This window comes from Bemisia tabaci, chromosome 2 (assembly GCF_918797505.1).
Source record: "Bemisia tabaci chromosome 2, PGI_BMITA_v3".
In the NCBI taxonomy this organism is placed as follows: Eukaryota; Metazoa; Arthropoda; class Insecta; order Hemiptera; family Aleyrodidae; genus Bemisia; species Bemisia tabaci.
The window spans coordinates 46,640,489-46,712,577 of NC_092794.1; the positions used below are offsets into that span (position 1 = coordinate 46,640,489).

The 72,089-nt window shown below is 40.2% G+C and overlaps 3 protein-coding genes across 3 annotated transcripts in view; 2 read left to right on the forward strand and 1 right to left on the reverse strand.

Annotated features, from left to right (window-relative positions):
- LOC109029559 (uncharacterized) overlaps positions 1-168 on the forward strand; it is an 8,206-nt gene extending 8,038 nt beyond the window's left edge. The window contains exon 2 of the mRNA XM_019040057.2: positions 1-168. This exon is cut by the window's left edge and continues 521 nt beyond it. The gene's annotated coding sequence lies outside the window, so the exon portion shown is untranslated.
- A 27,555-nt stretch (positions 169-27,723) lies between these two features.
- LOC140224109 (uncharacterized) lies at positions 27,724-30,047 on the forward strand. The gene has a single exon (XM_072297407.1). The coding sequence runs from the start codon at positions 28,030-28,032 to the stop codon at positions 29,821-29,823; it is 1,794 nt and encodes a 597-aa protein (XP_072153508.1). The 5' UTR covers positions 27,724-28,029; the 3' UTR covers positions 29,824-30,047.
- Positions 30,048-36,508: 6,461 nt separating this feature from the next.
- Positions 36,509-47,299, reverse strand: LOC109029574 (glutamate receptor ionotropic, kainate 3). Its single transcript, XM_072297408.1, has 7 exons — positions 47,024-47,299; positions 45,470-45,555; positions 43,429-43,569; positions 42,413-42,553; positions 41,866-42,050; positions 41,052-41,269; positions 36,509-39,793 (listed from the first exon to the last, which is right to left on the reverse strand). The coding sequence occupies exons 1-7, from the start codon at positions 47,168-47,170 to the stop codon at positions 39,422-39,424; spliced, it is 1,290 nt and encodes a 429-aa protein (XP_072153509.1). The 5' UTR covers positions 47,171-47,299; the 3' UTR covers positions 36,509-39,421.
- Between the last annotated feature and the right edge of the window lie 24,790 nt (positions 47,300-72,089).

Below are 72,089 nucleotides of genomic sequence, written 5' to 3' on the forward strand. Positions count from 1 at the left end.
TTTTACTGGGTGCCTTTGTAATATGATAATTATTGCGGGCAATAATGTCTTTTTATTACACATAAAGAGTTATTTTTTTCTTTAAGTTTCATTGTTACAATATTGTAAATGCTCTGTGTATATATTTTCCAAATATAAAATTAAGCTCGAACCAATTGTATTACACTTGCAAGTCCATTTTACAGAAGTTACGATTTCATGGGGATATACTCTTAGTATTCCTGCGAATGCGAATTGACTAATTGGATTGCATTTTGCAAAAAGGAACCACTAGCATCGCAATGATGCTAAGATTGTGCAACTTCATCCTTTGCAATTAAATTGCGGAAATTGTAAAAAACTATGAAATTTAGATGATAATTTTTGTCTTAAATTTACAGTTTTTAGCAAGTAAAATAGAAACTATTAAGGGATACTCGGGGTTTTCCTCCAAGACAAAAAAAGTTGCACAATCTTAGCAACATTGCAATGCTAGTGGTTCCTTTTTGCAAAATGCAATTCAATTGGTGTAGGGGAATCTTTATTGTACTTTTTTCAGAGGACGAATTAAAACCTCGAGAGTTTTTATATTTTAATGAGAAGAACGGAGGGAGCGCTGAGAGATATGTTCGTACCGTCCAAGATTTTAGTAGACGAAAAAAAAAATAATTAAAGTCAAATATTTAAAGTACAGTATTAAATAAATGCGATTATATTGTTAAGCGCCTACACACTTCGATGAAAAAGTGGAGATAGCACTGGAAAAAAAGGATCGCTATCCCAAATCTACTCCTGGCTGATTTTTGCGCAGATACAAGAGTAGTTGCACTAGCCAGGTGTCTGGTTGATCCAACCACACTTTTGACAGACTCAATCGTACCTCTGACTGATGCAACTACTCTCATATCTGGCGCCAAAATCAGCCAAAAGTATAGCTGGGATTGTGATACTTTTTTCCGTGTATGTAAAACATAATGTTTAGTTCTCATTCCTTTAGTCCGAAAATGACATGAATTTAGTGACGTGAAGGACTGTTGCGCATGTCATTCAAAACAATGCAAGAAGAAATATTTTAAAAATTTTAGCTTTTAATTGGCACAATCATTTAAACCAAAACGAAAAAGTAATCCGTAGACCATTCTATCAATCTTTACTTTATAATGTGTGAACTTATGTTAACTATGAATACTGAATCGTTAAATTTGTGTTTCTTAAACATCATTTATTAAATTCATTTTTTCCTTTTCAAACGTGGACGAGAGAGGATACAAATTTAGAATCTCATTTTTAACTAGAAGTTTAAGAGCTACAAAATATCAAATTGCAGGATAGGATGTCAGCTTTGATTCCTATAGAATTATGTCAGAAGGAGGGCATGAAACCTGAAATAACGTTTAAGTAAATTCCGCTAAAATAGTTTTTAGACCATTGTTTATAACCGTGCGACCTCTTATCAATTGATACCCATTGGACAACCTTGTTAGTCACATGAGTAATTCATATGTATACATAGTTACATATACTTTTCCTAGAATTTCTCATCAATGGAACGTAGCATTCAAGTATTCAGCAACAGATAACAGGTACTTGCAATACTCACTTATTGCTCTCAAGTATGCTACCACGGTAACTTAAAATTTTTGGAGATTGACCAATTATAGATTTATTAATTTCAGGATGAATCTATCTAAATACATCGGTATGAACAAGAATGGATAGGGATAACTCGGAAAGATTTAGAATAAATAGAATAACTTGGAATACACAGGAATAAATGGGCATTGTTTCTCGAAAGGGAACTGAGTGACGTCAGCTATTGTTAACTATTATGGACTGTTTATTTCTGTCTAAAAAAGAAACATTGTACCAATTCGTTTGGGAATTTGGACTTTGTTTATGTCACAGGAAAAATACCTCGAGACTTCAAAAAAACCGGTGCAGCCGTCCTCTAATCAACATACAAACTGTCCAATGAAATCTGGAAACAGCTAATGTCACTGGCATGGTTTCTTTCGAAAAACACTATGCCCAAATCGGATCAATTGGGATGATTCCGACTAAAACAAATAAATCATTTTTAAAACTATAAAGAAACATGAAGCCCCTAAGTGGCCCTGCGATTGCCACCGTTCTTTTACAGTTGTGCGGTTGCAGTTTTGCAAAATTCTCGTAACAATTTAGTTTTCACAAAAGGAGGGTAATTTAAATGTGCTCTTTCCGATTTCGATAAGCATTTTTCCATTGACGGTCCCAGCGAATTGGCAACATTGTTCTTCTCCATTTAAACCTATGAAAATGTATCGATTCTAGGAGAGGCCAGGTGCTCCGACAATAATCGATTATTTAACATAGGTTTAAATGGAGGGAATCCGGTGTTGCCAAATTGCTGGATCCGCCTCTCATTTTTCCTGCAGCCGCTCTACGACAGCTTCTCGTCTGGATATTGTATACATGAAGTAAAAGATGAAGTGTGTGAGCAGGTAAGTGAACACTTTAAAATATCTAGGAGAATAGAAAGATAATTGAAATTTTAACATATAGATTCCTCGAACATGGTGTGGGCATTGATGGTGAGTTTTTCAAACGGACGGGGTAAAAGCCCAATACGTCCAATTTTAAAAGTCAAAAGTGATCTCGGGACTAGTTTTCAGGAGCAAGCAACTTCCCTCACTCCTAATTTGTTGTTTTTAGGACAAACTTCAAACATTTCAAATGAGAGAGTTTTCTTTTGGTGGTAAAACAAACGAGTTGACTTCGGATTTTCGGGGGAAAAATCTGGATTTAATGTCAATACATACCCCATTCCAATTTGGAATGTTTGACTCGTAATCTCGCGCGACCTCACTGGAAAAAAAAAAACACATTGGATCTAGAGTCCAGACTCTTGAAAACATTGACGAGAAAAAATCCTCTTGATTGAATCGGATTTTTGCTTGAATCAAAAGGAAATCCGCTTAAATTAAGAGGCTTGGTTCTTGATTTAAGCTAGATTCTGATCGAATCAAGAGTACTTTTTCTTGTCGATGTTTTTAAGAGTCTGTACTCTAGATCTAATGTATTTTTTTTTCCAGTACTCAAAATTTGGGTTGAAGAGCGTGGTTTCTTGCACCGAGTGTGGCAAATCCAAAGAAGGTTATTGAATTTTATTTTTTGAAGCGGACGAAGTGAGCATTCACACACTTTGCTTGAAAAATTCTCCAAAATTTTCACAATATTCCCTACACACCAAAAAACAGGCCTCAGGGAAAAATCGCCCGGCGTAAAATTATCTTAGATTTTGCCATTGAATCCAAATCCGCGAACTTAAAACATAGGTATGCTGGTGAAATAAAAATTCCTCAAACAGCATCGGAAATGCCCCCTCCCCCCTCCCAAAAAAACCTCCTAAAGGATTCTCTAAAGGGACTGTAATTCTTTTCTTTAAATTTCTCGTAGTCAAAATAGTTGACAAAAGTTTTGAGGCCAAATCGAACTTTAAGCCTTTTCCTGCTGAAGATAGCAGACGGGTGGTCTAAATCACCCTAGATATGACAGCAAAGTGATAAGAATAACTTTAAATATTGATTGAAAGATCAACTTAAGACAACACTCATTTTTCACAGCAGTAAATATTTAATTTTTTCAATAAATATTCCTTGGTAGGGTGAAATTCTAAAAGAGCTTCTATTGATTCGATACTGCCAATACTTAATATTTAATTAATAGCTTTTAAAATGCTTTCTCCAAATTTTTTTGTGTTACAAAATCGTAGATAAGGAGAACGTCTATCTTGACGTTTACACAAGATTTATACAATTTTTTTTTTTTTTTTTTTTTTTTTTTTTTTTTTTTTTTTTTTGTAATGTGTGTCGCACCAGGTGCTTTTAAAATCTCCAAGGAAGCATCTAGATCCATAGAAACATTTGCCTAACAGCAAACCTGCACAGGAAAAATGCAGGACAATGCGCCTTATAAATGTTCACCATTATTTTCTGATTTCCCCTTTTAACGGAGCATTTATATCATCCCTCATTGGTTGCTGTCGTGCGATTCGTTCGACTCAAGATTCGACACCTTTAGGGAGGAGATTCATCCGAGGAGTATCTTCCTCACCTGTTCTACCTGTCTCACCTGCTCACCTCTGTATTGAAGCTCCGCCTACTTTCGAAGGATCCTTTGAATGGAGCACCATTGGGCCATGCAGAAATGGTCGTTCCCAGTTCCTCTTCAAAGCCATTTATATATTTATTTTTCTCGGTATTTATCCGGTTTTTAAGGCAAAAATTTGTCCTTTAATTCATTCAATTGAGAGGTTCGGAGGACAAGGCGCAAACGTGCAATTGTTGAAAAAATTGAGGGATTAATTATTTCAAGTAAAACTAGTCTTACTGCATATTCTGTGGCCAAATTAGCTGCCAAATTAGCTCCCAAATTCCAGTTTTTAAGCATCAAAATGTCAGTTTAAACTTGCTCTCCGTCATAAGGATCCATGTTATTTCGAAACTCCAAACACATATTTCTCGAAATAGCAAAAACTACACTTACGTGCATTGTCCTCCAAGCACATCAATTCATCTTTTGCTTGTCCATGATATTATTACGAATTTCGAATTTATAAAAAAAATTAGAAGGCATGAATGTATTAAGTAGAATATGTTCATAGTTTTCGACCTGACTTTGAGTTGAAATTCTGTGAATTTTAAGCTGAAATTTTATATGTATGCCTATTGCGTTATAGACCGTGCTATTTACAGAAATACCGCTCCTGCCCTTCGGTAACGCGCTTCCATTGGCGGATCCAGCAAATTGGCAACGTTGCCTTTTCTCCATGTAAACCTATGGAAATGTATCGACTCTTCAATGGGCCAGGTGCTCCTACAAGAATCGATTATTTAATATAGGTTTAAATGGATGAAATCCAGTGTTGCCAGATGGCTGGATCCGTCTCTGTGCGCTTCTCCACTAGCTCTGTAGCCTTCACCAACTTGGTGAAAAAAAGAGAAATTCTTAGGTTTAAAAGATCGCCTCACGTGTTAAAGAGAGAGGATGAGATAATGAGAGTGGAAACATTAAGGATAGGATCGGGGGTAAGGACACACATCTTCACCGGTCAAACTGAATATTTCAAAAAAAAAAAGAGAAAAAAGAATAAAGGAATTGAGGGAGGAGAATAACGCCAGGAAGGAAATTTCCTCTTCACCCATTGATCCGCATTTTGTTTTTGAAGCTATTAAATATTCATTTACATTTTACGATACCGTCAGGGTCGACTTTGATTTGAAACAATAAGTGCTCCGTCTTTACGACTTACCGCGCTCCCAACAGTTTTTACTATCAAAGGCACCGGTGTTTGTATCAAACCTTACACCATTCCCGATTTTCTTAGCCTGGCTAAAAATGGGAGTCTTTGCTTTACAAGCGCCATTTTGTTCGAATTACTTGCCTACGGTGAATATGTGATAGTCAGTTTCTAAAATTTTGATTTCTCTTGCTAAATATCTTACTCTATAATGTTACATATAAGAGTAACGCGTAACGCATAGTGCCCGAGACGCACAGCGCATCCGAGGGTGGACTGTGAAGCGATCAGGGGGCGTAGCTCCCTAGTTGGACGTATTTTTACCAAACGGAAGTATGTGCATTAAGACATGAACCCTAAGACCCATAGGAATAAATGCATAGCAGGGCTCACGTCATAATACTCATGGTTCCCTTTGGAAGAAATACGTCCAGTTATATCATGAATTGACCGAGTTCAACAGATATGCACCAGGTTGCATTTTAAAACTCATTGAGTCAGGGGTAGTTTTGCATTCAACAAATCGTCAATTTTCTACCGTGGGAAATTCAAAGTCGACAGAATATATTTTGGACGGGAAAATAGTCGTTAGACTTGGTCCTCAAACTTGAGTAGGTGAAATCGTACCTTACCTCTCAGTTCAAACTAAATGCAACTTTGTGCGATCCTGTAAAATTCAGTCCAGTTAATCTTCAAACTCTCTGGGTACCGAAAAGATTCTAGCGGGGTTGGAGGAGGGGAAATTCTGGGACTCAAAGGTCCCCTACAAATAAGCCTTGTATATAATTTGGCTGTTTGGCCCCCGGAATTAATACTTTTTAAAGTGATATGAATAAATGAAAAATAGTTTTTCGTGATTTTAAGACAGGAAAATTCTGCAGGGGATCGGAGGAATAATTTTGAAACGAGCCATGTCCCCAGAAACTCTTATCTAGAGAAGGGAAGTCGCCTGAATGATTTTTACACTAAAGAATTTCGAGTCAGTGGGAATTTGAATATTTTCTTTTAACGTAAAGTCAAGGTAACCAGTCCACTCCTCGCAGATTCCTTGATTTGTGCTACGCTCTGTAACCCTCATGTAGGGTTTCGGTGAAAGTGTAATATCTATTTTCGCTATGCTTTCTTGATAGTGAAAGATGGTAAGAGTTGCAATTTATTTTTACTCGTTCCATCCTCATACTTTCGAACCAAGAGCTCTTTAAGAGGAGATCACAAGTCAACCTTTAATCCAGGTTTAATTTAAGTTTAATCACAAATGTTAAACATCAGAAAAAAATGAAAATTCCCAAAGAAATTCTCCTATGACTACTCATGTGCCGCTTTCGACAACAGGGTGGCTCTTGTTGCGGCCTGATTGTTTAAAATGTAAGCATTACAAGACACACTGAAAAAAAAAAAAAAAAAAAAAAAAAAAAAAAAAAAAAAAAAACTCGGTGCATTTACTAAGAAAAGGGTAAAATTACCAAAAATTCAGGGTTCTATTTGATCCCAGTTTTTTCTGGGTAAAATTACCATTTATGGAATTGGTAATTTTACCGAGAAATCTCGGTAAAATTATTGAACTTTCTCGGTAATTTTACTGGACCTTGGCAAAAACGCCAATATTTTTTATCGAATGTGGTAGAATTACCGAGATAAAATGGCAAAGTTACCGGGCATTGATTACCAATAAAAGTGGTATTATTACCTGAAAAAAAAACAGTAAAAATACCGGTTTTTAGGTAAGCTTACCAGTCTGTCTCGGTAAAATTACCAATAATTGGTAAAAAAAGTGAGATGATAAAGGTACCAACGGACCTTGGTAAAAACGCCGAGAATTTTTTTTCAGTGCATCAAAAATCAATGACACCGATAGAGCTAGTTTCTCTCTGCATAATGTGATCCATTTATTAATTAACATCCCTCTCTGTCGCATGACTGAATCGAGAGGGGACACAAAATTCCACGAAAACCGCTATTTACGATGTCCTCCGCCTTTCCTCACACGCGCATCTCCGATACCGCGCTGCGTGTGTCCACGCAAGTGAATCGCCTTGCAGCTGCAGCTGCACAGAGAAGAGGTGCAGCGAGGTGAAGCATCGCGATGGGTTGCAGGCGCAGGATGGAGGACGGACAGGAATCGGAAGGGCAAGAATAACAACGCTCTCGCCTCTTCGGGTGGTCCCTCCATTATACTCCCGATCTCAAAGAGAAGGAACCGAATAAATAACGAGAAATAAAGAGAAAGGCATCTCCTTGAGACAAAAAAGGGCAAGCGCAGAAGAGCGTGGGGGGGGGGGAGAGGGGCCTCGCTGCCACTGACAAGTGTCTCACTATGACGTCCGAGGGAAAAAAAATAGGGCCGCGGGGGAGGGGGAGGGGGAGGGAGCGGCGCGGGCGTCAAGACAGTGGCAACGGAACTAAATGAGAAGAAATGAAACAAAAACTATACGATGCCGCGGGAGGAAATGTGAATTATGTCTCGCTAATGGCTAATAAGGGATCGCAGCTGCTACAATGGTCGCGTAAGGAGCGATCCGGCGATGCTACTGCAAGTGTCTCCGGGCGTGAGAACTGTGAAATGCGGTCGAGTACGGCCCATGTCTTCTCCGCACTTGTCGTTTTTCTTTGACTCCTTTTGAAAAAAAGATAACAAGTTGGAGAAAAAAACACCCCGGATGAGACTAACATATTGACGTCTCCTCGCTCATGTCTCACCCCTCTCTCTCCTGGAGGTTCCCAGTGTAATTATTTGTGTGAATCAATCATAAAATGGATTGCCTAGGAAGGTACTAGATTGGGTTCCTCCTGGGAAAAGACGTAGGGGACGTTCAGCGAAATCGTGGATAGGTGGCATCTAAGACGAAATCACAAGATGCCGTTTACCAAATGACCCCTGTATCGATAAGCAAGGATGGCGATTAGGTGTCGCAGAGCGCCCGGGTGCGCAGTAAAGCGACTCGAATGTATGTATGTATCAATCATAAAATTCTACAATATTGAGTACATAGACGAGGGAAGATCACAGTTTACGCCACGGTACGTCGCTGGGTGCTCGTCGTTACATTTTGGAGCGATCCTGGCTACCTAATTTAAGCTTGGTTTGACCCCTCCCTTATTTTTTTACGCCACGGTACGTCGCTGGGTGCTCGTCGTTACATTTTGGAGCGATCCTGGCTACCTAATTTAAGCTTGGTTTGACCCCTCCCTTATTTTTTTACGCCACGGTACGTCGCTGGGTGCTCGTCGTTACATTTTGGAGCGATCCTGGCTACCTAATTTAAGCTTGGTTTGACCCCTCCCTTATTTTTTTTTGAAAAAGAATGAAAACGTAAAAAACCTGAAAAATTGCTGAAAGATTATATTTTTTGAAATATATCCTTTTTAATAATCGTTAGGCTTACGGAAGCTTAGGCCTAACGCTGTTATCACCTCTCTTGTGCGACCCCATAAGCAAGGCTCAGAACCCCGAGCTTACGCACATATTCCTTGAACGGCTCTTTGGGGCTTTATAAGAGGAGAGGCAAAGTTCGAAAGTTCAAAAAGCGTTTTTTGTGAGCATACTAGTCAGTGGCGAGGCGTGAATGATCGATTATCGAAATTTTCCTATCCGAAGCTACGGTAAAGAATCAATTATTAGGGTGTTCGTTAAGAACACCCATTTTATCGATTCTTTTCCATATGTGTAAATGACAGATAAATCGATGTATCGTAGAGCACGACACGCCACAGAAACCAGTATACTTCTTTCCCCCAATAACACAATGACACTTGAACGATGTTTTTCAAATATCTCTAAAAACAATAGACCGTATTCGATAACGGTTCGATGTATCGTTTGGTTCAAAACAATAGAGCATAACCTCAAACCAAACTCTAAGGATATTATTTGGAAAAGCTGAAAATGAGAAATTTCCTGACAATTTCACTTTGCATTGGCATTTGGTACTCAAAAGAATATAAAATCTGTTTCAAAAGATCCGTTCTCTCAGATTTCTGAATTTACTTTTGAGGCTATTTTTATGTTTTGAACCAATCGATATCGATACAATCTCACCCGTTTGATGTATCGAATACGATCTATATGATGTATTCCACAAATGTTTCTTCAAAATGGAGAAACTTAAAATATCTCAAAAACAACTTTGAGGCGCTGAAGGAAAAAAAGTCATGTCGACCAATTTTCGTTTTCAATATGTTTTAAAGTCCATTTTTAAGAAAAATTTCAAAATACATTTCGCACCGATTCAAAGTTAAAACGTGAAAAATCATGTTTTTTAAAATCTTGCCGGCATGTAATAGCCAGGGCCAGACTGGTGGAAAAATACCTGGATAGCGTGCCGGGGACGCCGGGGTATTAAACACCCCCAGGGGAATAAAGTCTGGGGCCTTCCTGACTACTTTTCACAAATCTTCAACTCTTAACGAATCTAAATTTTCCAAAAAATGAGACATGCAAGTGCGTCTAGAGTCTAATTCACGTAACAAGGAGAACCTCTTTGTCAGTTTGCCTTCAGTTTTCAGCGTAGGCAACCCGAGCTCCCTCGTGATCGAATAGTGGTATCATTCTCAGACGTTAGGATATAATTCACCCAGCGTTGTGTGCGAAGCAGTGCGTTCTCCTCACCGTCGGTTAGCCTTAAGTTTTTAAAGTAGGCAACCCCAGCTCCCATGTGGCCGAATAGTAGTATCACTCTCAGGTGCTACGATTGATCGACCAATGCAGCAGGAACCAATTACCAAACGTCCAACCAGGGCGATTGGCAAGGAGCGATGACTCCACCTCGTATTTCTTATTTTTTGGGAAATATTTTGCTGCTATTCACTTTCAAATCGCTCTATGAGAGATTATATATTCCTAAATTGCTGTATTAGTGTATACCAAGGTATCTGTATGATTGAGAAACAGTTAATACATAGATAAATAAATTCAGTTTATAATTAAAAACACTATAGTTTTTTTGTGCAAACAGAGCTGGGCCCCCAATTTCACCTCAGTTGGGATTGAGTCCTCCGTACAAGTAGTAATTTTTACTCATTGTGAGTTTCACAGAGATTGCAGTGTGTTTTTGCATGTCTTTCTATTCTCCCCTATCTTTTCACATCTCACATTTCCACCTTCAGTATCATCTGGCCGGGGTACCTATCAATACGATGCCCCACCCTGCTGGCCCGTCCGGCTCTGATAAAAGCTCACCAATGTAGGTGGCAAAAGAACATGCAGCTAACAGGATATAAGCCTTTACAACACCCTTCATACAGTGTAAGATTATAGAGCTTTAGCCGAAGCTAGTATGGACCTGGATCCGGTTAGCTGCATGCTCTTTTGCCACCTAGATTGGTGCTTTTATACGTGCTTTAGAGATTTCAAACAGCCGTGATTTTTCACGTTCAGATTTTCCAATGTGTAGAGGTAGTTATTTTTTAATAATTTCCGTGTAATCATTTCTAAAAAGTTTTATGAAAATATATTTGAAATGGACGTGGAGAAAATTATGAAATATGTCCTTTTACATTTTAAAAATGCTTTGAAAAATTAATCTCTTAAAAAGGAAAGAAATAAGTTTAAAACTATTCTTCTTTTGAAAATTGAACATTGAGACGCAAGGACGCCCGACTTGTTCTCTAAAATTGTTACTTAGCAATTGTTGACTCATCATTTCCTTCCTGGTGATTAAAATAAAAAGTTCCGAGAAACAGACTTGTTTCTCGGTGTGCTTTTAGGGTTATAATTCCTAGCAGTGGAGAGGAAGAGATAGAGGATTCAAAATGAGCCTCGAGTTTATTTCTCGCGGCCCAGATCGAGGGGAAACACGAAAGTGTGAACGGATTGACTACTCTTACTCCTTGTCTTGACTTCACGTGACAAGCCAGGCCTGTCGTCGGAGAAACTGGCGGATTTGGCTCGCGCCAGCAAATAGTTATACGCGGATGAGTGAAGTTGATGTCTATTACTTTTATCGTGATTTGTTTCGCTTCGCCATTTCTCCGCTCTGAAGCGCTGCTCCACGCCGTGCTTCATCTGGTGAGACGCGCTTTCAAAATAAACGTCCTCTCGTTGACTGAAATATATGACTCCCCAACTTCCGTCAAAATCCGACCGCAGCGCTCTGCGGTTGCGCCAACTTCGTCATGCTTCACTTTTCGTTTTCTATCCCTCAATACAGCCGTGCTAAAGAAGAACGCCCTACACTGAAAAAAAAATCTCGGTGAATTTACTAAGGAAAGGGTAAAATTACCAAGAATTCAGGGTTTTATTTGATCCCAGTTTTTTCTTGGTAAAATTACCATTTATGGGATCGGTAATTTTACCGAGAAATCTCGGTTAAGTTATTGAACTTTCTCGGCAATTTAACTGGACCTTGGTAAAAACGCCAATATTTTTTATCGACTGTGGTAGAATTACCGAGATAAAATTGCAAAGTTACCGGGAATGTATTACCAATGCCTATATCTATCTATACCAGCCTGGCGCCTGTCTCTCCTTTTCATCCTCTCAACCCCGCGCCAGGCACCTCCCTTGTCCGCGATTCCGCGACCTCGGAACTCCCGTTAGCCCGGTACCGCCTGGCACGGATGATTCCCTACCTGTTTCTTTCCCGGCTTTCCCTTCATGATGATCATCCCCTTGAACAGCAACCAGGAGACAGTAGACCCACACTCTGATTTTGGCATCGCTAGGGCCACCACGCCGCGCCGGGATCGCGACCTCCTGACATAGTCACATAGCAGTTAGATTTGTTGTCACCTCACTGTACGCCTATCGACTTATACATAGTTTGTACCCACGATACCTGTAGTTGTCTTTTCGTTCATTCATCATACCCATATTCGGTACCACCACGGTACACCTACGTACACTGGCCCAGCACCAGAACATTACAGTGGCGCAGTCGGTAAAAGAACTACTCCCTTGAAAAAGAACTCTCCCAACCATTCTGGCAGTCGTCTGGCAGTCGAAAAGAGGATGAGAAGACGGACATCCGAGCACTTCGCCTATTTTCTGGACATACTTCCATCAGGACTGCATCGTCGCGAAGTTTATCGAAACTAAACATTTTCTGGATACACTACGGCCAAGACCACACCGCCCAAAGTTCAACGTTTCAAAGCTCATCGAAATTTTGTGCAACATGTGTAATTTAGAAAACCCATCGCATTTTCTAAGTGTTATTCTTCCCTCGTTTTCCGGTGGTGACAGACACAATTATGGCGAATTCGTTGAATCATGTGAAACTATCATTTATTTTACCAAGCCTTTGCTTCGAGAGCAAGTAGTCTCTCAAATTTTAATTCCAAAATTAGCTTCAAATCTTAGCCATAAATTAAACGCAAATTCCATCAATTCTTGGGAAACTCTCAAGCATGCTTTAATTTACAACTTTCAGAGTGATTTAAAGTCTAAGTTACGGGAAAATTTTGGTAAGTACTGTCCGCAGTGTCAAACTACAGAACATAATCATTTAAATTGTAAAATTTGGGTAAGTCTGAATGTAGACACTATCTCTGATGCTAAACCTCCTTGTGCATTCTCCACGGATGAACCTCAATATTGTCGAAGATTAATAGAAATGGTTTCTCCCAGAATTTCAAAACTTACTGAAAACGAATATGATTTCTTAATTTGTGTATTTAATTTCGTCAAAAACGCCCTTTCCGAGCAAGCTGCAGTATGCTTCTTTCTAGTCATAAGTGAAAAGTTACCTCCAGTTATTAAAAATAAAATTCCAGAAGACTCATTTGAAAATTTAGAAACTTTTATGGAGACTCTGAACAAGCAGAAGCAAAAGAAAACATCTTCAATTTCTAACTCAAAATTCGCATATCCAAATAGGAATGTAGGATTTTTATCAAGCTACAAATATGATTCAAATCTCGATCAACTTTCAAATTCCATTTCCAACTGTACTTCTATTTTTGTTCCTGAATCAAATTTTACATCAAATCCTGATTCTTTTTCTTTCGAAACTCCAGATCATCGATTAAATCCTGATTCAAATTTTAAAACTACTTTTAAGTCGATCACTTCCTCAAATTCAAATTTTCATTCTAGTTTTAAGTCAAGTCGTTATTCAAACCCTGATTCAAATTCTCATACGAATTTTGATAGTATTAATTCAAATTCTCCTTCAAACTTTGGATCAAATTCTGATACAGATATTGAACCTAGTCTTAAGTCAAAAAAGATTTTAAATTCTAATAATTTGAGGTCTTTGAACTCGCACTCAAATTCTCAATCTAGTTTTAAGTCAAATTCGCCTTCAAATCCTCATGATCAGTCGCCGAACTCTGATTCACATTCAAATTCTAACTCTAGTTTTAAGTCAAAATCTGCTTCAAATCCTAATGATTTCAAGCCAAATGCTCATTCGCATTCATATTCTTACTCTAGTTTTAAGTCAACATCTCCTTCAAATCCTCATCATATCGAGCCGAATTCTGATTCGCTTCATTCAAATTCTTACTCTAGTTTTAAGTCCAAATCTCTCTCAAATCCTCATGATATTTCTTCGAATTCTGATTCGCTTCATTCAAATTCTTACTCTAGTTTTAAGTCCAAATCTCTCTCAAATCATCATGATACTTCTTCGAATTCATATTCAAATTCTCACTCTAGTTTTAAGTCAAAATCTGCTTCAAATTCTAACGATTTCAAGCCGAATCCTCATTCACAGTCAAATTTTAACTCTAGTTTTAAGTCAAACTCTCCTTCAAATCCTCATGATATTAGGCCGTACTCCGAATCGCATTCAAATTCTGACTGTAATGTTAAGTCTAGTTTTACTTCAGATCCTCCTGAATCGGATCTCACATCTAAAGAAGGTCAAAAACTCCCTTCTAATAATTTTAATGTTAATCTTAAGGAAAATCGAAATCAAAATAATTCTAATCAAATCAAAACTCTTAGTTTTAAGCAAACGTTGCATCAAACTTCATTGTCCGAAGATTCTCGCAAACGTACATTTAGTACTACTAGGCATAGCATAGATAATCATAGTATCGATAAGCATAGTATTGATAATCTTTCCAATACTCTGAACTTATCTGAAAATACTACTTCTTCGCCTGATCCTTCGATCGATTCAAGCACTACTTCCATGTGTCCCAACTTTAACCTTAGACCTACAGATTCTACCTTTGAACTCACCAAGCCATTGTTAAATCCTGATCTTAAATCTTCTATGAACAACTCAAGGTCATTACATTTAGATTCTAGCTCAAATTATGTTCATGAAAATCAAAATTTTCTCAAACCTGTGTACTCTGAAATTTCCTCTTCTGCTTCAAAATCTTCTATTAGCCATTCATCAAATAGTGACACTTTCAACTCTTCTAACGTTCATCCTGTTACTTCAGACTCTAAAACATACGTTCTTGACAATCGAAATTTATTAACTACATTTTTCCCAAATTTAAAGATAAAACATTCAAAAAGCAAAAATACTAACTCGCGTTCAAGTCGCATACATCATGATATTCAACAGCACCCAAGTTATCGTTCCCCTTCAAAATTCGGTAATCAGCAAAACTCAAGCTCGTTATATTTTTCTTATTGTAATTTTATCCCAAAATCTGATATCAACGTTCGATTTAATCACCATCCGAATAACCTTCAAAAATCTGAAAATCAACGCTTTAAAGATAAAAGTAACAAGAACTACAGTCCAAATTTGTATTTTCAACCATACAATTTAATCAAAAATTTTCAGAGCAATTCTGTCCCCAATCATCAATCCAAACAATTTCAAAACAAAATACAGTCTAACTCCAAAAATTATGTTAGTTCCGAGGCTAAAAATAATCGCTCTGAAAACCGAGGAAGGACTTCAAAAAATAAATCGCCTAATTCACATCCATCACAAAAATCGACAAAAAAGTCGCTCCCAAAACCGCAACACACTGGTAAAATTAAAGATGAAGTGTTAACTAAAACGCCCATAGTTTCCTCTCCTAACAATCTTAAATCCAATAAAACCACAAGCGAACATTCTCTCGATAAATCAAAGTGTAATTCATGTTCTAACATCAAAATTAAATTAGATCCAGCCATATTCATTTTCTCAGCTCTTTTTCTAAGCGAGTCCGTTTTCATCACCACACTACTGCACTTACTTCTGATCCTTCATTTTCTCCAAGATTCTGTTAAAATCTCTGACAACACTGTTTTTAAGAAACTTTTAAACATGCTCTCCAACCTACCCTTTAAACTGCTCACAAAATTGCACTCATTCCCTAAATTTCACTCGGCAAATTTCAACGTAAAAAATCATCACCCAGCTAAGAACGAACATAAAAATGAAAACCCCAATTACATTCGAAAAAGTAATCAGCGATCTTCAACCTGCGTTTCTCACTCACATTAATTCGTCTTCATTTCAATTCAACATACATTACATTTCTTCTGTTTTCTCCAAACTATCTCCTTACGTCTATATCTACATTCTACTTTCTTTAATATTCTCTAAATTACCTCCATCATTCATGTATTCTATACTACCTCTTCATTTTTCAATTATCCAATTTCCTTTAAAAAAAAAAAAAAAAAAAAAAAAAAAAATTTAAAATTTCTTCAAAATTTTAATTTTTTTTTTTTCTCACATGGAGGGAGGAGTGTTGTGTGCCCCAACATGCCTATATCTATCTATACCAGCCTGGCGCCTGTCTCTCCTTTTCATCCTCTCAACCCCGCGCCAGGCACCTCCCTTGTCCGCGATTCCGCGACCTCGGAACTCCCGTTAGCCCGGTACCGCCTGGCACGGATGATTCCCTACCTGTTTCTTTCCCGGCTTTCCCTTCATGATGATCATCCCCTTGAACAGCAACCAGGAGACAGTAGACCACACTCTGATTTTGGCATCGCTAGGGCCACCACGCCGCGCCGGGATCGCGACCTCCTGACATAGTCACATAGCAGTTAGATTTGTTGTCACCTCACTGTACGCCTATCGACTTATACATAGTTTGTACCCACGATACCTGTAGTTGTCTTTTCGTTCATTCATCATACCCATATTCGGTACCACCACGGTACACCTACGTACACTGGCCCAGCACCAGAACAAAAGTGGTATTCATACCTGAAAAAAACAGTAGAAATATCGGTTTTTAGGTAAGCTCACCGGTTTGTCTTGGTAAAATTACCAATAATTGGTAAAAAAAGTGAGATGGTAAAGGTACCTACGGACCTTGGTAAAAACGCCGAGAATTTTTTTTCAGTGTATGAACATCGAGGCGTTGCCGAATTTCTTTTTACAAAAAACCAATTCGTTGGTAAACTTATGGATATTTTGCTTCCAATTTGTAAGATGATTTTGTTCGCAATCTCACCTGAAGTTCCTGAAAATTTCGAGTAAAAATATTCATAATTTTCCTCAAAAATTAACATTTTTCGGAGGAAATTTGGCAACTCTCGAATGTACATACGGTGTTCTTCCAAAGCATGGCAGAATAGGGCTGTAGTAGGACTCAGGAATGAACCACAAGAATAAGAATTAGACGTCTAAAAAGACATTTGTCATTATCAAAATGTCAACTGTAATTTGTTGAACACATCGAAAACTTAAAAATCAAGTTTTTTAATCTAGAATTAATAAATGCTGGTTCCTCTTTGAAATTTTAGAAAATGAAACGGAATGAGTTTTATTTCTGCTCAACGCTACCGTCTGAGCACTTTTACGGTTGTCCTCTGTTTGCGGCAGGGATTAAGAACAAAATTGCCCCGCACCCAACCTTTGCATGATTAGACATTCATATTGATTTGCTAGATAGATATGATTTTTTTTTTAAAATTGATTCAATGTAGTTGTTACATCCCGTTGGCAAAACTACCCAGTCCGGAGACTGGGCAATTTTTTTGTCCCGTCCATGGATAGGTCACTTGGATCACAAGGGGGGACGCGGAGTCCCCCAAATCTGGCGCACTGATGAGAGGGTCTCCCTCTCCATCCCTACTCTTGGGAATCAGATACTAGGCCTTAGTATAGCCGTATTATGTTCGGAGGCAACACTCGCAACATGTTGTGAAAACAAGCAACAATCGCGTTTTGTTCGAAGTTGTTTCGTGTTGTGGGGGCGGGGCTTATTTTCGCGCGCAAAATTTGGGAGCCCCTACAGCAACATTGTTGTACAACTGCAACGTGCTCAAAGCAAGTCGTTTTTATGTTGTTCAAAAAAGCAACGCTGTTTTTCTTACCTAATATTGGAAGTTGCTCTCTCATTGGTTGCTCAGAATCGCGTGATAAAACAAGAAAAAACGGAAACATTTTGTTGTTTCGAACAAAGCACGACTTATGCCTGGAAAAAAAACTCAGCCGCCTGAGGTGAAGTTCGGTTCCTCCGTCCGAAAAATTCGGATACCTGTGCTTAAAAATTCAGTTCTGAATATGATACAGTGAAAGCTCGCTAAGTTGAATTGTGTAGGGACCGACGGTAAATTCGACTTAAGCGGCAATTCGTCTTAACCGATTTTCCCTTTAACTTATGGACATGTCTAGGCACCGGAAAAAAAGTCGACTTAATCGGAATTTCGTCTTAACCGTAGTTCGACTTAGCGAGCTTTTACTGTAATAAGTTTTTCCCCGTGCGGAACCAAAATAATGTAGTCCTCATCCCCTATGCATTGGGTCCTGTCAGGAAAAGCGCCGCAAAGGACGAGTGAGGGCGGTGGCGCACGACAGTAATGCCGGTTTTGCCTGGTTTATTGGAGACCTTGTGACCCCAGCCGTGGCGAGGGCATGACAAAGTGAACCGGAGGAGCAATTACACGTTTGGCAGTGATTTTACGACCGTCGTCGCCGCTGCGCCTATCCTCTTTCGTCTTTGACACTTACTACACCCTGGCCCGGCCCTGGGTGCCGTAACTCAGCCCCGTTTAACGAGTCCCGTTTCTCTCCTCCGCTCTGCCTCTTCGGATCCCTTTACCGGATGCACAAATGAATCCTATGTCTTCATTTTTGTCCACACTCCACTTCGGATAACTAAAAGTCTAGTTGAAATCAGGACCACCGCCTGTGGAGGATATCCTCTTCTCCTTCTTCTTCTTCTTTTTCTTCTTCTTCCACTTTATCCTCCTCTTTTTGCCCTCTTCCGTTTCTCCTTCTTCATCATCATTTCTTTCTCCTCCTCTTCCTCTTCTTCTTCTTATTCTTCTTCATCCTTTCTTTCCCATCTTCTTCGTCTTCCTCTTCTTCTTCTCCTTCTTCTTCTTCCTCCTCTTCTTTCTCTTCGTCTTCTTCTTCTCCTTCTTCCTCTTCCGCTTCTTCTTCTTCGTCTTCGTCTTCGTCTTCTTCTTCTTCTTCTTCTTCTTCCTCTTCGTCTTCATCTTCGTCGTTCTCTTCCTCTTCCTTTCTTCCTCTTCTTCTTTTTCCTCGTCTTCTTCCTTGACTCCTCTTCCTCCTTTCTCCTCTTCTTATTACTCTGCTCTATCTTCATCTACATCCTCTTCTGCTTCTAGTTACAAGGCGGAAGTCTGTTCGGACTGCGACCGAAACCGCACGCCGAGTGTGGCAGCGTTACATGTTATTTAATTTTTGAAAAACAAACAATAGCCTCAGTAATATGAAATAGGTTTAATTTTTGCCCAAACGCTGTGATGATCATATCGTTATTTTATTAAAATTCTTTACATATGTTTTTCCCACAGCTGATGCGTTTCGGGTTTCACCCATCTTCGAAGCTGTAATAGAAGTGATTCTGTATGTTTCAGTAAAACGTACCATAAGTCAGAAACTAAAGTTTTTCAGAACTGCTGAAAGATCGATTTGAGGTCGAAACGAAAAATGTTTTTCATGCCGAGCGTTTTTTGATACGACGCAGAACACTGAGTCAAAATTTCAAACCGTACTTTGCATTACGCGCGCTTCTAAAAACGTCTGATAGAATCAACTCTAAATTGGGGCTCTAAAACACCAGCACATAAAGACGACCTTTCTGTACCAAAACGGAACAACTGTCCGGGTAAACTTTATCTTAATTTATTTTAATTTCACGACACTATCAAACCGAGACACTTGCGTAAAAAATACCGTTGAGTCTTCAAAAATAAAGGGACGACAATCAATCAAGGCTCCTTAACTCACGCGGCTCTTTGATACCACTATTCGTGCTTTATGGATGTGCTTGAAGTATCATTAAAATTGAAGGCGAAACGAGAAATCCGGTTTTAACTTTGAATTTGTGCCGCGCTTAAGGACGTTCTTTTTCTATAAAGCGAAACAACTATCCCCGATATCCGAACATATCTGCCGCCAAACTACAAAACCACGCAACACACTTTGCGACGTTGCAGATTTCCTATCGTATTTTGATTACCCGAAAGATGAATAACCGTGACAGACACCGGGATGTATTTTTGGTATACGGAACTTAGCAGCATAGGGGAAAGAAGCGGGTCGGATTAGCGGGTGGACCTTGGCGACGAGCTCATTTCGTCCTGTGCTCACAATGTTTTTCCATGACACTTAGTCCCGGTTGATAAAGCGTGCTACCCGGGATTCTAAAATTCCCAAAAAGAATTCAAATTGGCGCTTAGTTCCTTTCAAAAATGCGTCCCTCTTAGTCATTTGGTAGGTATTTTCATGCAGTTTTAAAAGCGGAAATGTTTTCTCAACGGATTTTTCGCCAATTAGTTACAAAACCATTTAGACCGCGTTTGGCAGAAAGGAACCAAGGCACATTAGCTATTGCCAAATTTAACCGAGCAATTTAATTTTTTACAAGAGAACGTTTGTGGGGATTCCCACACAAGGGAAAAAATGTTAAGGAATTTGCTTCGTACTAGGCAGGATATTCACTGAAATTTGCACAGAAATCTGCGCAACCGTTTTCATTTAAAACATTAAATTCCCCAAAAAAATTTTTGCAGTAGCTGATGTGGCTTGGTTCCTTTGTTATTGACGCGGTCCATTTTTTCCTTCAAGAAACAGAAGAGAAATCTCAACCGGAGTAGCCCTTAATCAACTGCGTCAGAGTGAGCTTTCCTTTCTGAAATCAAGGAACATACCGTCCGTTCCGGGCTCAAAGGCCAAAAATTCCGGCTGCTGGTGTCGTAGCTCCAGCAGCCGGAATTTTCGGCCTTTGAGCCCGGAACGGACGGTATGTCTATATAGTCCGTAATTGCAGCTCCCACGGCCGGATTTTTTTTTTTCTGTGCGAAGTTAACAGTAAGATCCACTCCAGTGGCGAGGCTTGAATAATCGAGAATCGATATTTCCAATATTTTAAGCTGTGGTGAAGAATCGATTATGAAAGTATTCGTTGCGAACATCCTGGCTATCGATCCTGTTCTATAGGTTTAAACGGCAGATCAATCGATATATCGCATAGCACGCCACACTAGTACGGTGTACTTCTCTTGAGCTTCACGAGAGGACGGACGAGAGATGATTTATGAAACTCCGAACTAAGGAACTAATAATCGTCACAGCGAATCGTCGCCGCGCGCCGGCGGGGAGATGCACATTTGGTCTTAATTAGGAGTGAACCTGAGCGGTGCATCGCGTCTCGGCGCAAGGGCCCTACAATGAAATGTATTAATTAGCCGGCCCTCCAGGTTTGGGGCCACTTTCCTCGCCATCCATGACAGTCTTCCCGACGGTGGTGCCACAAGTTTTATCCTTGATCGCCAAGTAAATATATCTATTGCTCATTATTGAAACAGGATCAAAAGCTACTTGAAACCACGTTGAAAGGCCATGAAAAATCCAAAATTAGGCCGTATGAGCTTAAAAGTTTGCCTTGAATTTTTTTTGGAGGGGAAACTTGGGCCCGTTTTTCGTCCCATTTTCGGGAAAACACGACTCTCAAATTTTTAGGAGGACAGCAGGCTGATTATTGAAATTGGTAGACATAGCGATAGACAAAAAGAACGAAGAGAAAATGGAGCGATTCTATTGGTGAAAGCGGGTGGTGGCATTAGACAAAGGAAATTGGTGTTAGACGAACTAACGGCAACCTTTATACGAGAGCCTTACAGCTAGTCTTTCATTTCCCAAATTAGTTCATTACAGCCTCCTGTTTTAACCAATAGGATCGCTCCATTTCCTCTTTGTCTTCTTTGTCTATTGATTTGTCTATCAATTTTGATTATCAGCATGTTGAGGCCCCCCGATTCCCCATAGATATATGTTATATGCTGGAGTTGCATAATTAAGGAAAATGGAATGAATTTTTTTTCACGGAACATGGAAAACATATAAAATAATATGAGACTGTTTAAGTATTATCTCAGCCATATTCCCCGGGTTTTTAACCCCCTCCCCCTCGCGTAAGCCAATTCCTCAACCCTCTCCCTTTTGAATTGCGTGAGACTGCTCATCCCCAATTTTCCAGAAAATAATGGAGGAAACTTTAAAAAAATGATTAAAAAAATTATTTTTACCGACGAACAACGTGCGTTAAAAGTCAGCATAAAGCTTGACCCCCCCCCCCCCCCTGCGTGACCCGTGCATCTACCGCAATCAATTCGCGTCAAACTTCCTCCCTTGGAAACGAGAGTGAACTTCATACGTTTTCTAAACACACAATTTTCTCAGAGCGACTTGCAGATCAAAAGCTGCCATGAGATCGGAGATACTCAACTCTTCCCCAAATGTTGCAACAGCTCAGCACCCTCGGTTTAAGGCGCCTCCGGATGAAATGCAACTCACCGAATCTCCTCACTGAAACGACACCTACCGAGCTAATGAACAAGCCCCAACAACGATTAGCCGGAAACAGAATTCACCTCTAATTTCATTCCCTCATATCCCCCTGTCACTATTCAATTGCTCACTTGACTCCTCCGCTGGTCTACGTCATCGTTGCCCACCCCCCCCCCCCTCGCTCCTCATGTGAATTGTTCTTAATTCGAACGGACAAAAATTGCGGTATAATATTGAGGTCGCACTGAGATATATTTATTTAATACAGGGCGAGTAGGTTCCTCGCCTCGTGCCAAGCGGAAGACTCTAAGGGACCCGGCTCCGGGACCGGTGAGGGGGGGTTGGGGGGGGGGGGTTGATTGAATACCCCCAAGAAGACCGAGTTCGGGGGTCCACCTGTAACAACCTGAAAAATCGAGCATTATCAGGATATTTTTCTGGCGCCAGGGAAAACCTCGTAAAACATTGTACATCCAACTTTAAGTCAGTTTGCCTTCAATTTTAAGGGTAGGCAACACATGCGCCCACGTGGCCGAATAGTGGTATCGCTCTCAGATGTCACAATTCATTGCTCGGGGAAGAAATCAGGAATTATCAAACGTGGCGTGGAGGAGTGACTTAGTCTATTTTCCCCCTTTTTTTCTCTTTTTTCTGAGATAATTTGCTATTTATCACTTTAAAATCAATTTGTGGGAAACGTTATATTCCAAAATTGCTGTATTCGTGTATCGAGGTCTTAATGATAAACTAAGAGTTAATGCAAAAATAATAAATGAATATACGTGATGATTTTAAAAAAATAATGAAAATTGATTCACAAAAGTGTTGCTTTTCCGTGTCAACACGACAGGGCCGTATTAAGGGGGTGGCCACATGGGCCGCGGCCCATTGTGGCAAATCAAGGGGGCGGCAAATTTTGCACTTTTTTTTTAAAAAAAAATCGGATTTTGACAAAAAATTACAAACGAGAAAAGGCGACAAAATCTCTCATTTCCTGAGGGTATAGTAATTACTAATTTTGTCGTCTTTCAGTGATACAAGAGATAGCACCTTTAATTAGTCGAGTTAAGAGAGAAACCTAACACGCAATTTGGCCTGGAACGGCGCGACTTAGAGAGAAATGATGACGAGGACTTGAGATGAAAAGGAGAAGCCCTCTCGGCGCGTCGGTCGGCGTGTAATACATAGCGCCTACAAGACTGCACGAATACTTCACGCATTGCATCAAACACAGTGCGGTCACTGCGGTCAGCGTGAACGGATACGCCTACAAGAAGCATGAATACTTCAGCATTGCGCCAAAGACAGTGCGGTCAGCGTGAAACGCTTAGCGCCTTCGAAACTGCGTGAATACTTCACGCATTGCGCCAAACACAATGTAGTCTGCGCGGCTCGGCGGCGGAAGTTAAAATCATTAAACTACATTTATGTTTGTTTTTTTATAATTTGTTCGTTCATTTCATATGAGTGGAAGGCCTTGTCCACACAGAGATAGGTTTACGGAACTTAACTTTTGCGCAAAGTTCCGTGAACTTTTGCTAGTAGTGTTAGCAGGGCTTTCCCAAAAAATGTGTCCAACACGAGTAAACGCGTCTCATGCACATCTCCCCCGCTGGCACGTTCACTTGATGGTTTTTATTGATGTTTCAAAACGAATGAGAAGGGGGCGGCAAAATACAGGCGGCCCATGGGCGGCAAGTAGGTGAATCCGTTCCTGCAACACGACCGGGCTCCTAATTTTCTCTAGGTTTGGCTTTGGCCTTGCTGGGCCCTCGTTCGTGTGATAATTTTTACTGAGAATGAGTTCTACAGGAATTCCAGTGCTTTTGTTCGTCATTCTATTCTTTTTTCTCCCTCTTTATCATCATTATCATGCGGACTACGGGGACCGACAGGATATCTGTTTGGTCACCTTTTAAAAAATAAAATAAGAGCGGAGATTTTGAAACACCGCAACCGAGATGAAAATTCTTGTAATTTCACCGTGGATATGCCCATTTCTCTTACCTTACAATGGGCCTGTTGCAAACTTTTGCTAGAGCAAAAATAAGAGTTGTTTCTTAGAGATAATGCCTCAAAAATCACGATGAGCGCATCGGCAAAGTCTGAAATGCACTCATAACTTCACAATCTGCGTAAGAAAATAAAAAAAAATAGTTTTTTCATTTAAAAAATAAGTATGACAGGAAGTCTGCGACGTCGCAAACCGAGATACGTTGGGTTTGGTAGTTTCACCGTCGATATCTGTTTGGTCACTTTTAAAAATAGAAACATAAGTGGAGATTTGATACACCGCAACCGAGATGAAAATTCTGTGTTAATTTCACCGTGGATATGCCCATTTCTCTTACCTTACAATTCCTGTTTGCTTCGGCCATCATAAACGATTTGCAAGAGCGGTGCACCTCAGAAGGTTACAGGTGCAAATCTATCTGACACGAATCATGGTGATGACGAAATCCGCTACGGGGATAGAATCACGTCAGCTGTTTTGGCGGTGGATCCTATCAACTTCATACATTTTCCGACGTGCAGGCATAATTAATGATTCGACAGAGTATGTTTCGTGTGACACGATTGATAATGGCGCTTCTGAGTCGCCTGTACCCAGCTTGTCAAGTTGAGCCTTAAAATTTTAATTATTTTCCCTTAAATTCTAAAATTCTTGGGAAGGATTTGTATGACGGGCGAGAAAAAACGCTTTAAATGGTTAGTGTTCAAATCAAGTGGTTGGTCCATCTCGTTTAGTTGATGAAATGAGTCGACAGTCGAAACAAAATTATTTCAATTTAACAACATTTCAAAAGATAGCGACTCTTGCAAAATGCATTGAATTGCATCTTGTAAAACTCATTGGTTGGTGGCAAAAATATCGCAGTCATTTGTGCTCCTGTAATATCCTGTTAAGCTCATTACATTATGTTGCTATAAACGACTGAGTTAGTACGCATAAAATAGTAAACAAAATTGATTATGAAAAAGGGCGGATAAATTCCGGTGAAACGATCCGCATAAATGAATAAGTTTTAGAGCATTGTAAAGGAGCGTTTGTGTGAGTATACTCCTTTATCCGTATACCATACATCCTAAATAAGTCCACATCCCTGAAAGCTTACTGAAAAACAAGAGTCTTTTTAAAATGTCTTATTTTGATCTTTATACTTAATAAACTGAATATTGTCTTTGTAACAATTGTACCGCATTGTAAAATTCAAAAAACTTTCCTAATTTTTCGAACTATTATAATGAGTCATTGGAACGCAGTCAGAACGTTAGTAAGCTCACTAACTGGTTGCAGAAACGGATCGTTTCTGCACAATTCGTCAGCTATGGGAAATTCAACAGGAAAAATCAAATGCCAGACAACTCGCGATGAATTTTAATAAAAGTGCTACATGAGCGAACTTTTGCGCAGTGCACCCGTCCCCAACACCAGCAGTTCAGTACGCGGAATTGTCGAGTATTCGCACTCATGTGTTGAAGAATAATAGGATCATGCACTATCGATCCACCCTTCTGGGTATATTTTCAGTAGCCGTTTTCATTCAAAATGTCAACGCTGGACTCTGGGGTAGAAGTGCAGGTATGCAATCTTTGATTTTAAACTTCAGATCATAGGTACACGAATCCTCAGAGGATTGACTTTTTTGATTGAGGGTGAGAATGAAGGCTCATTCGATGTACAAACTATACTGGAAAAACAAGATACACAAAATAGGGATATAGTTCCGAGTTGGTCAGTTGCGCCAGCTACAGAAACGTGTCTTGATCATTTCAGTTTAAAGATCAGCAAAAAATAATGAGATCGGTCCAATCGCTAAGTTCCTACGTTCTCATTTGCGGAATCATCGCCCTTCAACGAAAGGGCGCATGATCTCATCCACTGCGATGGTGCATACCATGGTTCTTTCCATCTTGGTTTATCCGACTTTCAAGTCGAGCAACTGGTGCAAATGTGCATGTGTATCGTTAATCGATGAATCCAAGGTGGAAGAAACCGTGGCATGTGCTACCGTAGTAGATGACGTACGAGAAACATTGGCGGATCCAGCAAATCGGCAAAATTGTTTTTCTCCATTTAAACCGATGGAAATATATCGATTCCTGGAGGGGCCAAGTGCTCCGGCAAGAATCGATTAATTATCATAGGTTTAAATGGAGGGAATCCGGCGTTGCCAAATTGCTGGATCCGCCTCTGAGTACGTCTTATGCGGTGTTTCCCAAAGGGCGATATCGCCGTTTACATTGGACGTTGAAACTAGGTATTTGGGCACATCTATTTTTTTATTGCTTATCTATAAGCTAAAATAATCGAAACGCGATGCTGTGACCAACGCAACCGGCCGATTGTAATTTTCACAATTTTCAATTCTGTCGCAACGATGAATAAGTATGATGTAAAAGATTCCCAAGAGGGTTCTATCACTGACGTATTTTTAAGATGTAAACAGCAGCTCATGTAACACGCAGTTTTTAAATTTTAACTAATTCATCATATTCGGTCGATTTTAATAATCTATGTCATGAATTTTCATAAATATCTGAGGATTTTTTCCCCTCCTTTTTCACTCCCTGACACGTATGATCCGCAACAGCTCATCAAAAATTGAAAATTGAATAGATATTGTCCTTTGAAATTTGAAAAGCGTCCAAAAATTACGCCACAAACCCCGAGATGGCAGCCTAGAGAGGGGAGAAGAGGGTTTGACGCTTCATCTGACTCGCGTATGAAATCGGCAAAATTTACCGACTTTTAAAAATTATCTGAGCGATTTAGTGAAAATATATGACACAAAAATGCCGATTCCTCGCGTGAAATGGGGATATCTGAAAGAGCGTGATATGATTATTCGGAAGGTGGAGAGGACCTCCCGAGAGGTCCATGCTAGATGTATCATGGAAGGAGGGGGGGGGGATTTCGAAGGACCGAAGTTCTTGAAAATCAGGAATCAGGAATCATCTGAAACATTGAAGCTCAGACTGCGCTCAATTCGTTGTAGCAAGGGAGACTTTGGCTGACTTTTTATTGGTAATTTATGGGAAAGATAGCTATAAAGGTCGAGTCTTGCCGAATTTTCATTCAAATAATGTGATTAGAAACCAGTATCGAATATTCAACAATATTACTAGCAAACTACACCGAATTAAGTACTGCCCTGATATGTAGCGAATTACAGTAAAACGAAAGCCAACCTTCAGACTTACAAAAAGCAGCATTGGATACCGTTGACCGTTGGGAGACATAGGTGAGAATTTGCTAGATTTTTTAAAAGGATTCTCGAAATTTAGTGTCTTTGTGATTTAGAAACTTAGCTTCAAGTAGATTTCACCTTTTTGCTTAAATCATAGGCAATTTGCATGCTTGCAGTTGATAATCTACTATAGAGCAGTTGTCATCTCATTTTTCCCCAGAAATGATTTTTGAACTTCAAACTTTTGGTTAATTTTCAAAGATTAAATAAACATTAACGTTGAAGTTGCCAGTGGAATATGTACAAAAAAATTACTCACGAGCATTCTGGCCTTGGTTTTCCAAGTTTATTGCAGACGCTAGCTCGTTCTTGTAGATCCTGATCGTTAGATCTTTTAGTGTCTTAGTTTTAGTGTTAGTAGGTATAATGTGTCAGCAAAGAAGCCCCTCATAGGGAGCGAAACGCGTCTGCAATGAACTGGAGAAAAAAGGCCGGAATGCTCGCGAGTAATTTTTTGTTCTATTTTGCATAAACAGTCTTGGATTTTAAATGATTGATAATTGTATCATGATTAGGATAAAAGCGAAAAAAAAACCATTTGATTCTTTAATTAACCATTATTGTGTCCTCATTTTCTTTCAGCAACTGACCCGAGCCCGAGCCACCTCGGAGGCGTAAAAATTTAACTTGTGTCCTCTTTTTTGGCAATGGAGCGTGTGCTTTCAAATGCAGATTGTTTGGACAAGGTGCGGAGGGCTACTGTGATAACTTACTGTGCACTTGCAAGTACAATGATGTCATTTACGTTGAAGGAGATAACGGTTTCGAGCCTGTACCGAATTCGCTGGCTGGGAGGAATACTTTCATAGAGCCTGGAAGAGAAACTCCTGCGCCATATGAGGATGAAGATGCTGACGATTTGACACCAGAAGAAAATGAATTAAAAATAAAATTGATAACTATGATGACATTCTCACCAAAACATGGCTCAGAATTATGTCAGTTTTTAAGAGAGAACAATATAGACATTGATGACGTGAAAAAATTGAGCGAAAAGGAGCGGAAATTGAACGGAGGCATTTCGTATCAGCCTGTGACATCTCGAAGTCTTCAATCTGGGACTGACATTCTCACGCAAGGAAATAGTATAGCTACAAGAGTTCTTCAATCATTACCAGAAAGTTGTGAGCGACCTCTACGAGGCGGCCATTTTCCCGCGCCGAGGAAAAGCAATAGATCAAACGGTGGAACTCCTCCAAGGAAGAATTTGAAACATCATCCTAGGAGGCGCATAGAAGATGATGACGAAGACGATGATGACGCTGACGACCAACTTTCGTCGAATTTAAGGTCAAAGCATTTGCCAACCCATCATGACCCTCATGGAAACTCACATAGCCCAAACAGACGGCAATTTACCCTGAATGCGGATACCATGCGAACACCGTCATTAAGAGTAACGACTCCAAAACACAAAAACGTAAAAAATAAAAGTCCTCCCAAAATAAGAAAAGTTCCGGAAAGACCGGGGAGATTCTCGTTCACGCATCCTCTAAAACGGTCTAACGATCTTCAATTAAACCATGTAAACCCTCAAAAACCGGAATTAAAAGATTCTCCGATTACACCATTACCAAAATACACGGTTCAACCTGCTGTTGCTGAAATATTACCAGCGGCACCCTCAAAAGATCCTGTTGCTGGGAATCTAAAAACGGTTGCTCCGTCTGAATCAACCACTCCAAACCCTCAAGTGACATCAAGAGGAAAGGAAGAGGACGCTGCTCCTAAAATTGCTAAGCCAATGCCTATGAGACGCAGACGGAGGAAACGTCGAGTGACTCCATCCGTACCGACTCCATCAAAGTTGCCTCTGAAGGAACAGGATCCTGATAAAAAGTCCTCTGAAAAATCTAATGCTGAGGAAGTATTGAAGCCTCAACCGCAAGAGGAAGGTGCACCTCAGACGAGTCCAGAACAAAACTCCGACAAAAGTCCTGAAATTGTGAATCCCGAAGAGTTACCAACTTCAAAAATTGGAATTGAAAATCAGAGCGCAAGTGACAGCCCTGAAAAACCGGATGTAAAGACTAATGAGACGCAAGAGCGAACAGATGATAGACCGAACCAACTGTATGTTGACAACTCAAGCGCACCGGAGAATCCTGTGCCTAAACCCGAGGCGACAGAACCAGTCTTGAGATCTGTTACTCCGATACGAAATAGGTTAGAACAAAATCCTCAGAAACCCTTAACTGTACAGATGAAGCCTCCTTCTAATCATCAGACTATGGAATTGTTTGACGAAAATGACACTGCACCGAAACCCGAGGCGACAGAACCAGTCTTGAAATCTGTTACTCCGATGCGAAATAGGTTGGAACAAAATCCTCAGAAACCCTTAACTGTACAGATGAAGCCTCCTTCTAATCATCAGACGATTGAATTGTTTGATTCAAATAAACCTGAAGTTGACAGCGATCCTTCGAACGAAATGATGCCACAGGATGCAGCCAATAACCAGACAACTATGAATCCTCCGGATACCCAACCAGTTGTTCCATCTTCGTGGGCCTGGCCTTGGCCCTGGTTCAAGGAACCACCGGTGAAAACGTCTGAAGATTTGCTGAGACCTCACCGTCGTCAGATGCTGAACCTCAGTCTCAGGAGAAAATACCTGATCCTGTACCTGAGAAAGATTCGGAGAGATCAGACGAGAAAAAACCTAATCAGGAAGAAATTAGCCAAGCATTAATAGGCAGTCCAAATACTGAAGATAATCTAGGTGATCAAAAACAGCAGGAACCTCCGAAAAAAGAGGCGAACAATGAAAGACGTACCTGTGGAAGAAGAAACAGAGGGCAAACCGTTATCTCAACAGGAAGAGACTTATGCCACTCCTCGTGAGTCACCCTTGGTATCGGAGCATCAGCCTGAATCTAATCATGAAGTGGTTGACACACCAGCGGAGAAAAAAGCGAGTGACTCAGATTTTCAATCGGCAACCCCTGACGAGTCAAGTCTGGCTCATAATTCTCAGGAGCCAAGTTCATCAAGTTCAGAACCGAAAGAGCAAAATCCAGAGGAAGTCGGCGACGTTCCCAGTCACCCAAGAGAGAATTCCTTGAAATCCCCTGAGAACTTCAACATAGAAGACAGTCGTAACGATGGGAAACTGCCTTCAGAAAACGAGGATTCTACAAACCAGCAGCCGCCTGAAGATCTCGACACTAAAGACAGTCATATCAAGGAAAAACAGGGACAGTCCCCGGAGAAGGACCAAAATAACCCGGAGACACTTCCCGAAAAACTTGAGGAGGAGGCATCACCAAAACCAATCGCATCGTCTGAAACTCCATATGAGGCACCCTTGTCATCCGATAATCAGCCTCTATTTCATGAGAAAGACACTCCTTCTCTAAGAGAGGAGGATACAATTGCATCGAGAAATAAAACTTCAACTCCTAATGATTCTGATTTAGGCACTACAAATGAAAAACCGAGGCAAACAACTCCAGAGAGAATAAATGGGTCACCGATGGAAGCTCTCGACAAGCAAAGTGAAGATTTTGTCGACAGTCAGTCACCTAAAAATCCAGACGCTGAAGCCAGTCTGGTTGATGAGCAGAAAGAGCCCTCAAGAAAAGAGGTGGTGGATTTGGATCAAATGAAAGAAGCGACCGGATCAGATGACTCATCAGATTTGATTAATCCTGGACAGCCTCAGAAAAACTCTCAATCCAACGATGGATCGCCCTTAAAAGAGTCTAACGCCACTGATGAAAACAAGCAAGATTCTAAAAGTCCTCAGCCCCCTGAGAGCCCCAACACTGCGATCAGCTCTGATGAACCTATAAAGAAAGAGCTAGATAAGGAGGATGTAGCTCAAAATATAGAACCTGAGAGTCATTCATCTGGGCCTGATACACCTCTTGAGTCATCGTTATCACCTGGTATTCAAAATATACCGAAGGACAAGGACTCTCAGCCACGAAAGGAGCCAGTCAAATCGGATACGCTTTCTTCAACTCCTGACGAGCCAAAAGCAAGTAATGACCTCAAAGAATCTCTTCAACCAAGTACAGAGCCTAGTGTTGTACCACCCGCGAAAGATACTGATACCACTAAGGATAATCAAGACTCCATACTACCACAGTCTCCTACAAATGACGACACTGTCACCAACCCCAATGCCGAGGAAGGTCATGAAAATCCTTCAGGAGATATACCAGCCAATAAAGAAATACCATCGAAAAAAGAGCCTGAGGTTCAGTCATCGTCTGGCCTTCCACCAGTATCTGCATTGCCTATTGAGTCATCTTCGTCATCGCCAAATATCGTATCTCACCCTGAGGAGCAGACAAGTGAATCTCAGAAACCGGTGGAGGAATCGACGGACTCAATAAACCCAAAAGCAAATTCTGAGTCAAAGGGAGATACATCGGAGATTCCTGAGTCTCAACCCAAGATGAAATCCGAGGAAAACCCTAGAAAGGATTCAGAGGCAGCAACAAAGCCATCTGAAGCTCAAAAGGAGAAAGACACTGGAACTGAGAATAAATCACAACCTCCTCCCAGTGAGGATGGAGACATTGCAGAGCCCGAAGAGGAAAAAGTATTAGAAGAGTATGAAGACAACGACTCTGATAATCCAAAAACTCAGGAGTTGAGAGACACTGGAACGAATAAATTACAATCTCCTCCTAGTAAGGATGAGGGATCTAACATCACACAGCCTGACGAGGAAAAAGTATTAGAAGAGTTTGAGGATGACGACTCTGAACATCCAAACGATCCGGCACAGACTTCAAAGCAAGCGGCAAAACCAAACGCTGAAAAAATTGAAGACAGTATGAACAACCCTTTGAAGAAACCTATAACAAACGAGGATAATTCTGCAAATCATGATTCAAAGCCTACAGAAACACCAAAGACGCCAACGCAAGAGAAGAAGAAGAAAGAAATTCAAATCCAAATGACGCAGAGATCAAGCGCGAAATGAAATCTGAGGCAAGTGATGAATCGTCTAGACCTGTGGAATTGCCTGCCTCTTCTGATGAACCATTGTCATCGTTGAATATGCCGCCCCAGCCCGAGGAGGAGAAAATCGATACCGAGCCAAAGGGGGATTTGAACTCGGATACAAGATCTGGGTCCGAACAGGATGGATCAGAAACGCCAGAGCCCCAACGCAGAGTGGATTCTGACGAAGGTGCTGAAAAGGATTCAGACGCAATACCAGAGCCACCTGTGACTCGAGAAGTTGAGGGTACTGGAACTGAGAATGAATCACAACCCGCACCCAGTGAGGATGGAGGACCTAACATCTCAGAACCTGAAGAGGAACATATTGAAGAGGAACAGGTACTAGAGCAATTTGAGGATAGTGACCCTGAAAATCCAGATGCTCCGGCACAGCCTCTGAAAGAAGAGGAAACACCAATCACCGAAAATGACAGCAGTATCGGGGAATCCTCAAGACAATCTGCACCTAATGGAGAAAGTACTGCAGATCAAGATTCAAGTCCAAAGGAAGCTCCAAAGACTCAAGTGCAAGATGAAGCAAGCAGCACAAATCCTACTGATGCCAAAATCGACGAGGAACCCAAAGTCCATGAACCTGTTTTGAGTGAAAAAAAAGCTGAGGCAGTACATAATGAAGAGGATGCGGTAGATCCGGAGCATCCTCAAATTGAGCAAGAACAAGAGGTACTAGAGTACGAAGACGACAGCGAGAGTGATGCCAACGCTCATCCTCTTACCGCAACAAAATCTTTGGGTCCCTTAAATGAAGAAATTATCCAACCTAAAGAAGTAGAAAATCAGCAGAAACCTGATGCGGAAGAGCAGCCTGAAGAAATTGAACACGAGGAGGTAATAGAGGACTTTGTCGAAGATGGAAGCGATCATCCATCTCCTGCGGACGTGGGAAGCAACGCTGGCGAGTCTGATGACAAAATTAAGGATCAAGGTATTCCAAAGGAGGCCGATGAAGAAAATAAAGTAGGGGAACCAATTGAATCAGTGAACAAACCCGAAGAAAGTGCATTTAATAACCCACAAGAATCCTCAATTCCTGAAACAGCTGAAGAGGACCCAAAGGAAGAGGCTTCCATTCCTAAACAAGAATCCCCTACCGTGGAAAACGCATCTCCTGCTTCGAATAATTCTATGGAGATTTTAGATGAATTCGTACATGAAACCTTCATTGATGACGAAAATGAGGATCTTGAGCAGGATAAGGATGGTAAGTTGAATGAACTTTCGGACGAAAGTTTACCTCAGAATAATGCTGTGACGCCGGAAAATCAACCCGAGGAAACTAAGATGTTAAATGCACCAAACAGAGAAGACGATGAAAATAAAATGGAAGGGCCTTCGATGAATAATGATAAAGAAGTTCCCGATGACAATGAAAAAGAGGAGATTCTACACGAGTTTGACGATGAAGAAGAAGTTGATGATGCCGAACCCCATGAAGAAAAAGGATCGTCATCCCCTGAATTAACTCCTGAAGCACCAAGAAATTCTTCAAAAAAAGAAAATACACCTCAGTCCCAAGAAACAAGTGATGCTTCACATAGTCCGGCGCCAACAAAATCTGATCCCATGGGTGATACCGCTCAACCAGAAAACCCTGCAAAAGAGGTAGATAATAAGAGTGCTTCCAATTCTGACGAAGAGACGGTACTAGACGAATACACCGAGCAAGATCAAGAAGTACCCACCGAGGACTCGGAAGATGTTTTTTCAGGGCTTACAGGTCTTGCAGTTTTGAGAGAATACGTACTGAAATCATTGAACAAGTGAGATGCAACGAAGACATCTATAGCGATCGGCAACGAAGACATCTTATTAGACGATTGTTGTACCCAAATAATCATTGAATGATACATGTATTTTTTATTTCTTGCGATGTATTATGTATTCATATATTTTTATGAATAAAATAAAAAAGCACATATCAACCCCTTTAGTTTTCATTTACAGAGATTTCAAAAAAGGCAAGCAGCACAACAGGAGAATTCACGATCCAACACTGCAAGGTCAACGACGCACCTTGACGAGACCGTGTATTGTGAATCTAGAAAGCTATTCGAACAAATTTAAGTTTTTTGATCCGCCTCAAGCAAAATCTTATCAGATTCTTGAGGAAAAGTGCTACGGAAAAATTTAAGCGAAGAAAGGAAAAATTCTGTCGAATTCCTAGAAGATAAAGTCGATTTAAAGGTATTTTGGGGTTAAAATACCCAAATCACCGGTATTATAAATCCCGTTATATTATTGAAAAGAAATTGACTCGATATAAATGCAATTGTATTAAATATGTCTTGATTTTGTTATTTTAAACATCTTTTCATGCAAAGAAGCTCAACCATGTCCATGCTTTATTCATTCATGAATTGAAAGTAAGCAATCCACATCCCGAAAATCTACCGATTTGCCGTAAAAAATCGCAGAAACTTGATATACCAGGTCGATGTACCCACTCTTTGAATTTACCAATCAATTTAGTGAGTGCACGTAGGTATGTGAAAGTCAAAATGCTATAGTCATTTTGGGTGCATTCATTTTTCATGAAACAATTGTAAGTAATTTCAATCCCGAAAAACCATAAATTTTCCGTATAAAATCGAAAAAAATCAAAATATGTCGACTCCCTGACGTGAAAATTGAATTCTACGTGTGAAAATACTTATGTATCGATATGCTGAACAGAATGCCCGCCTCTCCTCGTAATGTACAAACCGTTCCTATACTCATCTTAAAATTGTTCTCAGAGCTTTGTGTTATTATCAGCTTCCATTTAAACCCCGGTTTGATGGCCGAATCGGCTGCCCAAAAAGCAAGCCATTTTTGAAGGGCTCTATGAGAAATTCGTGATATTATCAGCTCTCAGGAAATCACCTCATGGGTAAAATTGCTGATATAAATCGAGTGCTTAAAATAATCGTATTCAAGAAACTAAGGCATTAAACTATGGAGTCAATTTCGTTTTAATAATATAACGGGATTTACTTGTCTTCAGGTCAAAACTCATACAAGGAAGCCCCTTGCAAGAGGCTAATTTTTTGTAATTTCACTCAATTTTTTCTCCTTTTTATAATTGAATTGCTTGTCACATTCTGAGGTCAATCATATTAAATTGTAATTTATACATTTCTTTTTTTCCCCCTTCATTTTATTTTTTGTTTGGAGAAGTTTTGTTGATTTCTTCGGATTTCGAATACTGTAACTTCTCTTCTATTTGGCCGATTTTTATGAATGAGACCTCTTTTAATTCGTGTTTTAACGGAAAGTAAGGAAAAAATTGCTAAAAACTCGCGAAACAATTTTTTTTGAAAATTGGACGAATCCTAGCGTGACGGTGAAATGGTTAATGAAGCGTAAGTAATTTTGCGAGGGGCTGAGGATCCCGGCATCGCTTGGCAACCGTCATTAGCTATTGTTCGTCGAGACGCCGACGACGCAGTGAGCAGGAGCGTGGGAAAGAGAGGGGTAAGTGGATTCCTGTATGAGCCACGTTTAGCTAATGGTCTATTGAGTCTCGAGGCTCATCACAGATTGCACTTACACAGATTGCACTATCAGAGCACGAAAAAATAACAAAAATGCCAAGGGTCCAAAAATAAATCCCGAAAGAGGGATCCTAAAGAGGGAGTTACACTGGCTAACTGTAACTGTCCCAGCATACAAACTTCCATTTATTCTAACAGGATGGCAGATTCTGATTTAAAAATTGTTTATTTAATTGATAATTTGCGCAAGTCCATAGTATTATGTGTAGAATTCGGACCGTGAACTGCATGACACTCGTTGCGTTTGTTCCCGTATTAATACTTTCAAAGAATGAAATACTCTTGCAGTCCATTTTTTTCAATCTCCTTGTATGCCCTGAACTTCGAGATTAGGTTAAACCTGGTACATTTCACAATCAGTTTGTTGCGCCGTTCAAAGATGTATGCGATTATCAAGTTTAATTAATTCGGAGGTGAGATCTGGGGACTTTTCTCTGGACATGTTCAAAAAGTAGTTAAATTTTTCCGATCCATAATTACTTGTCAAACAAAATTTTGGATGGAGCGCGAATGGCATATTGTTTAAAACTGTAGCATTTTACCGCTTGTACATTACAGCATGTGTCCATCGACGAGCTCATTAGACAACCGATGCTCTCCAGAATTTTTCGTTATGTACCCATGCAACCATAAACCTACATTCACTCCCTTCTCCGATTTCCTGTCGTTATTATCTCAATTTGTCCTTTTTTTCAATTAAATCGGTTCCTGGTAGATTGGTGTTAGTCCTTAAAACTAACTTTCACCGGGAGACAAAATAAAGCTTTCCTCAACAAGCAGGGTTACTAACAATTTTTTTCAGTAGGTATTCAAAGGATGGGTCTCAATCTGCTTGAAATCTCTAATTCTGTATTTTTTCCATTCTTTATTTTTTAATTTTTTTTTTGGTGGAAATATGTTCTGTACTATTGTATGCTAATTTGACTTTTACATCATCGCCCTTTTCCGAGAGAATTAAGAAACGCTGAAACATTTTTCAGTAAAATGTGATTACTGAACGTGAGTTTCGGAAAGTTTCGGCGTTTCAAAAAGGCATACAATTTAAATAAAGACAAAAGGTTAGAGGCATAGCTCTTTTTTCACAAATAAATTATCACAGAAAAAAAGGAATTGAAATTTTGGACTCACGCCCAACTATCACAAGTCGATCCATCTCTATTGAAGGGGGATTTTGCATAATGTGTGTACTCTTTGACGTGCCCTTCAGCAAGTAGATTGCAGATTGTGCAACGAATTTCGAAGGTAGTTTTGTCAGAAAATACAGGAATTTAACATATGATTAGAATTATCTTTATTTATATTTTACATTAGATGAGTTCAAATACTGCAGCATCTCATGTTTTTTCTGATCCTTGCGACGTTCATCTTGTTTGTAAACAAGAATCTCAGTGAGCAGAATAGTAATTGAAACTGTGACTGCGATTAAATAAAATATGACGATTCCTGCTATATGGTTCCAGCAGGCAACACCTGAGAACCTGGGTGCTGTCGTATGAGGAATTCGCCGAGATAAGTACTTCCGATGTAAGTAGTCCATGATACCAGATCCATACAAATTGAATAATCTGAAATCAGCGCACAACATGAGAAAAAACAAATGTCTGCACGGATATTTTTCTTTGAAGCATGATTTGATATCTGGGTTCAGGAGACAGTTTTTTTAAAATATTTTTTGGTTATTTAGGTTCTTTCAAACTCAAGTTATAGCGGATTTTTTATTTCACTCTCTTTCTGAACTTTACGTCATACCAATAGGGTAAAACAGTTAATTATTTCGAGTAAAATGTTGAAATAAGCGCTGCAAAAATGAAATGGCATTTTTTTAATCACCCTCTGGTTCCTTACAATCTGAAATAAAAAAAAAATTAAAATGTGCATGAGACTTCTTATTTTTTCCACATTACCTATAGTGAACGATAGTTTCCTCACCATATTAAATTTTAAGAAATCATTTGTTCTTTTTGACACAAATGAGCGTTAAATTCTAACTGTGAGCCAAAAAAATTCCAACTCTTTAATTTTTAAAAACTTATTTTTTGAGACGCACATAAAGTTGATATGATTCATAGGTAACTCGATTTTTACAAACTTTTACTCAACTGTCCACGATACCCTTGAATAATCTCCCATGACACCATCAACGAAACTGTTTTTGTTGGCAGTCACGTAGGTGACGCCAATCATTAAAATCAATGACGTCAACTAACGCTGTACACTGAGTCATCAACTTGTAATATAAGCCGAGGCACAAAGGAAGATTTTTTCGATCGATTAGAGACCAGAATTTCTACAAAAAAGCCCAGTATATCCTCATGGAATATTGTTGAGAATCGTTGTAAAAACCGCACCGCTCATCGAGTGTATTGTAAGAGATACATACTAGATACATTAAGAAATACTTATTGTCAAGTATCCTGAAAAACACAGTCAGCCTCGAAACGTCGAAAATCGTTACAGAAATCATCGAAGATAATTATCATTTGTTTGGTGTAGTGCCTTGGTCAAGCACGGAGATAGGAGGTCTGAACAGAACCATAAGAACGTCCTTAACTAGATGGAGCAACCATCATCCTAAGGCTGCGCGATAGAGTTGGTCAACCTTCATTTACGACTTCTACGAGAGGCATGCCATAGTCAGATCAGTATGCTTCGGAATAACTTCTAGATTAAGGCGAATAGTCATGTGCATGTTGCAGCTTGCATGCGGCATTGATGAGTCATGTGCGTCCATTCGAATTGCCAGGAAGATCTGCCGTTTGACATCCTACCCAAAAAAGGTGGAGTCCTGGACAACCAAACCTTCGCATACTCGTCACGTCAACTTATCGAAGCAAGAATTTCACTGAGGATAATTCATATCAATGGATCACAAAGAGAAAGCTTCATCCTTAGAGAGAAGAGATTGCCATTTCCACGGAGGGCCAGGTAATTGGTGTGTGGAATCATGGAGAATATATCATGGACGAGAAACACAGGAGTGATGATTGCAGACGATGTATTAAGGCCTCTAAGGCAATAAACCTTCTCCGCCAGTGAACCTCATCAAATATTTAGAAGAGTCCCAAACTTTCAAATCATCTCCTTCATACTATACAGAAGTCCGTGATTTTTAACAAGCGTAGTACCTATAGTTAAAGGTTCGACCCATTTTGGGTTCTTAATACCGAAAGAAATTCCGCGAAAAAATAAATAAATAAGTAAATAAAAACTAGCTGAGTTGAGCTATGAAGTGTTTGACAGAAGAATTAAGTCAGTGCGGAGGGAAAAACCTCGTGCATGAAACCCAAAGTTTAGATCTTATAGATCTCTAAAGTTTCCGGATCGTGCATCTGAAATCACCCTCATATGGCCTGAATTTTGGGTCCCCTGCACTGGATTTTTTTTCTCCGTAAGTAACCTTGTTGTCAACTTGAATCTAGATATCCCTATCGGCTTACAGAAAATCAAGAAGAACTATCAGAACGAAATCCGGCATCACAGACCCAAAATACAAAAACGAGAGTAATACACGGAGAAAGAAACTTCGTGCGTGGGACCCGAAGTTGAGATCACGGATCTCTGAAGTTCTCGGATCGCTCGTCCAAGAACTTGAGATTCAGCTGCTGAAGTTCCGGTTGGTAGTATGAAGCACTCTGGAACATAGCGAAGGGTTTGGGTCTCACATCGAATGTACTTCGGTATTCTGAAGGACATCAGATGTTTGACGCAAAATTTTGCAGCTGGACCTCAATTTGTCGGATGTGCGATACGAAATGTTCGGAGATCCATGTGATCTCAACTTCGGGTCCCGCGCTCGAAGTTTTTTCCTCCGTGTAGCATGGCATTGATCATCATGCTAAAAAATGAAAAAAAATAAAAAAAGAAATAGTACATTTTATTGAAGTGGTGCCTGTATCGGAAATGTTTCTTCATCAGAACAGTCGCAGTTGCTCTGGCATAGTGTCCGTACAGGCGAGTTATGTCGCAGCCGTTCGATCGATTGTAATCTTCAATGATTTTTGCAACGATATTCGGTGTCTCGAGGATGAGAGTGTTGTCATAGCATAAAGCTGCGGCGACATCTCTAACAGATGTTGTGTTCAGACATGGAGGCTCGTTCACCAAACCTTGCCACTTTTCCAGTAGTTCCTTGTCTTCTTCTCGTTGCTGAAAACAAAATGACATATATTTTTGAATTTAGATATATTGGCCTCTACTGAGAGCGTCACGTCATATCGACGGTGAAACCACCAGACCATGTATCTATTGTTTTCGGTGTTTAAAAATCTCTGCTTCCATTTTATTTTTTTTAAAGGAGAGCCAATCAACATTATTTATTGAAATTTTCTCAGAGTTTCCTTCGGATTGAGAGAAAAAAATCCGCAAGTTTTCAAGAATTACGGTTGAATAATTTTCTAATTAAAGATTAAAGTATGACAAGAAGTCTACAACGTCGCAAACCGAGATTCATGGTCTATTAGTTTTACCATTATAATGGTGAATCATCAGCGGCTCGTAGCAAGACACTTTTCCTCGCAAGAGATGCCACTACTGTGTTTTGATTTTTATGATCAAGTTGATGGAGTTTGTAAAGCTTACAAAAAGATTCCTTGATTTAGCGCGGAAATTATAGAGAGCTCTGTCAAAATTGAGGGGTCATGATAGTTCGATAAGTCACTGGATTTTGGATTTCTAGTTCAACATCAACAAATCATTGAAAATCAACAAAGCTGGTCTCGTTGACCCCAAAGCCTGCTTTTGGTCTGATCGGAGCCGAAGCGATCTAACGCAGTAGGGCTACAAAGGTGGAGAAAATTTCGAAAAAATATGTTCGCTGAAAATGAGTCTTCTCCCAATGTAACTCTACTTTCTCGACTCAAAACCTGTTGTCTGCCCAACCAGAGTCAGGCGTTCTACCACAGTGAGGGTGTAAAGGTGGCGAAAATTCCGACTTTTTTGCAACAAAGTAAAACGGTAGGTACGTAGTAATACGGATTTCAAAAAACGCCATCTTAAAAGAGTACCGTCAAAGGAATATCCACCAGAAATACTCAAGCTGTCCGGTTACTTCAGCTGATCGCCAGAAACAGCCTCTAAATACGCCCAAAAAGTACAGCGTCGAGTAAATATCTACCGGAACCGGAAGTATTCAGCAGCTTCGGTTACATCAGCTTAGTGCCGGAAACACTCTCCGATTCCGCGCGAAAAATGGCGTTAAGTGAATATTTATCGGAAATACTGCTTATTTTCGGTGCATGTTCACTTGACGTTGTATACCACTGGGATAGTAGGTAAACCGACTCCTAGAAATTATCAAACAATCTCTTTTCCTGGGTATTGATAGAATATATGACCGTTTGCGCTTGCAAACGAGGAAATGTCTATTATTGATGTCCTTAATTTTCTGGTGTTGAATTACGAGTACCTTAAACTGTACGTAAGCGAAGCTATATCTGCGGACGCATATGATGTGTGTCTTGGCCTCGGCAACTGATTCCAGTGAGGGGAACGGTAAAGTGGTTCGACCCACCGCGAGTCTTGAAATCAGGACCGATGAGTAGGCGTTGTACATGAGAAGCCCAAAAAAAAGCGTTACCAAAGTTGCAGTTCGAATCGATGGTGAGTTGAGCTTCAAACAATTACCTGATGATTTTGTTGCAGAGAGAGGATTATTTGAAAACAACATACATATTTCAGTGCATGCAATGCGTAACTTTTGAATAAATATAACTTATTTTTAAGTGATGGGATTGCAGCAATGTGGAGACAAGCCGCGGCAAAGAAGTAGCCGTGTAAGTTTGGCGAAGTTGAGTGAGACCATAAGCCGCCTGGAATTTTACCATCGAAAGCATGCGTAGAATGCTGCAGCCGGTGAAAAATTGGGAGAGGAAAAAGAAATTATTGGGTGTGGAATTCCAGTGTTTTTTTTATTTGTTTGAAAAGTACCAGCTTTGAAAAATAAAATTTTAATTACATAGGAGGTGGGAAACGATTTTTTTTCGCTAAAAACTCAATTTCGAAAAAAAATCCGACTTGACACCTTTTCGAGATTAGCACTTCAATTAAATTTACGGATTTTTGCTTATAATTCAATTTATTCTACTGTGATTTCCAATTTTCTTTTAAATATGATTACTAGCTTTATTTCAACGGAGAAAGCTCGAGTCTCAAAAATCACATTCTTTGTATGATGCTTTTAGCCTACTAGCGCTACTGATGAGGAACATGATTAGACATACCTTGATTAGTTAAAGCTCCTAAAACGAACAAGAAACTAGAGCCAACAGAAGATACGGAAACCAGTTCGTTTTTTAGGGTATTTTCGGGTTCCGGTCCTTTTGCCCATCTCCTGTAACCGCGCCAAAAATCCAATCTGGTTTGCCAAGCTGGAGGTGTTTTTCCGCGATTTCTCTCAAGGCGTAGCCTGTAACCCGTCATCGTTCAAATTAAAAAGACGATTAAGCTTTCAGACATATTATTTTTAAATTTAACAAAAGTTTCTGTACAATCATTAGTAACTTTGGTTCTCAATTGATACATTTGCAAATATGTATTTTTATAATTTCCTGAAAATAGTTTTAACATGGGGTATTATGTTTTATGAGAATTCATAAATGTACTTGTGTAGTTTTGAAATGAAATGCAGTCTCTGGTTCGCTTCTTTGATTCAAAAGTTAAAACTTTTAATAAATTTGACATTGACATTATTCTATTTTCAGAGAGGTTGAAATGCTATTGTTTACGTCTCAAAAATATGGTGCCTTATGGTTGACACAAACTACTGACCTTATATTTACAATAATCCAGAGCGTTGCAGTTAGAATGCAGATCGTCAGTAAGAAAGCGAACCATAAATTTCTACTCCACGTGACTATATAAGACATCGATGTTGCTCCATCATCACTTGACTTCATAAAGAGTTCATACCTGTAAGCACAATGGAGATGGTAAGCGAAACAATTCATCTATGAAACGCACATGTTTAAAATTATACTAGACCTTATTGGACTAGAAACCATGATTGCAATCGGGCCTGTCAAAGGGGAGAGGGAGGTCAGTACAATTGCATAAATAGAAAATAAACGAACTAGTTGTTTAGAACGAGACGCTACCTTAGGCGCTAATTACTGAACATTCCAGGGAGATAATTCTTATAATTTCTTGGAAAAAAATTACTTCCAACTAGTAATAATGAGTAAATGAATAAACAAAGGGACGCAGCAAGGCAAGGAACATACATTGAACACTTGTTTCACTGCGTGTCTCTCATTCTATCAAGTTCGCCTTCAAGATCTTTGATGGCAATTTTAGTGATTTAAAAACACGAATAGTTGCTAGCAGTCGCTTCGTCACCTTTGCTTCGTCTCAAAATGGATCGAGTCAATAGGAGGTGTCGGACAAAATGGAATTTGAGGCTTTAAAAGTGGTTTCATTGGTTTCCTTGTAAAACTTTCTTTCAGAACCACCCAATAAAATTTAAAATATGACGAATTAAACATCAAAATTTGCAGTTTTAGTTACAAATTTCATGCCCGAACTCTCTGATTGACTCGATCGACTGTGCGTCGTGGCAAGGAGGACACTAAAAGTATTCTACCATCTTGAGAATGTTGCTGAAAATAGCCACGACTATCCAAAAAAGATTATGGCAAATTAACGGTTCCATCATCCAATGACTGCATTCTTTAAATTAATATAATCCTCAGCTCCTAGTTTGACTAAGTGAAGAGAATCGTAACGTAAAAGAAGGAAGACAACGATAAACAGAAAATTAGGAGAAAGAAAATCAATGGTATACTTACCATATTTTCACGATAGGAATGGAAAAATCTATCTCATCAATGTCGGTGGTAGTTATTATGACAGGTGTTATGAGGAGGTCAACGGAACCATTTTTAATCAACTCCTTGCCGGCATCAAAACTATGCTTTTGAAACTCAGCTCTGAGAAATAAATAAGACTTATATTAACTCTAATGTGTGAGTGGAGAAACATGGAATTCACAAGTTTGTTTATGAAAAAAGGTTTTGGATAGAGGAGTGGACCTCAGATTAAGCATTCCAGTTAATTTTTAGCACTAAGGCCGAAGGATATACTTTTTCAAAAAGTAGAGGAACAAGTAAGAAAAAGGGTGACAAAAGAGGGAAAAAGTATTCAAATTACATGGTGAAAATATCGAATATTAATATGAAAAATTAAGCTCATTTGATTTACGGTCATTAATCTTAATTATTAGTGATTATTCCTTTGAAAAGCAATGTCTTTCTCTAAACAGCATCATGGCCCTGGTTCGAACGAGGACGTAATTGTGAAGTTTTACAATGCTGTACCAGAGACCGTGTGCGTGTTGAGTATCAAGGAGCAATGTATTTGTATATTTTTGAATCGCTATTTAGCTGCCCCATGAGCAATGTAAAATTTTAGGGTTGTGTCCCTCAATTCTTAGGATGAGATCGATCCAGAAAAAGCGCGGATGTTTCTCATCCGCCGCCTCTAATTTTACATGCTCGTGGTGGGATCTGAAGTTCACAGCGCTCTCTGGCGGAGCTGTTACAAATCTACGGCTCTTCAGTCGTCCGGTAGATGGTGACTGAAGTCTCACGACAAACTTCAGAAGGGACATAACAATTAAGGGGAATTAATGAGCTATATGGTCTGGATTTGGACTTCATCGCAGATAAAGGGGTCCGATACGGACTGGATCCTTTTTTCTTGAAATAACTTAAAGTAGCAGAAAAAATTTGATGCTAAACTCGCTATGATTCATCCGCAGTGTTAAACATCTCATTTAGTTCTTAATTCATTACAGGGTCGCTGCAATTGCAATGATTTGCAGAATCACGATACAGAATGTATATAGAGCTTTTTCTCGGATTTTTGTAGGTTTCAGAATTCCAAAATTAGAACCTCGCAACAAGGACCACTTTTTGATGAATGCCCACTTCACACGCTGAAAATTGGAGCTGAAAATGGAGCTCACCGATGCATCGTTGAGTGGTGCCCTGAAAAATGGGCCACAACATGCAATTTTCAGGGATTGACGAGATTGGGACTTAGCAGCCATCATTTCACTTCTTTTCATCGAATGGCGGCCTGAGTTTTGAAGTAACTCGTAATATTGTAAAAATGTGTACAAATTCGTAATATTCATTATATGAAGCGAACAATAGCTGAAATTGGGTTTCGAGGATCAACATCCAACAGCGACACCGATGAATCATTTTCAGGACTCCATTTTTAGCGTGTGAACTTGGCTGAACGGAAAAAAAAATCGACTGATTTTGAGAATCGATTGAACTTTCAATTTTGAATTGGAATATTCACAGACATTTCTGAATTCCTCGATTATTTTCAAGTATTGGATTGAAAATGTAACGAAGAATGATAATATTCTGTCGTGATTGATTCCTCAATCACCAAGCAGTTATTTATAGTTGAAACGCTGACGAGAATTTCGAATTCTTTCATGAAATATAAAATCACTGGATTCCATTCAACGCTCTAAAATCTTAAAAATGAAAAACAAATCCTATGATACTGATGACAGTTTTAAATTTTCACCACATGACGCTTTTAAACCCTTTTAACATAATACAAAACGTATCTTCGTTCTATGTACCTGCGTACTCCTCTTATTTCGAGTAAATGACCAATGATGCACTCACAAAAAAAAGCTCGGTCTCATGAACCGAAAGTACGGTGTTCAGTATCGGCCGTATAGTGTTCGGTTCATGATTTTGAAAACCGTACATTCGGTTCAAATGACCGAACTTTTTTTCAGCGTGGTAGACAATGAATCCATACTTAACAACCATTTTTACTTGTATTGGAATATGCACTTACGATACATTAAGCTCTGAGCTGATTATTTGCCATATGTCGGCAATATATCCCGTAAACCCATTCCTTAAAGAAATGTATGGTGGCATCTGAAGAAATACAGAAATGAAAGTGAGTTATGAAAAAAGAATAAAATGTTTTCCTCGGCACGCTGGAATAATTCTCCGGCTAATGGACATTCAATTATGAGGAGAGTTACCTCGCCAAAAGCATGTTCCTTCATCAAAATATCAAGATTTTAGTAACACGTTCAAGTAAACACATTTAAGAATTATTAAACATTATCTCTCTCACGGAAAGTTAGCAATTTATCAGATTCATAATTAACGTCATATTGAGTCGACCCTCCTCAATAACCTGTCCAGATAATGCCAGTATAAAAAGTAAGGCAATTCTGAAGCGATATCAGGTGCGTTGAGCGTAAGGATATTTGATGCGCCTTCATCAGTTTGGATATGCTACACAGACTACATGGCGTATGAATAGTTGCTCTTAGGCGTTCGGTATCAACAAAAGCGCTTCGAACTTTTTTTACAGGCACCGTAGGGCGTAGATACATCGAACGATGCCGACTTTATGCACCTTAGAGTGCCAAAAGCACAATTTATTTTTTCCTGATCTCTCATAATTTTATAAATTTGGTCACAAAGCAGTAGGCACAGAAAAACGATATTCATGAGCGTTAATAATGTGTTGTTCGAAATTAATAACGACAAAATGCATGTTTCCTAACTCGAACTGACAATCGCTCAGTATTCTGGCACATGACCGAAGCACAATCACACAAGGTATTTTCATTGTTTTCTACCTTTCCATTGCGGACCATTCAAAAATTACTTCATTATCTGGGGGGGGGGGGGGGGTCTTAGCAGGGCCGGATTAGCGCTCAGGGGCCCGAGATGCAGACGGGCACAAGGGGCCCGCACATTTGCGAATTGCATATTCTCTACGTTGTAGGCATTACACGGCTGCAACGACTTGCTGACCTACATACATTTTTTACAATTATGGATCAGAAAGACATTGACCCTTGAGTACGAAGGTATTGTCTTGGTGCGAAGACAAACTGAGCGATTTACCTCGCATGTCAAAAGAGGCCATTTAACCATAACTTATCTCTGTTTATGACTTGCCGATGGAAATGCAGCGTCAAAAATCAGGACACGACACGAGGGTTTTTACGATTGAACACCGACATCTCATGACCCACTGACCAGATGCGGATTTTTGTAGGGGGGTGTAAACCTGTGTCACGAGTGTGTTGCAAAGGAGAGAAACGGGATTAAGAAAAAAAAATCAGATTTTCAGCAATACGTATTTTATGAACGGCCGCTCAGAATGCTCAATATCAATGTCATCATCAAAGATGGCAACGGAATAAAAAAGGCGGGAGCATGACAAAGGTCAGAAAAACATAGTGAAAAGGGAGATCCTCAGCTTATGTTAAGATAGGATTTTTCATTTCATCCATTAGCTATAAAATTCGAATAGACGGAAAAACTTAAAAAAGCTAAGATAACCAGTGATGGATTCTTGGACAGCACGGGTTGTACTTACCTCGTCGACGATGACTGAAAATTTGCGCCCGAAAACTTCATCTATCGGCGCCAGCACGTCTTTCCCCGATGATCCACGTTGCAAAATGATTTTCTTCATCTCCTCCCAAGAGCGCAACTTTCGTGATTCTCTCATGATTCTGTTCATCTTCTGTTTGCCAATGCTTCACTTAAGCTTTACTTCCTCCTCTTCTTATTATTATAATTCTCCTTACTGGTTAACTCTCGTGTCAAGAATCACCGCAAGTTTTAGCATTCCTGGTTGAGAAAAGGGGGAAGAGTGGTGATATGAGTGGTGCTTCTTTTTACTTTGCACTAGAATCAAGTATAGAAAACAGTTTTCTTTAGCAGTAAAATATAATTGAGGAGTAAACATTTTCAAACCGGAAAATATATCGTATTAGAGATCCGTGATTTGATATTTTCACCACCGTCCTTCATGCACGCTGGGCGTGTCGAATTCCTTTGACATTTTTGCAGTGGTGAATGCATAGCTGAAGTGCGCTCCAGCTAGAATTGTATTTAGCAAATGGGTGGTTTTTTTACGAGGATTAAAAATAAACGAGTGGTACGGAATATAACAAAAGAATATGAACTATGCAAAACGATAATCCGGGTATCGGAACTTAGCTGTTTTGAAAACGCCTTCAAATGCGGCGTGATACCTCACGCATTCAAGGAGAGTTCAAATGGAGTTCAAGGAGAGTTCAAATAGTTGCATCATTGCGCCTTAGAAATGCGACGGAAGATTACAATTGAAATAGCCTTCCTGCACGCTGGCCTTTTCGATTTCCGTTAACATTTTTGCAGTCATGAATGCGGTTAAGTGCGCTTCAGCTAGAATTGTATTTAGCAAATGGGCGGTTTTTATAGGAGGATTATAATTAAACAAGTGGTTAGAAATGGAAACAAAATAATATGAACTATGCAAAACGATAATTCGGGTATCGGAACTTGGCTGTTTTGAAAACGCCTTCAAATGCGGCGTGATACCTCACGCATTCTGGAGAGTTCAAATAGTTGCATCATTGCGCCTTAGAAATGCGACGGAAGATTACAATTGAAATAGCCTTCATGCACGCTGGCCGTTTCGATTTCCGTTAACATTTTTGCAGTCATGAATGCGGTTAAGTGCGCTTCAGCTAGAATTGTATTTAGCAAATGGGTGGTCTTTATAGGAGGATTATAATTAAACAAGTGGTTAGAAATGGAAACAAAATAATATGAACTATGCAAAACGACTATTCCGATAACAGAACTTGGCCGTTTTGAAAACGCCTTCAAATGCGGAGTGATACCTCACGCATTCCGGAGAGTTCTAATAGTTGTATCATTGCGCCGGAACAGTATGAACTTTAGTCCACTCGATGTACTTACGAAGCTGCCTTGCTAAGGAAGAACGCCTTATGAACCATCAGAAGGTGTCAAATTCCCTATGTTAAGAAACACATTTTCAGGGAATATTTTTCCTCCAATTTTTCTGCGAATTTTATTCGCATTTAAATCTGATTTATTTGAACATTTCAAGAGAAAATATCCAAACCTCTCCTTAAAATTTAACATTTTATCGAGGAAAATTCGGCAACTCTCGAACGTTCATACGGCGCTCCTCCTTACTGTGGCAGAACGGGTATAATTATTGCGGTTAGCACTCAATCTACGGAGTAGTATCCGTAGATGAAAGGTAAAGCTTAATTCCTAGCAGTGAAATCTCACAGACTTTGGAGGCCGCGTCGCCCGGTATATTGGGGGAAGGAAATTAGCGCGGGCTAGAAAATTAGCTCGAGTCGTTACGCGTTTTGTATCCTTTGCGAGTTCATTGGCGCCTCAAAGGCAAAGGCAAAGGCTCAAACAAAACAAAAGACCAAGCAAGCGGCCGACGTTAGACTTGGAATTGACGCTCAACCGAAATGTTAAAATTCAATTAATCATTCGACTGCAGACTAAGGAGCGAGGCAGCAGCGTCTGAATTCATCGCCCGTTTGAAAAAAGGGCGTATCTCGAACCCCACATGGACTCTGGAAAGCATGGATTTATATCTAAAACAGGGCTCACGTGGAAACGAGATACGCCTTTACGTCGAAAGGACGACGAATTTCTGGGGTCGTCATCGAACGACCTTAGTCGACTTATAACCGTGCTAGGATAGGGATTTATCGATCAATGTCTATCGATTACGATTCCGGAATCGAGAATCGACCTGCGGTAGGAACGGAGGCGCGACTCGCCGCGTGAACACCGAACGCAAGATCAAATGATAGCGGAATCGCGGCAACTACCTCTTGCCAAAAAGTGAACACCACGTATGTCTGCGTTGCCTAGCAGGGAGAAAACAAACGGATAAATACCGTAGGAGCATTGACTGTTGAATTAGTACTTTTGACGAACGTAGAAAAGTGTTTGAATTGACGGATTAGGAAACACTTTTGGTTCCCTTAAAGTTAAGTAATGTTAAATTTACTTCAAAAAAATGTATGAAAAAATTGGCATTAAAATTTTTTCACATGTTAAAAATACTCATTTTGGAGCTAGACATAAAATAAACTAAAAAATGCAAAATAAAAACAGAAATTTCATACGATTCCTTTTTTTTAAAACTTTACTAAAACACAAACGTAAGAGCCACTTTCACTGCGCTCTCTGGCGCTCTGCGACACCAAACCGCCCTAGAGACGTGTCCCTTCATATCTTCTCAGGGAGCTGGCACTCCTTCATTTTATTTAAAACCTCCCATTACCATCCTTTCACTGGGTTTTATATTTACTAAAATAAAGTAAAAAATTTGTGAAAGCGCAAGGTGACCTTTTTACGTGAAAAAGAACGACAGAAGTTTCCTAAAGCAAACGTGTTATCAGATTTTTTAAAAATTTTCTCTTTGAGATTTACGACCTCTTTTTTTATACTTGTTTTATTCCTCGACAGCTAATGCCACTAAGAAGAGGTGAAATAAAAGAAGAAGAAGAAGTATCAGAGCTCAGAAGTTACATATCTTATCAATTTCGGTATCAGTAGGAGGAAGAATATTTTACCTACAACTTTTATGGCTCTTTACCAGTCTACGAGTAACTAGACTAGTCATAGTATGATAAATTGTCATGGAACTAACAATAAGGATAGAAAGCTTAATAGAAGTGTAGATTTTGGTCTGTGCTACCTTCAATATCAAGGTATTAGAACGGTTTTTAAATTACTCACATTGTCATTCTCGCCTAGAAATGAAGCGATGTTTGTTCGCAGGGTGATTTTCTGAAGGATTTGGCATCAACGCCCTCTAGTTTCTCAAAACTTACATATCATTTATATATATGTATCTGCCTTGAACATGTCTCAATGTTTAACATGTGAAAGTGATAAAGTATGATTTCACCACATCGTGGGCGTTTTATTTGTACATCAAAAGTAAACTGTCCTTGTGCATTTGTCCCTGCGAGTTTTCTGCCAACAATATTTGCCTCTCATTTTTACATCCAATTAGGATTTTCTTCGTCAGATTATAGCATGAAATTATGAACTTGAGACCTACATAAATGCTTTGATTATCAATCTTTTATTATTTTTCATACATGAAGCACTTTGTGCACGGGATCCGTTGAGTCTGATAACGAGGGATTTCCTGTCAAATGACATAATAATCCGCTACTTAGTATACCTTCATATAAAACTGATCCGTTCGTTTAGCATTTGAAAAAGGCTAGAAAAACTGTTTTACCCAGGTGACTTATGGAGTTACTTCCACTGAATTTTTGTCGCTGAATAACAGCAGTTTTTTTCTATCGCCCACCAACGTTTCGGGAAATCGAAGTGGTGATATCCATCGAAAGAGACCAACTTTTGGAAACTTTCAGTGTCTAACGAAAGCCCAACGGGAGGTTGATAAACTTTTGAAATTTTGATTTGGACTTGGTTGTACACTGAGTATGTCAAATTCCATCTGATTCTGAAGGGGTCTCTTTGTCAAAGTGGCACCAGTCGGCATGAGATGACGCGAGTATGACGTACTTGGATATACACCTTTGCAAAGGATTAAAATGATTTAGCACTAATAAAATTAAAAAAGTAGAAGGTAAAATTCCACGATTTTTTTTTTTCAAATTTTAAGGCAAATAAGGACCTGTCTTAATATTTACAACAACTCGGATATTTTTTTTTCTTAATTTCGTCTTTTTTGCGGGGGCAAATTATTTCAATCCTCCAATAGGATCCATTTCTAAAGTTAAAATTTTGAATTTCAATCAATTCTCGGTAAAATTGTTCTCCCAATGAAGCTATGTTGAAGGCCTCCTTAAAACGTCCTTTATTCCCAAAATAGATCATAATATACTGCCGTGCTAGGGAAAAACGCCGTATGAACATTCAAGAGTTGCCAAATTTCCCTTGATAAAACATAAGTTTTTGAAGGCATCCATGCATATTTTTCCTTGAAATTTTCAGATATTTTAGATTAAATTGCGTGCAAAGTTCACCGGAGAAAAAAAAAACACATTGGATCTAAAAATACTCTTGATTCAATCGGATTTTTGCTTAAATCAAGAGCCAAGCCTCTTAATTTGAGCGGATTTCCTTTTGATTTAAGCAAAAATCTGATTGAATCAAGAGTATTTTTTCTTGTCAATGTTTTCATGAGTCTGGACTCTATATCCAATGTGTTTTTTTTCCCAGTGTTGTCTGAAAATTTTGGAAATAATTATTCAAAATTTTCCTAATAAATTCGGTTTTTATCAAAGGAAACTTGGCAACAACTGAAGGCTCATAGGGCGTTCTTTCTTAGCACGGTAAGATAGGGGTGTGCGAGGAACGACCATGAATAGAACCTTAAGAAACCGAGCAGTGGTCTAGTCTGCTCAACGGAGTGAAAAAAACGCTTGTAAAATCGTTTATGGTGGCGGAGTTTTCCGGGAGAGACTTTTTCCAGAGCCGTATTCGATCCTTGCCTCCGCCTCCGCGCCCCTACGAGCTCACCCCAACCGAGATGGGGAGGGGGAGGGGGAGGTGGGGCGGAGACGACGATCGAGTGTCAGCAATTAATCAATCTCCTCTGTCACTGCCAGGAATCCAACTTAAGACTCCGGGGCCAAGAGCTGCCGCTGCCCCCCGATCCCGGTCCATGTCTTTTTGCGTACCCCCTCAGCATCCACCCCCTTAGCATCCACCCCCTCCCACCTAACCTCATCCCGCTCCTCGGCTCCTCATTTGCGCTTGCCTCCTGCCATTCACTCTGACCTTAATGACCCTTCATATGCCCCTTCTCGCAAGACGCCTACCTTACAGCCGCTCTCGTCAAATCGTGCGCCAAATACTCATTCTACCGGTAAAACAGTCAGGGCCGGATTAAGGGGGTGGCCACATGGGCCGCGGCCCATGGCGGCAAATTTAGGGGACGGCAAATTTTGCGAATTTTTTAAATGTAGCCATGAAGAAAAATCGGATTCAGAGAAACAATTACAAACGAGAAAAAGTGACAAAATCTCTCATTTTCCGAGAGTATATCTCTAATTTTATCGTCTTCCTGTGATACAATAGACAGCACCTTTTATAAGTTGAGTTAAGACTAAGAGGGAATCCGAACACGGAATTTGGCCTGGAACGGCGCGGCGCAGAGAGCAATGATGACGAGAACTTGAGATGAACAGGAGAAACCCTCGGCGTGGCGCGGCGCGGTCGGCATGTGACACATATTAGCGCCTACAAGACTGCATGAATACTTCAAGCATTGCGTCAAAGACAGTACGGTCGCTGCGGTCAGCAGCGGGCGGCGTGGAACGCATAGCGCCTACAAGGCTGCATGAATACTTCATGCATTACGTCTAACTTGATGCGTGCAGCAGCGGTCGGCGGGAAACGCACAGCGCATACAAGACTGCAGGAATAATTCACGCATTGCGCCAAACACATTGCGGTCAGCGCGGCGCGGCGGCGGAAGTTATAATTATTAAAGCACATTTATGTTTGTTTTTTCATAATATTTTTGTTCATTGCATGTACATGGAAGGTCTTGTCCACACAGAGATAGGTTTACGGAACTTAACTTTCGCGCCAAGTTACGTGAATTTTTGCTAGTTGTGTTGACAGGGCTTTCGCAAAAAAATGTGTCCAACACGAGTAAACGCGTCTTATGCACCCCTCCCCTCCGGCACGTTCACTCGATGGTTTTTCTTGATGTTTCAAAACGATTGAGAAGAGGGCGGCAAAATACAGGCGGCCCATGGGCGGCAAGCAAGTAAATCCGGCCCTGAAAACAGCGTAACTAAGTTCTTACGGACATCCTTAAAAATCTCTCATTTAACAAAGTTATTAGAGATTGGAGAACCAGGGGGCACGCCCCCTGGCCGCTACGCAGCCCTACATCCAGAGGGCGATTAGCGTCCCTAAAGACCCGCTTTGCAGGCCCCTACGAGTCACTCTAAATAGAACAGGTTGTTCCAAAGACTCTGTCCTACTGATCACTGTAAAAACCATAAAAGTAGGTCTGATAGATCTCTAGAACAAATTTTGACAGAAAACCAGAATTTTCATCATTTAAATGGGAGAATTTACAACTTTATCACGTTAATGTACAAAAGCATGCGTTTTACTCGTATTTCCAAAACCTGCATAGAGCGAGCTCATCTAAACACTATCACCTGTTGATAACCGCAAAAGTCACAGAAGCTACCTTGTAGAATGACAGAACAAACTGTGGCAAAAATTCATTATTGTAGAGCGCTGGAGAGCTTGCAGTAATGACATAAGCATTGATAGCTTAATACTCACTCACAGCTTACATTACCCAAGAGCCTTTGCAGCCTTCTGGAGCTTAGTTTCACATAGCAATCAATATTGATCACTATAAGTTAATTAGTTAGCCGTTAAGGTTTGTAACAACTTGTAACTGATGAAGTCCTATGCTAACTTGCAATATCCAACAGTCTTTTTACAAAAAAATATTCCATTTCGAGAGAGTATTCCCAGATACAATAATCCTGTAATCTGCAAAAATTTGGCATACTGCCATAAAGTGGAAGACATCTTCCTCACATTTAAAATCGGAGATTCTAATGCAACAGGGCTCATCTTCAAACGCCTTGAAATCAGAGCGCACGTTCGCCGGCAATGTTGTAATTGTGATCAGAGTGATATTTGCACTTTACTTGCGAGTTTGACAACTGTGCTTTTACTTTCAGAGGCACGCTTAAGTATTTCACGGCGCAAAGCAAGAAATGAGATCGTTTCTTATGTTGATCTGGCAAGAACCTTCTTTGCTTGAAGGATACTTAACCGCGGCAGGAGGGAGCCTTATATTCCTACTTATAAAAACCAGAGACAAACGCAGGGGATGTCAGGTACCTCCCAAGCGATAACCATAAGCATATCTGTGATGACGTCTTCACTTGATCGATCTTGATCGATGAATCGATTTTCGAAACGCCAAAAAACCAATGGACGAAGCTATAGAGATTTCTCACCTGTCCACGTATATCGACGGCGTAAGTCCGCAATCACATATCTCGTTTGCAGTGTCTGAAAATCTCCGCCTCTATATAATGTTATTTTTTAAAGGAGAACAAATTGACATCATTCCTTGAAGTTTTTGCAGAATTTTCTTCGCACAGAAAAGAAAAATCACGGCAGTTTTAAAGAATTACCGTTGGGTAGTTTTCCGTTTAATAAATAAGGTATGACAGGAAGTCTGCGACGTCGCAAATCCAGATATGTGATTGCCGACTTACACCGTAGACATGTAATTGGATGCTAAGACTTGTGCCATGAGGTGTTGGGGAAGAATTTCTCTCATGAAGGTAAGCCGGATTAAGGGTGGCGCATTAAAAGCAATTGTACGAGGCACTATCATTAGCAGGGTGCTAAAATGAGAGGACTGGGAAAAGAAAGAAACAATGAAGGGAAAATTGAAGAGAATTGACTATATACACTGGAGAGCAAGAACAGCAAGCTATTAGAAAACATAGTTATACCGCTGTATGTTAAAAATAAACCAATCAAAAGTGTGTGATTCTGTTCGTAGACATCGTTTACTTGAATATCGCCTCAAACTTCAGCGCACAGGCAACATATCTTTCCATGAACTTTCCTAGGTCCAACAGACCATGCTTAATCCTATTAGCAGATATCATCCACTTGAGAATACCATATATTTTGCCGCATAAGCAAGAAAGGTGAATAGTTACCTATTTGAAAAAAACACACTAATTTCGCCCTATAAACTTTGGACGGTTCATTCGATTCCCGTGTCTCTCGCACACAGTCCTCCACGTTCGGACTGATTCGCCTTCAAAACTTGATCAGGCAATTTGAGCGGCCTAGGAGCAGTAATAGTTGCTCGTTGTAGTTTGAACACGTTCGCGCAGATGTTTTGGAATATAACTGCAGTTGTAAAAGTTATGAGAATATTATTTCTTTCTATCGCTGTGAAATAGAGAACAAAAGCATTATTGATGGGTATAAGAGATCAAAAAAATAAACTAGATAAAAATATTTCGGATTTTAAGAGGAGTTCAAAACTAGCTCACCAACGAGGAATTTGTCTACGTTAATGTGCACAGATGTACTTACTGCTTGACTGAGGAGAATAAAATGAGGACGAGGAACAAGTTAACGAACAGACCTTTTGCGGAAGTAAATTATCTGATCAGATGTCAATATCGGAGTCCAATTATGAGTTATCGGTATCATCTGGGCTGCAGGTTTTCCACGCCTATTCACAGCTTCGTTACTTCCATCAAAATGATGATTTCACAATGAGGTTTGACCCAACCAGCTAACTTTACGTGACAAGACTCCACCCTCATATATGAAAAAACTTTTCATTCAAAGCCATATACGGATATCAACTTCAGACCCACTCCTCTACCCCCTGCGTGGCAACCCAAGGTTCTTCTCTTATTTCAAGATAAATAATTGGAAAATATTGTTTCATTTCTAAGATCTTGGGACACTTGATGAATGATGATTTTAACCAAAAGGTTTGAGAATGGTTTTGTTTTGTGCCCATCAATTAAGTCAGAGCAAGGTACGAATTTTGCGATTGTAATGACATATTCCCTGATAGCATTGACTTCTGGAGGATTTTTAAAAAAAAAACGTTAAACAATTGTTTTGTTCTTTTTTAAAGTAAAAACCCCCTTCTCTTTGAGCGCTACATAATTTTCACCCCATCGCGCTCATTTTCGCCCAAGAAATCATGTCATGCCAAAACCTACAAACTCCACAAAGAAGAAAAAAAAAAAAAAAAACGGAAAAAAATTGCCGGAAAGCTGTTCCAGTTGCATTGACGACACACCGCACAGTGGATCGAGTCAATAGGAGAAGTCGGACAAAATTTGGAAACTTTGAAAGCTTATAACTCCGTTTATGTAAAACTTTGAGATTTTAAAGTAGTTTCGTTGGTTTCCTCGTAAATTTTTCAACTAGAAGCACCCCTTTAAGTTTAAATTTTGACGAATCAAATATCAAAATTTACAGTTTTAGTCAAAAATTTCCTTCCCCACCTCTCAAATTGACTCGATCCACAGTGCGCCGCCATCAAGAAGCGCGTGTTCGCGCGATATTCGCTCGAATTCCAAAATTTCACTGTCGTCAGTTTATCACGGCGCAGTTGCCAAGTATCCGACGGATTTTGGGGGTAAATTTGACAAATCCTGGGAGTTCCCCCGGAACGGCGCGGCGTCGAGTTCACCTCCCCGGGAACCGCGTGCGTCGTAGCCCCCCCCCCTCCGCACCCCCCCTCGTCCCCCCGCCGTGCGATCATTCGCCGGCTCACTCGCAACGTCCCCCCGTGAACCCCACCTGCCCTGCCGAAGCTTTCCCGTCGCTGAAAAAGCGTCTCGCAGACGCGTTCCAAGCCTCGCGTTCGGAACTTGGACCACCTCGCACTCGCACCGAACACGCGTCTCTCGCAGTCCACCTTGAATCCATCCCTCACGCCACGCGCCGGCTACCTGTGATCTATCGCGAACGTGACGTCATGTCCTCCGACACGTGCCACTTCATCCCTGTCGTGTGCGCAACAATGGGCCCCCCCGCGCAGCATTCCTCTCTCCGACCCCTCGCATAGTGTTTCCGGTCCATTGGAAACTCCTTAGCTGTGATCAATAGTGCCGAAATCCCTCGTATTTAGCTCAATTCCGAGATCAAGCTTGGAGTTTTGAGGCTGCCAAAGCTTGTTATTGTGATTAGTTCGTACGCAAGTTTTGTGTTCCAGGACACGACTTTTCATCTCCGGTTCTTATGCATATCGCTCGACGGTGTTTTCCTCGCGCTACTGCCATCGTGACTTCGGTAGCTGGGCCCAATTATTAGCATATCGTGTATCGTAATACTTTTACTACTCCAAGTTCTTCCATAAGTTGTATCAACGAATAAAATCTCAACAAAGAAACACATCAGGTGTGTCGAATCATCTGGCTATCTAAAAGTGTGCTATTGTTTACCATACATCAGTCAAGGTACAATAGGTATTTGTTGCTCGGAAACGATGTTATGTGCGTGAAATTTTTGAAGGGATCACGCCAGGGATGACCCGGAATATTGGATCCGACCGTTGAAATTTTGCTGATTTTTCAAGAATAGTAAGGTGAGTCACAAATATTTTAATGTCAATATTTATGAGCTACCCAAAGAAATAGTTTAACCGTTTCTCACACATAACCGACGTATCTATCTGAAATTATTCATGATTTTTACTTCCATTGATGGCGACAAAATCAAAATTAACCTTCGGAGAAAAGAATTCGTTCCTTTTTTTGATTGATCAAGGAAATTTCTCAGGGTTCACGCCTTTATGTTTTAAGTCTGCTAAATTCTTGCGTTTTGGAATACTGCCAGAGTTATTGGGGAAAAAATGAGGATGAGATCTTTCCGAAACCATATACTCTCTCAGCGAATATTGTGCATGAAAACTCTCCTAATTTGCAAATATCATGCTAAAAATGTTGTCAGCGTATTTTAAAAAAGATAACTCAATCACGAGCTTTTAAGGAGCTATGTTGAGTTTCTGCAAAGATTATTCGCACACCACACCGAAAAATGCTAATCCAATATATTATTGCGAGTAAACCAACATATGTAGGGTATCATACGATAAATATAGTTGTCGTACCACTATTGTTCTTTTGGTTAATCTAATAATTCTGTGCTTTAATGAGACCAGTACAGCTTTATTCGCTGTCTGTTCAGCCTACCCTAGGTCAGGCACATCTGTTGCTTCTACCTGTAGTGAAGGCTGCGCATTGGGCATTGACACACGTTATTAAGCTTTTCGTATTTAAATGTATGTCTCTGGATCTTTCATTCATGATCTCATGTTACGTATATCAGTGGCATTGCGTGCTTTGCGATATATTGAGTGGTCTGCCATTTTAACCCATGAAAAATGATCGATACACAGGGTGTTCGCAACGAACACCTTGATGATCGATTCTTTACCATAGGTTCAAATAGGGATGTATCGATTGTCGATCATTCACGCCTCGCCACGGTTACGTATGATTTAATGAGATACTCATTTCTGCCCGGATGAAACGGATTTCCAGAAAGGTAAAGCTGCATTACATCAATTTATTAATTTTAGGATTACGGCCTAGGGCCGGTTTCCACGAAGTGCTTTTGATCGCCAAATTCCAAAAACGAGGCGGTAGATTTCACCAGTTCTTGCTTCGTTTTAATTTTCTCTTCAATCGATTTCGTTATTTTGATCAAAAAATTGAAGAGAAACAGAAAAAAATCACGAATTTTTAAATCTAGGGGTGGCATATTCTACCAAGCTAAGGAAACGCCGTATAAACATTCTAGAGTTGCAAAATAACCTCCGGCAAAATGTTTATTGGGGAAGGAAGCTATGCATATTCTCCCTTGAAATTTTCAGATATTTTAAATTAAAGTGCGAACAACGTTGTTTGCAAAATTGAAGGCAGAATATTCACAACTTTCAACAGTAAATTTGTAATTAATCAAAGAAAATTTGGCCTGAAGGCTGATACTGCGCTTTTCCTCAGCAAGGCAAAATTTTTGTCAGTCACGAGTGAAGAAATCGTAAATTCACTCTGGTGCTACTCCAATGAGATTCTTTGAGCACAAACACTTGTTTTGTATTGATTAAATCATTACCTACATCAAGTATGACGCCCATAGCCATCGAGCATCTATCATTGAGAAGATTTTTCCCTTTTTGCATTGCCAAAAAAATTTCTGAGCTAATCGAAATGTCTAATCTATTATGACACTTTAGCTTTACTAAGTACAATCAGGCACTGATAACAATGCAGTGGTGTCGCCGTAACCAGAATAATTATTACCGCAAAAGTAACATTGCACCTAAGACTAAATGAAGTTAAGCACGATGAAATTGAACAAGAGCATTTTAAGAGCTACCTGAGTAACTCATCAAAGTTCAACACTAAACAATTTCTCCATCAAGTACCGGGAAACATTCATCAGTGTAAAAAGAGATCCACGAGTGAAAGATTTGAAACATTGTAGGGTTCTAACAGAGCATGGTAGGAAATCTGGCGTTATCTCAACAAAGTTCAACACTAAACATTTTCTGCGTAAAGTGCTGTGAAAAATTCATCAGTGTGAAAGGAGATCCACGAGTGAAAGAACCGAAACATTGTAGGGTTCTAACAGAGCATGGTAGAAAATCTGGCGTTATTTAATGTGAATTTGTGAGGATGGAGAGAACAAGTGATTTAGACTGCAGAGTATGGGGTTTTGGAATGAAGTCAAAACTGGGTAAAAAAGGGGTGGCAGGATAGGCGGGGAGAGGTGGGGTGAGACTGAGAGAGACACGAGAGAGAAACAGGAGCAGCGTAGAGCAACTGCATTATTCGATAAAGCTTCCTCAAACTGTGTGGCGAATAGGAGAGGAAAGGAGAAATTGGCATTGCTGAAATTGGAAGGCGAGGATTGTAACTTTAAAATGTACAAGGCAGAGATTTGCATCAATTGTTAGCTTAAAAGCAATTCATTTCTGCAGGCAATATGAGCAGGTGGAGAATGTAACAGGAAAAAAAGTAGGAAAAAAAATTAAGTTATTCCTTTTTAGCTGTTCTGAATATTTCGGATACCCTGCGATATGACGATTTAATTCAATTTAAAAATGTTAGTTAGCTAAGTGACCTCATAAAAATATATTTTAAACACCATCTACCAACCCTAAAGTAAATGCATACATATAAAAACTTTTGGCAAGAGGTAACATCATCTAATTCACGTCGCAACCACGTATCTCGGTTTGCGACGTTGCAGACTTCTGTCACATTATTTTTAATAGAAAACTACAATACTCACTTTATTTTTAAGGTAACTTAGTATTAGTAAAGTATTAGTATTAACTGATACTTTAGAGGCAATTTTTAAAAACTGTCGTGATTTTTCTCTCCAATGGCTAGTAAATTCTGCAGTTTTTTTTTGTAATTCTGCATTTTCTGCAATTTTTTTTCCATTTAAAGAAAAGGAAATACGAGTGGAGATTTTCAAACACCGCAAACGAAACACGTGGTTGCGGACCTACACCGTCGATAAGTGTTCTTGTGTTACTTCCTGTTAAAAAAGGAAGTGAAACACAAGACAACCCAAATTTCATGTTGGTTTGGTACATTTTGCGGTAAATTTAGCGCCGAGAGCATTTTTCAACCGAGATCGAAACCCCAAAATCGACTGAGGGCTTGGGGTACTTTTTCATTTTGTCTTTCTGTACAGCACGGATTTGTTTCGGGCAACTTGATCAATTTTAGGGGTTAACACCAAAACATCGTAATAAAACACTTTCTCACACTTGATTAGTAAAGCAAAATACAAATGGGAGGATGAGTATTAATTCTACGTCAAAAATTAGAAAAACAATTGAAATAAAGTAAAAATGTAAAGAAAATGGAAGTCGTAAAGATATTATTAAATCTATAAGAACATGTTTGAAAATCATTCTGTTCATGTTTCACACGAAAACTACTGAGTTTGTTTTTTTTTCGTATTTTTTGGTAACACTCGCCTCCGGCAAAGGAGGAAATAAAAAAAAGGAGAGTATGCAATTCCTGAGACCGATGGTGCCTTGCCAGAATCGGGCGCTGCATTGCAAAGGAGATGGAAAAAATGAGCGAGAGGAAAGAGGAAAATAATGGAAATAAGAGCAACTATTTATAATATTCCCTAGTTTTTGGCACCGGCTCCCGACACGATGGCGCGAGCCGTCACTTTTCACTCGCCTCGTGGGACTCGGTGGCAGGAATTGCGATTCGGAGCGGTCGCTGCTGCAGCTCTACGGTCTACCCCAAACTGTGATCTCGCCCGTTCCGTAAAAAATTGCACTGATAGCCAACCGAGAACGAGAGAGGTGAGGTTTCGAATATGGACTCATTTATTGGCCGAGCGATTATTCACCTCTCACAAACATTCAGTGCTACACCGAGAAAAAAGATTGGTAGAATTTACCATTCCCCCACGCTGTATTTCACACAGCATAAATTCAGAGTCAATTCTGCCAGGAGAAAAGTAAACGTTTTTATATACACGTATAGGTATCCATTCCTCTTGCAGAATCGACTTTGAATTCACGCTGTGTAGAATACAGCGTGAAAGAATGGTAAATTCTATCAATATTTTTTCCTGGTGTATCATTCCGTCAAAAGTTCCAGGATTCGGAGCTTTTTTGTTGCAATTTCTCCCACTCCATGACCGTCATAAGTTCCGGAATTCCATTTAGATTTTTTCAAAAGTTCCGAGAAAGTTCCGGAAAATGCAAAAGATCGGAACCTTTTGGGAATTTTAAAAGTTCCGGGAAAAATTCAGGGAAATCTCAAAATTTCCGGAATTCGGATCCAGGTCTGGGAAATGTAAGCAATGCACAAATGGAAGTTAAAATGTTGCTGCAGTGAAGGAGATTTAATTTTGTTTACACCACGTCGCTTTTGGTTTAGAAATGCCCTCTCTTACGAAGGCTGCTATTAATACGGCCTGTTTGCAGTGGCGTGGCGTGCTTTGCGATATATCGATTGTTATGCCATTTAAACCTATGGAAAAGGATCGATAAACAGGGTGTTCGCAGCGAACACCTTAATAATCGATTCTTCACCATAGATTTAAATGGCAAAACAATCGATACATCGCAATTCACGCCACGCTTCTACTGTTTAGACGTGTTTATGCTATTTGTAAAATAGGCGCAGAGACGGGTGGGACAGAAGGAGTGTGCTCGTTAGTTGAGGGCTGTAAGAATGAATGGGAATTATGGAGCACCAGTGACGTCAGCGTTGAAGACGGGGACGAGGAGATTGGGATCGGGGTTTTTAAATCATAAGCCCTGTCCATAACGCACTTGTTACACGCCCATGGCTCATGAGTTAACATATTTTGGCGCTTAGTCCTTTTTTACGCATATTTTACGAGCACACCTCATCTTTCCCACCCGTCTCCAGCCCCATCCAGCGTGAAAACGTCTATTTTAGCATTTTAGTAACAACTCATCGTCCCAAAAATCGCCTTAAAATACGAGTTTAAAATGCTTTAATACATAAATTGGAACTTACAAAGTCGATGGCCAAAGTGTGAAACCTTGTTTCTCCATTGCGGTGTTTCGAAATTTTCCCTCCTATATTATTTTCTCGAAGAGGATCAAGCTGACTTCACAGCTTGACATTTATACAGAATTTTCCTCTGACAGAAGGAAATTCAACGTAGTTTTCAAGAAATTACTTGGACCAGTTTTCCACAGAAAAAATTAAGTATGATAGGAAGTCTGCAACGTCGCAAACGGAGGTACGTGGCTTCCAAAGACATTGAATAGAGGTGGCTTCGCACTTAAGCCATCCAATTGTAACCGTGGGATGCCGTTTAGTAATACGTAAACAATTTGGGAAACTGTTTGACCCCCTCCCTTCTCCCTTTTGAATCACGTAAGCCTTGCTTGACCCCAACCCAATTTTTGCTAAAATTAATGCGAAAAACCCGAAAAATTGCTGAAAAAAATTATTTTGTAGCAATTATTTTTATCCATAGGTATTTTTTTTTATCAATGGGAGGCTTCGGAAAACCTGGGTCTAATCCACTCTCACCCTCGTAAGACCGCAGATCGTGTAAGCCATGTTCAGACACCCCCTCCAATTGTTTACGTAATGCTTGAACAATCCCTAGCTGTTAATTCATAAATACGAGGTTAGCCCATGTTCGTGTAACATGCGCGTTGAGGCACAGAAAGTCGTAATAGGAATGGGGAGGCTGGCGCTACTTTTGCGAATTTACCAGTTACCGAGCACCTTGACTCCTGTGCGGTGCCGGGTCACCATTTCGATACCCTATCGATTGTTTTCTATAAACTGGCATCCGGCCATCCAATGTAAACAAAGAGGTAATGAATTACTACTTATTATATAGATATCTCCATTTTGGAGCGGAAAGAATCGAAAAGGTGACAGATTCTCGGCGCACACCGGGCTCGGAACTCGTCGACCAGAACATGACCCCAGCTCACTTCATTATATCGTTACCTTCCGGTCCGGCCAAAGTATCACAAGTTCCATGCGACGTTTCAAAATTTCCGCCGCCATTTTATTTTTTTACAGGGAAATTATTCAACGAAGCTGTCCGAGAATTTCACTGAAAAATCATTGTGCTGCCGATAAAATTCAGTGAAATGGAGATGTTGCATGTGTAAGGAATTTGCGATTTGATGTTAATTCTAATGTAAAAGTTCGCAAGAAACACGATGGTGCCACTGGTTTTCTCTGAAATCAACTCACAAGCTCAAAAAAGCTCTCAAGTTGAGGCCACAATGAAGGGGATATCTCACGCTATCCTGAGAGTCCACCTCTACATCAAGACAAACCTCATGCAAAGATAGGGAGCAAATACACTGGCAGGGCTGCCACTTTATTTGGAGACTCCAAGACTGAAAACACGGCAACCCTGCTATGTATTTGCTCCCTATCTTTGCATGGAGAGTTCGTCTTGATGTAGAGGTGGACTCCCAGGATAGCGTGGGATATCCCTCCATTTTGACCTCAACTTGAGAGCTTTGTTTGAGCTTGGAAGTTGATTCAGAGAAACCAGTGGCACCATCGGTTTCTCGCGAACTTTCACGTAAGAATCAACAGTCAAATTGCAAATTCCTCACACATGCAACATCTCCATTTTCAAACAGATTTATCCAACATGTTCTCTGTAAAAAAATAATATAACGGCGGAAATTTTGAAACGTCGCATGGCGCTTGTGATACTTTGATCGGAAGGTGACGATATTACGGCTCTATGAACTCTATAGTTTGTCTATCCAAGCACTTGAGAATACCTAATTTGAAATTTGATTTCAGATGGAAATGGAAGAGGAAAACCCATCCGAAAACTGAGTGAACAAACTTGAACAATGGCTTAAATCGGGAAGACTGAAAGCGAAAGACACAACTTGGAAAATCGTGCGGAAGGAGGAGAGGAATCATCAAAGCTGGCGCACCAATTTTGGTTCTCTTACCCGCCTCCAGGGGCCGGGAGCAGCCGGTCGCAAACGGACGAGGAGAAGAAGGAGAAGAAGGAGTTGGCGGAGGCGGCGGCCCGGATCGAGCAACAAAGGGTCCAGCACCAGCGGGCTGCCGAGCGGGAGATCCTCGAGATCGAGTCCAGGACCCGATTGGAGCAGGAAATCGCCATGGAGCAGTCCGTCAGGGAGTGCCGTTCTGCGTCACTTCAATCAATGTAAGTTCCTCCCAGAGACCATTATTCCACGATCGTGTCATCAATTTTGAATCGGAGGATAATACTGCCGTGCTAAGGAAAAGCGCCGTATGAACCTCTAGGCGTTGCCAAATTTCCTTACATAAAACGCGAATTTCCTAGTAAATTTATGAATATTTTCCTCCCAATTTTTGATGATTTAGTTCGCAATTTACCCAAAGATTCTGAAAATTTAAAGAAAAATAGTCATAACTTTCCTAAAAAATAATCATTTTATCAAAAGAAATTTGCCAACTTTCGAATGTTCATACGGCGTTCTTCCTTAGCACGGCAGAATAGTGTGACACAGTTTCCACGCGCGGAGGGTAGATCGTCACTAATCGTCAGCCTCCGGCCGAAGTATCACAAGCGCCATGCGACGTTTCAAAATTTCCGCAGCCATTTTCTTTTTTAATGAGAAATTGTTTGACGAGGAAGTCCAAAAATGTCACTGAATTTTCTTTGTGCTGCCGACAGAATGCAGTGAAACTTGCTAACAGATTCAACCAACAATTTCTCTGTAAAAAAATAAAATGGCGGCGGAAATTTTGAAACGACGCATGGCGCTTGTGATATTTTGGCCGGAGGGTGACGAGATATCAAATCGAACCGGAGACAACAAATTTGAAAGGCCCCGCACTATAACAAACGAAGGTACGTGATTCAGGGCCGAATCCGCACTTCAGGGTCTCGAGGCGCTGGTTCATTCATAGGGCCCCCTAATTCTGAAATTTAAGGGTCTAGTGGCACCTAAAAGTCGAGTCCTAGCCTCTTTAAATTTGTCTTTTAAACTTTAAAAACCCTAGACGATGTGGAATATAAAAAAGCCCCCCCCCCCAGGGGGGGGGGGGCATCGTGCTACGGTGCCCCGGTACCCCGCCTAATCCGATTCTTATGTGATTGGGTGAAGGGCGCGACAGATTTTCAACCCCCCCCCCCCCAATGAAAAGGGGCGTATTGGGGGTCATCAGTCCTAGAACCCGGGTTAAAATTGGCGATAGGAGCTGCGTTTTAAAATACCATAGGAGTTCTTATAGCCGACTAAAAAGGCTATTGAAAATCATATAGCCGGGCTATACGAAGCTATAAAAAAGTATACAGTCGGGCTATAGTTCCTATCGCCGGGCTGTACACTTTATCGCCATTGGCTATAAAAGGCCATAAGAAATTGTGTAGAAATTCGTGTGCTTTGAGAAATCATTAAGTTTGGTACGGAACTACCTTAATATTTACAAAACGCACATTATATTTTCCTTTAAAACATATTTTTTTTTCATCAATTAAAATGAGAGTAGTCCATGACAGAGTGTGCAAATATTTCAAAATCATGACTTGAAAAACGTTGACTCCGCGAGATTAAATATTAGAGCCTAACACATAGCGGAGCGGCGACGCACTGGCGCCTACAAACCTAACAGGGATACTTCACGCATTGCGCAACGCGTGAAGTATCCCCGTTAGGTTTGTAGGCGCCAATGCGCGTTTCGCGCTGGCTGCCCGCCCGCCGCACCGCAGCGTGCCACGGCGCTTGAAGCAACTATTTCACACCAGAGGTATTGCACAGTATCATAAGAAATTGAAGGCGCTCCAACATATTAAGAATGACAGGCATCCTTCAAAAGTACGGAGCTTTCCTCGCAAAATAAATCAAGATACTACGGCACAAAAAGAGAGCGGTAGTCCAAAAACTAACTAAGTCCTAGTATCCGTATTTAGTAACGTTTAGCATAAACTTTATCGTCTGGCTGTTGCTTAATCGCCATCGGCTATAAAAGGCTATAAGAAATTGTACAGCCGGCTACAGAAGCTATTGGAAATCTTACAGCCGGCTTTAGGTCTATAGTATTTTGGAACACACATTCTACTGCTAATTTTTACCAGGGAATCGTTACTTCACATTATTTTTAAATGAAAACTTGGCAGAAATGTTCCGTGCGGCAAAAAATTATGAGTGGCTGGCACTTCATTTTGGATTAATATTGGACGGACCATCCAGTTTCGGTCGAAAAAGAATGTTGCATGGTGATTGACAATCATCAAATATGTTTCATCTTGATCAAAATTGTCTCGGAAAATGATTTTCTCTGTGACCCTCTGAGCAATGAGCAGTATGGCCCTAAAATTTCTGTCCGAGCCCCACTGTGTATCCTCCTTATTGCCGTGATAGCAAAGAAAGCATTGGCGGACCTTGCAAATTGGCAACATTGTCTTCTCTCCATTTAAACCTATGGAAATGTATCGATCCTTGGAGGGGCCAGGTGCTCCGACAAGAATCGATTCTTTAGCATAGGTTTGAATGGAGGTAATCCGGTGTTGCCAAATTGCTGGATCCGCCTTTGAAAGAGAGCAGTAAGTGCATTTCTGTATGAGCCATGATTGGCACATGCTTTTATGTGTCTCGAGGTTCATCTTAGCATGCACCTATTGCTCTCCTCGCTATCGCGGCAGCTTAGTCCGCGGCTACTACTTAAGTTCAGTTTGCAGTAAATAAAATGATTTTTTCGTGAAAAATTACTCGATCGTTTACAGATAAATATAGAGCTTCTACCGATACGATGGCATCCATCCACTCAATCCAGCGTGTCGCGGGCTAACTTTTTGAGATGCGTTCATCGTTCGATTTCCCAAAAGTTCCAGAAGAGGAGGAGGAGGGAGGGGGGACGAAAAACATCAGTATGCAACCTGCTTCAGAGTTGATGCGAACGCGAGGAAATAAAACTTTCAGAAACAATCATAACTTGTGCGAACTTGTACAAAGTTAAAGTTTACATGACTCGATACGGACTCCGGGTTTGTTCTTCGAGGGAGAGGAGCGTTTCGCAACCGGCATGTCGCGATGTAGGATTACATTACGAAAGTTTCCACGTATTCATCTCGTGCGTTTTTAACTGAGCACAATGTTCGGCAGCCTCTTTCTGCACGCGTGTTGATAATTATTTTACGTAAAAACGAATCACTACAAGCATAAAAGAGGCGAGCATATTAATTAAATTCTATGCGACTCATTATAAAAACCGTGACATACTTCTATCAAATCCACAGTGGCTGCGCGTGGGCTGAAACTTTGAATAGGAGGGGGGGGGGTAAATTTGGGGAAACAACATGAGGACCAGGAAAGGGGGGAGGGTTTCCTTTCTACCGAGGGAGGTCTGAAGGCTCTCCCTGGATAATAAATAGCCCCCTTCCCCAATGATTAGATGAGGATAATTAGATACCCCCCGAAAGCGATTTTCAGTAATTCGTATGCTAAAATATTACCATTTTAAAGAGGAAAAAAGGCAAATCTGAGGGAACTTTAAAAGGGGCAGCGTCCCCTCCCGTTTTTGACCCAAACACGCTCTAGCGCCACTTCAACATGAAATATATTTTAAAAGCGCGACTTTTAAAATCTTGATCATTTAGAATGCAATTTTTGGTCCAACCGAGAAAGATGTTCATAATCTCATTAACAATATGCGCTACGTAAGTTGCTTATCATTTCGCCTTCAGTCTCTGACAAAATCTCATGGCAATTCCCTCAGCATTCTGTGCTCAACGTCATGAGTCGTACAAAAATCAAATGTCTGACCGTAGTCTGACAGCAGACTATGTTTGAAGGGGTTCTAAAAATAACTTATCCTACGTTCGACGTTTTGGCCATTAAACTTTCACACTTGTTTACGTTTCGATTAAGGTCTTATAACGAGTTCAAACGATGTTATTATTTGGTAGCTGTGAACTCGAGTTTCTTGCCAATTTTTCGGCTGCAGAGTAAATGTTCTTAAAAATTGAAGATATTATTTTGGAATGGCCTGAGGTCGGCCGTTTTTTTTTTGGTAGCGAGAGGACAGAATACATTTGTAAGACCTTCCTAAATAAGTTCATCCGGTAATTTCTATTTTTACCGGGGTTCTGTCCCTTGGTCGCTCCGGGGGCCAACCGCCGGAGATTTGTGATACTTTAGTCGGATGAGAGTTATCGAGACATTTTGAAGAAAATATATTCAGTAAAAAATTTAAAGCCCAAAAGCATAATTATGAGAAGAGGATTAAACAGTCAGACTACATTTTTCAATAAGGAACTGATTCTTCAGGCTCTCGTCTTATCCAGGTGATGTGGAATGAGTGTTATAGCAGTCATTCTCTCCATCAAAAAATCAATTTAAGTTACACTAATTTCTGTTTAAAATTCATTACAGCATTTTCCATTACTTCTTTGAAACAGGAATTATCCAAGAATATCCCGTATAACTTCCTGTAGGCTACACAGTTAATAGAGGAAACCAGTACAAACAAAGTCACGCGATATAAAGAAACTAAGATACCTTTCGAAAAATACATTCAGCATTTGAATAATGCGTGGAGCGTAAAACAATGAAAGAATATCCGAAGTTGGGTTGGGACCCAACATACCACTATGTGAACCCCGCGGTGGGTCGGGTTGCATACGCTCGATTTTGCGGGCGAAATCCGAGATCTGCCCACGACTTTCCTACAAGGTACGGTTGAATTACGTTATCCTCGAGCTCGTCAGTGGCTGGGCGAAATGATCGACTTTCGATATTTCCCTATTTGAAGCTATGATAGAGAATCGATTACTGAGGTGTTCGTTGTGAACACCCTGTTCATCGATCCTTTTCCGTAGGTTTAAATGACAGATCAGTCGATATATCGTAAAGCACGCCACGCCACTGCGTGACGTCTATTTCGGTCAACTACTTGGACGCTCCCGTCGCACAGATATGAAACGCGGTATTAAAAAACTGAGATGCTTTCCGAAAGATGAACTGGACATTTGAATAATCCATGCGCTTAAAACAATGGAAGAAAATACGAGTAGCTAGAATATGGGAAGTAGCCTCCACCCAGCTGCCAGACTGTGCAGAAAAATCCGAATTATTTCGCGATGGTGGGTATGTGATATGTGTGTTATAGTATACAATCTGGCAACAATGTTTCATGTTGTGACGTCACCAATGTTGTAAAATTGTGCAGAAAAATCGGAATTATTTCAGGGTGTTGGGGGTGTTTTATTGTATGACATGTCAACCATGTTTTTCAGTTGTGACGTAACAGGGTTGAAAGTTGAGCGGGAAAATTTGAATTAATGAGGGGCAAGTTGCTACACTAACCAAGAAAAAATATTTTCTTTCGAATCATGTTAGCCCGCACCCAGATGTCAGATTGAACGAGAAAAAATGATTTTCTTTCGAATCATGTTGAGCAGCAGCGTGTCATGCTGTGAGATATATCGATTGATCTGCCATTTATACCTATGGAGGAGGATCGATCACCTTTATAATCGATTCTTTACCACAGCTTCTAATGGGGAAATATCGATAATCGATCACTCGCACCTCGTCTCTGGTGTTAGCCAGCCGCTACATTGAACAGAAAATATGATTTTCTTTCGAGTCACGTTAGCCCCTACCCAGCTGCCACATGATTTTCGGTCGAATCATGTTATGAAATGTCTCAATGTCATCTCGAATCTGACAACGTTGCTTGAACTAGCCAATCAGAACCCACTTTCAAACTAATTAAAACAGTGTTGCTTCGAGTGGAAATGACATTTTCCCTGAAAGGTCCCATCTTCGTAGAGTTTTCCATGCGGCATAGCTTCTTTAGCATAACGTTACGTCACCCGTTCTCTTCACGATCATGTTCGGGAGGGGAGGGGTCTCGTTGCAGATTGCCTACCCGTTCAAGCATTGACTTTAGATAATACGGAAGATCAATGACATTACTCTTAGCATGAATTGAGGAAATTCATCCTCAAAGAACTTATCTGCACAGGGTTTTTCATGCAACATAGGTCCCTTACCACACGAGAGGACTCAGCTTTACCCGGCTACTCGTTGCCTATCCATTTTGTGTGACGTCACTCGAAGCATCCATTACGTAACGTCACCCCACCCAGCTGTCATATTGACCGAGAAATTATGATTTTCCTCTCGAATCATGATGTGAAATGTCACATTGTCATCTCGAATCCGACAACGTTGTGGGAGCTAATTGGACTTACGGAGCAATGAGCGACATCAAAACTATCCATCCGTTGGTCACCGGGAAAATTTGAATCTTCAGCGGGAAATTGCAACTCGACGGACAGGTTCAATTTTGTCGATGCAAAAGTTGAATAGTCTTAAAAAGGAAAGGTCATTGCTCCTCGACCTTGAGAGTAATCAAGTATCGCGGATCATGACTCCGTAATCGTGGTAAGATGGCAGCGACGACGCGCATATCTGATCAATTATTTTACAATTTTTTCCCCCTTCCTCAAGCATCACTTTTTCGCATACTTAAGTGGGGAGGAGGGAGCGAATTTGTCACTCTAGGAGGCAATGACATTTCACATTTAATATAACACACACTTTACTGGTGAAACAGACTCTAGCAGCTTCATCCCACACGAAGTTGTTAACTTTTTATCGAAACCAAAAACCTCCTTATGCTGTATAACCATCAAGGAGCATCAAACCTCGTCGCACATGGGTGCGTTGCCTCTAGCTCACTGTGTACCTTCTCATTGAAGAAACTAACTCTGGCTCCTTGTCCGTAGCAAATGAATTAATCTTACTACAGAGCGTTGCTTTACTTGAACGGCGGGAAGATTTGAATTATTAACGGGATATTATAGGTGGGTGGACAAGTTCAATCTTCTCGAAAAAGATGAACTCAATGCAAAAGCAACCTTAAGACTCAAATCATGTATGAAATATGCTATTTTGTTGCGGGTTGACGATCAGTCCGAGGAACCATTTTTAATTAATATGCTGGGTCAATGACGTGTCTCGTAGTATGCGACATCGCTCTAAACAGTTATTACATAACGTTACCCACCGTATAAGGGAAGGCTGGGCTTGCCTACGGTTGACCAATGACGTTACTTTTAAGCATGAATTGAAGCAATTTTTCCTAAAAGACTTCTCTCCTCAGGTTTTTCATGTATCATAGCTCCTTTATCGTGACGTCACCCCTCTATTAGCAATCATACACGGAGGATTAATGTTTTCTCATATAATCGTTGCGGTTGCCTATTCATTAGGGGGGAAACGTTTAGTTGATACAATTGACCAATCACCTGCCTCGTTTTCTGTGACGTTACTCAAAGCATCCATTACGTGACGTCACCTATTCTGCCCCATCGAGCTGACACATTAATCAAGAAATAATGGTTTTTTCGCTCGAATCATGTTATGAAGTGATGCATTATCATCTCGAATCTGACAACGTTGTTGGAACTCGGCATCATTGCTGGAATCAGCTAATCAAAACATAGCTTATGCTGCTCACTTCCAACTATATGACGTCACCCCCTCTACATTTATAAAATCTATTATCAATAATGCGATTTGGCAATAGAATCAATCGTATTGAATCGTATTGAATCGTAAA

What these genes read in the sequence shown, in the direction of transcription:
- LOC140224109 (XM_072297407.1), top strand. Translation starts at nt 28,030, where the DNA reads ATGATGACATTCTCACCAAAACATGGCTCAGAATTATGTCAGTTTTTA.
- LOC109029574 (XM_072297408.1), bottom strand. Translation starts at nt 47,170, where the DNA reads ATGAACAGAATCATGAGAGAATCACGAAAGTTGCGCTCTTGGGAGGAG. An exon ending in TGGATTATTGTAAATATAAG is followed by an intron (nt 42,051 to 42,412) that starts GTCAGTAGTTTG and finishes GACGGGTTACAG; the next exon opens with GCTACGCCTTGAGAGAAATC. An exon ending in TCGCTTACGTACAGTTTAAG is followed by an intron (nt 39,794 to 41,051) that starts GTACTCGTAATT and finishes TTTTGTTTTCAG; the next exon opens with CAACGAGAAGAAGACAAGGA.